Source organism: Schistocerca cancellata, chromosome 6 (assembly GCF_023864275.1).
Source record: "Schistocerca cancellata isolate TAMUIC-IGC-003103 chromosome 6, iqSchCanc2.1, whole genome shotgun sequence".
Lineage (NCBI taxonomy): Eukaryota > Metazoa > Arthropoda > Insecta > Orthoptera > Acrididae > Schistocerca > Schistocerca cancellata.
In genome coordinates, this window is record NC_064631.1 from 117,812,910 (window position 1) to 117,884,998 (window position 72,089).

The 72,089-nt window shown below is 41.4% G+C and overlaps 1 protein-coding gene across 3 annotated transcripts; it reads right to left on the reverse strand.

The window, feature by feature from the left end:
- Nucleotides 1–10,070: 10,070 nt before the first annotated feature.
- Nucleotides 10,071–59,175, reverse strand: LOC126191310 (chondroitin proteoglycan 2-like). 3 transcript variants are annotated; one of them, XM_049932142.1, is made up of 3 exons: nucleotides 59,058–59,085; nucleotides 14,129–14,208; nucleotides 10,071–11,305 (listed from the first exon to the last, which is right to left on the reverse strand). In XM_049932142.1, exons 1-3 carry the CDS (start codon nucleotides 59,062–59,064, stop codon nucleotides 10,277–10,279), a joined length of 1,116 nt encoding a protein of 371 aa, XP_049788099.1. In that variant the 5' UTR covers nucleotides 59,065–59,085; the 3' UTR covers nucleotides 10,071–10,276. The 3 variants fall into 3 exon arrangements, with proteins under 3 accessions (XP_049788099.1, XP_049788098.1, XP_049788097.1); XM_049932141.1 differs by lacking the exon at nucleotides 59,058–59,085 and adding an exon at nucleotides 15,086–15,203; XM_049932140.1 differs by lacking the exons at nucleotides 10,071–11,305; nucleotides 14,129–14,208 and adding exons at nucleotides 52,237–53,453; nucleotides 58,083–58,162 and having other exon boundaries at nucleotides 59,058–59,175.
- Nucleotides 59,176–72,089: the final 12,914 nt, after the last annotated feature.

Below are 72,089 nucleotides of genomic sequence, written 5' to 3' on the forward strand. Positions count from 1 at the left end.
GATGTAGGTTTCGATTTGATAAAACTCAGAGACTGAAACCAGAAGCAAATATAACGAAAGGTTGTACATATAGATAATTGAGGTCAGTAAACACGAAGGTAATTTTATTCGAAAAGACTCTTGTATGAATCTGAATTATATTTGGACTCGACTGCTAAAGAAGGTTTGGTGCCAGCAATAGCGAACGATGCCAGCCGGCAACAGTCCATTGCGCTCGAGTTTTCTAAATATGCGACTTCACCACTCAGCAATGGAGCACGTGGAAATGGAATTTTCCTTCAGTTAGTAGAGAACCAGGGTGCACACTGGAACTTCGATAAACCTACAATGTTGTTACTGATCTCCTCCGCTGATGGGTATTAAACGTGTAATACTACCATCATAATCAATTTCATCACCACCATCATCGCTATCATCATCATCTTCATCTTCTTCTTCTTCTTCTCCTTGTCTTCATGCACGTCTTCCGTTTATCCATTTTGCCAACATGTAAATCCTTTTTTTCGTTCAGTATCGAACTATCTTCATATTCGTATTTGCTTGTGGCCTCAGAGCTTTGGCGCCAGTTATTAGACTATTCTGTCTGGTATAGAAGGGGTTCACTGGCCCGAGAGAGAGGCACGAAGTTTGGGCATTGGCGGTAGCGTCGAAAAAAGAGGTGGTCACGAGGCCCGAGCGACCCAAGCCACGAGCTGCCCAAGGAGGGCCTGCGCAGAACGAAGACACCGGAGTACATCACCTGGAGGGCACCGTCCACTACAAGCAGCCAGCCGACATCCTATCGGTTGGTTGGCAACATTCGTGTCGGGCGACCGCTCGTGGCCTGACTGCCCTCTTCTGCCTCAGCTTCATCGGCACCACTCAGTAAATTCTGCGACGCACCATGGATCCGTGGATCCATGGAACTCAGAGTTTTACTCGGTCGGCTCTTTGTTCGTAAATATAGGCAGTAGTATTGTACTAAAACACTGGTTGTCGTTTGAAAATTTGTTCCGTTATTATACTGCCTTTCCTTTCTGGTTTGTGCCCGATCATTAATGTTCTAATTAATCATCTCTTGGTACTAAATACAATAGTTACGAAAAGTAGCAATAGATGGTGCTATAAGCATCATAATTTAATGGTGGGTGACTAAAATGATAAATGAATCGTGCAACTATGCCTCAGGTGTGCGTCTGACGTTAAACAAACTGTACCACTCAGCGTGCATGGGTGTACAGGTGTGATACTGTTAGTTACGAAAGCTCATCCGCCACGGCAAGCTCATATCTGATCGGATGGGGAAAGATCGATTTTTAATTGTCCTGAGGCCAAAACCGCATACAAAGCATCGACCACATCGGTTTTTACTTGTTCTGAGGCCAAAAACCGTATAAAAAGCCTCAATCACATCGGTTTCTAATAGTCTTGAGGTCAAAAACCGCATAAAAAACATCAATCAAAATCAAATCGGATTATTAATTTCCGCGTGACTTGCACAAAACATGTTCAATACGCTGTCCACCGTTTTCTGCAACAAGTTGAAATCGAGAAACAGCATGTTCCGCAACAGATCGAAGTGTTTCCGGGGTCTCGTTCAGAATCTGTTGCACAATGCGTTACTTCAGTTCAGATAAGTTTGCAATCGGAACACTGAATACAACATGTTTGAGATAGCCCCACAGCCAGAAGTCACACGGATTACGATCAGGTGATAGGAACGGCCAGGGTGTAGGGAAATGGAGGCTGATAATTCTTGCGTTTCCGAAATGGCGCTTCAGCAGCTGCTTAACTGGATTTGCAATTTCCGATGTGCGCACCATCTTGCATAAAAATGATCTCATCCCCACATCCACGCTGTTGACAAGGTGGAACGCCGTGGTTGTGCAAAAGACACTCATAGAACTTAGCAGTGACGGTACAGGTAGCAGGACCGGATGGACTAGCCTCTTCCAAAAAATATGGCCCTATAATAAATGCTGCCGTAAACCCGCACCACACAGTGACCTTTTCAGGATGAAGTGGTACTGGTTGATTTGCGTGTGGGTTTTCCGTTGCCTATATTCGACCATTCTGTGTATCGATATTTCATGGCAGATGGAAGAGGGCTGCGTCTGTTCACAAAGTCTTCCACGGCCAATCATTGTCCATTTCCATGCGAGCAAGAAATTCTAAAGCAAAGGTCTCTCTTGCTAGAAGGTCAAAACGAAGCAACTCGTGCACATGGGTAATTTTGAATGGATAGCAAAGAAGAATATTACGTAGGATTTTACGCACTATGCTCACGGGTTTTTCAAATTTTCGGACAGTTCTCCGTGCACTACATATTTGCACACCGCCACTCGTCTTCTGCATTGCTGTTGCCATTGCTTCACCTGACGACGAATCGATTCGCTTCCTCCCTCTACCTAGTTGCACGCCAAAAGCACCCGTCTTTTCGAATTTCCGAATCATTTTCTCCAGACCCACGGCAGTCATCGGACCAACGCCTTTTTTCTAACCCTTCAATTTCCAGAACTTCTGCTGAGCGACATGTGCATAGTCATCATTCTTATAATACAGCTTTATAATCAGAGCGCTATCCTGCATTGAGACAGTCATGGCGAACGTCGGAGACGCGAAAGGAGGAAAGGCCGTGTACTCGGCGTGTTTATAACAACTTGAGTGGGTCGTGCGCATTGAAATTGTATTCATTTACATATTCTGACACATTCAGCGACATCTATTGATCAATTTTCACACTAGTTTTTTTTTCTTCTGCCATACGTTACCCCCCTTCTCCGATAATATTACGTTGCAATTTAACCGCAATCTAATCAGTGGTGTTGTTTCTACAGCAGTTTGAAAGTTTAACTATATTTATAATCACCCTGTATATATATCACCCAAAACTACAAAAGGCTGTTCACACATATGGTACCGAAGAAGCTACTGGTCTAGAACATTCTAGCGAACTGCAGAGCTGTAGAGAAATCTGTAAAGGATGGAGGTTTTGTGGAGCGTTTGGCTCTTCACCTTCAATTTAAACATAGATTATTAAGCCTCAATAGACTGAACGACCAGTGACTGCGCGACTACAACATTGCCGAAAAATCACTTCAGGCACTCGTATTCACGAAAGGAGTATGCGTACGGAGTGTTTTAAAATGGGACACAGGAATACAACTGGTGGTAGTAAATGCGCGTGCCAGAATGAGATCCATGAGAAGAATCGACAAGAAGTGTAGTCCATCTGTGAAGATAATAGCTTACAAAATGCTATTTCGACCCATATATGAATATATATGCAGAATGAAGCGACGGGTTTTGAAGTTTTACTAAGGCCGGGATTCGAATCTGTGTCTCTCGCTCAAGAAGCAGACGCGCTTAGCCACTGTTCCAGGGGGGCAACAGTGAGTTCGCACAACTGCACAGTCTACCCTAGCGCACATCCGTTCTCATTCCAAATTCCCACTGAAGCCCCTAGCTCGAAAATATTGCGGAGGCTTGTGTAGTGTTGGTTATAGAATCGAAAAATAGTTCAAAATTCAAAATGGTTCAAATGGCTCTGAGCACTATGGAACTTAACATCTGAGGTCATCAATCCCCTAGAACTTAAAACTACTTAAACCTAACTAACCTAAGGACATCACACACATCCATGCCCGAGGTAGGATTCGAACCGGCGCAGTTCCAGACTGAAGCGCCTAGAACCGCTCGGCCACAACGGGGAGACTTTCCAACTGCATTGGAATAATAACACAGCATCGAGCAGAACGGGGGATCCTGACTGAAACCCACACACAGGTGTTTTAATCAAATGAAACTATACGGTTCCAGAAAACTTCTCAAGTCTCAGACCCTAGTACGTATGTATGCAGACTGAACAGAAGAATGAAAATATTTGAATACTGCTCGTGCTTCTGGTACAGATAGGTATAGGAAATTCGGGAGATGCAAACTACAGCAATGTGTTCCGTCACCGTAAGCGCCATAAAGTCACGGAGATTCCCATCAAATTGCATTGGGAGAAGTGTTCTGTATCACGGTGTTGTACCCTGTCAAAATTCTGAGACAGTACCTTCTTGGAAGAGTCAGCGAATTTATTCAGCGAAATAGCTACGAGGGTAAAATCGGAGTGATGCGAACTCACACAGCAATTGACCCTTCATCTTTCTTACCGTCCACTACAAGGGGCTGGGACGAGAATGGAGGTGTGTGACAGTCTTACGCAAAGCGCCAGACTTCCTAAGGTGGTTTGCGGAGTGTGGCTGTAGATGCTGCAGACGTAAATTTCTATTCATCATTACTGTTTAAACTAAAGTCCTAAGTTCCACACACTGTCCGAAGCCGGCATTCCACAGGTACTTTGACGGATAGTCTCCAGAGAACACGTATAATATGTTGTAATTCGTACACTGATGGGCATTACTTGATGAATCGTCTTACACACGATCCAACAAAATCTCAAGTTATACTCTACGGTCAATTCTCTGTTGGACGTCGTGTGACGTGAACGACCTATATTCTTGCAGATTTTCCTCTTTCGTGGTAGACATTATGTACCTTCATTTAGCTTTTGCTGGTAATTGAAGCTGCTGCATCACATGTTAAATGAATGTCAGGAAGTTCCTCCCACGAGTAATGCTCCCAGTTTCCACAGCCAACTATGAACTAGAAACATGGTGCTCATCATAGACTATTGTTCTTTACTATTCGAGGTAATACTATCAACAGCGATGCCTCAAGCAGCTCTTAGTTAATAAGCATCAGCAGTTTCAGTCACCTGTCTCGCACTCTTTCCTCATTCAGTACCTCATACTGTCTTACACAATAATCTCCACAACCGTCTGCTTAATTTAAAACCCTAAAGGTCTGTTACACCTTTCGTATTGTCATATATACTTTGGAAGTATAAGTACAATCTTCCACCGGAATCTAAAGCTCTCTGCTGTCTCTTTGAAGCTACTGGAATTTTTTTTTCTAACTAATCATGCATTCAGTCGGGGATGTAACAAGTAAATCAGATATTATTCTCAGTCGGGGATGTAACAAGTAAATCAGGTATTATTCTGTTAACCAGATGATTGGAAATGTTGGATCGTAATATTCGCCATCATCATGAGCCTTTCAAAATGCATGTAACAGTGTCCATGAATGAAAGAGCAGCGATCTCATTTTAAAAACAACCTAAACTGACTTGATCCACGTATTTATATTTTAGCAGCAACTAATCGAGTTAACAGGTGGAAAACGCCTGCCTGAAGAAGTGTATGTCGTATACTCCTCAAGATAGTATCTGCTTTTTGCTGTCGTAGATATTTCTTTTCCTTGTACAAATATCTAAATCCTGATTTATGGCACATATAACAACTGTGGCATAAATCAGGATTTAGATATTTGTACACGGAAAACAACTGTGTCAACAGACAGATCTAGGGACGTGTTCTCTTGCTGTTTGGATAACATCTGATGCATCTGTGACTCACGGTAGGCCGTCCGCGGTGGTCTCGCCGTTCTAGGCGCTAAGTCCGGAACCGCGCGACTGCTACGGTCGCAGGTTCGAATCCTGCCTCGGGCATGGATGTGTGTGGTGTCCTTAGGTTAGTTAGGTTTAAGTAGTTCTAAGTTCTAGGGGACTGATGACCATAGATGTTAAGTCCCATTGTGCTCAGAGCCATTTGACTCACAGTAAGGTGCGTCTTTTCCTTGTACGAACAGTAATCTTGAACCTATGCATTATGATGTACAAATTTAGAAGTAGCCTGCAGTACACACGTCATCACTGAGAAAGTCTGTCATACTGCGTAATTCGGTATCCTCTGTGCGTCTTTAAAAATAGTGCTACAATTACGCTGGAGGTTCGTGACAAGAAGGAAAATCACCTTTGGGGAAAAGTACTTTATGTAATAGAAGTAGTAAATAACCGAACTTGTTCTCTTAGTAGACCTTTTCGGGTATTAATTAGAGAAGGTACACATTTGCGTTCTCAAACAAAGCTTGTAAAATTTAGATTACACAAGCGATATATACTAGGCGGTAATATGACATTTTTCAGATACTACAGATGCAAACCAGTACTCATTTGATTTTTGATAGGTTGACCTAGGAAACACACTCTATCGGCTATTCACAACACAGGAAGTCAAACATACTGTGATTTTTTAAAATCGATTCGGGACAGAATACTAAGTGAATTATGCAAAAAAGCGCGAAATTATCCTGAATAAAGTTTTCTTTTTCTTTTTTGAGTCATCAGTCTTCTTACTGGTCTGATGCGGCCCGCCACGAATTCCTCTACTACCAATATTTTCACATTGGGGTAACACTTGCTACTTATATCCTCAACTAATTTCTACACCTATTGGTAATGTCAGTATTCGACTGTAGTTTTCGTGGTCGTGCGGTAGCGTTCTCGCTTCCCACGCCTGGGTTCCCGGGTTCGATTCCCGGTGGGGTCAGGGATTTTCTCTGCCTCGTGATGACTGGGTGTTGTGTGATGTCCTTAGGTTAGTTAGGTTTAAGTAGTTTTAAGTTCTAGGGGACTGATGACCATAGATGTTAAGTCCCATAGTGCTCAGAGCCATTTGAACCATTTGACTGTTGTTTTTAATCTCTACTGCTCGCTCTAGTACCATGCAAGTTACTCCCTGATGTCGTAACGTACATCCTATCTTCCTGTCCCTTCTTCTTGCCATTGTTTTCTGTGTATTCATATTCTGCTATGAATCTTCCCATCTCATACCATACCTGTCCACCTAATTTTCAACATTCGTCTGTAGCACCACATCTCAAATGTTTCGATTCTCTTTTAGTACGGGTTCCCGCAGTCCATGTTTCATTACCCTACAATGCAGTGCTCCAAATGTACATTCCCAGAAATTTCTCCGTCAAACTATGGCCTTCTCTTGACCAGGAATGCCCTTTCTGCCAGTGCTGCTGCTGATGTCCACCTTGCTCCGTACATCATTAGTTATTTTGCTGCCTAGGTAGCAGAATTCCTTAACTTCATCAAATTTCTGATCCCCAGTTCTGATGTTAAACTTCTTGCTGTTCCGTTTCTGCTGCTTCTTCTATTTACTATTAATCCATATTCTGTTCTCTTTATTCCGTACATTCCATTCAACAGATTCTGTAATACTCCCTCACTTTCACTGAGGATAGCATTGCCACCAGTGAGTCGTATCATTATTACCCTTTCATCTTAAATTGTAATTCCACCCTTGAGTGTTTCTTTTGTTTCCGTCTTTCCTTTAACGATGTACACATCGAAAAGTAGGAGCGCAAGACTACATCCCTGACTTACACCCCGTTATGCGCTAACTCTTCTTTCTCGATTCTTCGTTCCCTCTTGATTCTTGTACATGTTATGTATTGCCTGTTTTTCCCTGCAGCTTACACCTGTTTTTCGCACCTTTTTCCAGGCCGACAATTGTTATGAAAGTGTCTCGAGTTTTCGTCAGTCTTGCTTCCATTATCAGCTGCAATATCAGAACTGCCTCAGTAGTGCCTCTACCTTTCCTGAAGTTGAACTGATCATCATCTAACACATCCCCAACGTGCCTGGACAACTCGAGCTCATGCAGGTGACAAAACTGTGAAAAAGTAAGTCACCTAGTAACCACGCAATCTCATCATCATTGGTCAAGTATTTCGGAATCTCATTTGGAATACGACCCTTTCGTCGTTGACCAGACTGACTTATGGCATCCGTCCTTCTCTCAAAATAATGTTGGGTGGCATGCCATGAGTGGGTGAAGATGTTAACGGTGAGATACTTCTCAACTGAGTACATTCGCGGGAATGCATGTGGGGAAATAATGTAACAAGAGATGACACACATATCCGCTTCCTTTTTTTGGACTGAGAGGAACTAAGCTTTACAAATCTTCTATTTACGTCTTACATTTGTCCGATAACCTATCAAGCAAATGTTAGTCCTCGTACAATTTTTACTTTATATTAATATTTCTTATAATATTATTTTGAAAAATTTATCTTACACCCATTAAGCCAGAAATTAATAGTCATCTCTTAAATAGCTATAATAGTAAGGTACCCGTAAACAACCTGGAGTTGTTTCATCACCAGTTGTTGCTCCAGATCATTCCACTTCATTTGACCCACTACTGACAGAATAGAAATAACCGTGTAAACAGGGGCTCACTACATTGTGTACCAGCTCCATTCACTGAGTCTAATAAGGCACTTCCCATTTGACAAAACAGACAAAAAGAAGATAAACAACACTTCTTCGCATTTTTAATTAGTAATGATCGTTATATTGGCTTTCGTGTGCTTTGTTAGAGAGCACTGCTACTCGTGACACAAAATTACTAGGGAGGTGGCGTTATCCGAATGTGTCGGACATCATGAAAGGTCATTAGAATATTATTCGCAGTGCTGTTTTGAGAGGTATGCGATGTGTAAATGGATGTAGAAGGAAATGATTGTAGGAGTAGCCTCGGAGCTTCCGGACTCCTTTCCTAATGTACTTCTGATCAAAAAGCAATTCTGGTAGCTGGAGTCAGAGGTCTCTCTTAAACCCGCCCTTTGAATTTTAGCGGTGATATTTTCATGAAAACTTTCATTTCCTAACCTATATTTCCTTAGAAGTCAAACAACAATTTTCATAGCTTTAGCTTTATATACGTTTTAATATAATTAAATATTTTCATAGAAATTTTCATCCCCTATTTCACCACTTAAGAGGTTGAATTTCCTAAATACACTGAAACACATATTTCATTGTTTCTAGCCGAGGAGCCAAATTCTGGTTTTCAAAGATTTTGTTTCGAAAGCGCTTCCGTGATGCAATATCTCCGAAATAAGTTTCATCCCCTATTTTCGTCCTTAGACGTTAAATTTCGAAAAACAATGAAACAAATAACACTTTATTTCTAAGTGTGGAACCAAATACAAATTTTCTTAGCTCTAACTTCCAAATTTTTATTCAATAAGATATTTTTAAAAATTCATCCGCTATTTCACCCCCCTTGGAGGTTGAATTTCCAGAATTACTTCCAAATCAAATACCGTTTTTCGTAGATATAGCTTTGATAATGCTTAGTATATCTTCCATAACAATGTATTTTCAAAACAAATTTTCACCCACTCCTCAATCCTCTTAGTGATTGAATTCCTGAAGTTTCTGAAGTAAGAATTTTTTATTTCTGGCTGAGAAACCAAAGATCAATTTTCGTGGTTTCGGCTTCAAAATTTAATTAAACCCCACATACTTTCAGTAAATCTGTCGTCCCACATATCATCCTCTTAGGGATGCAACTTCGAACAATCTGTTACTGAATCATTCATGCAGTACAAGATAAGCATCCTGTCCAAATTTCAATTTGCTGTCCTTGGCAGCTTGGGCTGGTCGATGAGGAGTCAGTAAATCAGTCAAGTCCTATTTCACCCTATTACGATTTGAATTTCCAGAAATACTGAAACTTTATTTTTATTTTACCAGTCGAGAAACCAAACACATTTCTTAAGTTTACTTTTAAAAATGCTCGAATAATGGAATATTTTCATAAATATTTTCATCCCCCATTTCACCCTGTTAGAGATACACTTTCCAAAAACCCTTAAAAACACGGTTTTTATTTCTAACCAAGAAGTCATATACCAACTTCCATAGATGTATCTTTGGAAATGGTTTGATAGTACTTTCATAATGAATTGTTTCGAAAAAAAGCTATCACCCACTATTTCACCCAAATATGATTTAAATACCCAAAAAGATGAAACAAGTATTTATTAATTTCTGACCAAGGAACCAAATACCAGTTTTCGTAGTTCTAGCTTAAAACTTGCGTTATTAGGGAGATATTTTCAAAAACCATTGGAGCCTCTTTCACCCTCTAATGGGTGGCATTACGGAAAATCTCTTCCTAAACGATGCCCTCTTCAAACTTTAAGTTTCGGTATGGGCTGGGCGACTATGTCAGGACATTTTCTTTAATATACAGAGAGAAGCTCTTAGATCAAAATTCTGCATACGTTATTTCGTAGACATAGAGCTACATCAAAGTTATTTCATTTCTTCAATTACATTCCATTTTAACACACAAAATGATGGGATAATTAGTAGGAAAGGTTAGAAAAGAATATGTCTTGTTCATCATAATTTTATTCCATTCAATTATCAGATGTAATCCATAGAGAACTTAACACATTTCATCATAACCTCAGTATCTGTAGGCGGACAGCTGAGATATTTCAACAAAGAACACTTCAAACATGCTTTGAGTCAAACATTTGGTGGCTGAACACTGGGTGATTACACAAATATTGTCTTAATGGAGGGTTATTCATGTTAGACGGAACATCCGGCGTTTGCAGGGTAATCGCATACCCTCAGCTCGGCGTTGTACTGCAGTCCTGCTGGGCACGGGATCAACCAGGCAACTCCGTTCTCGTCGCACTTGTAGAAGCTGTTACAGTCGCTTGGGTTAGGCAATTGGGTGACGTCATCCGGATTCCAAGGTGGGCATGTGGGAGCGTCTGCAACTGGTTCCTGTGGGCTTTCGCCATTACCAGAGCCAGTATTTCCGTTGTCTTGGCCGCCATTAGAGGAATCGTCGCCAGATGGGTTACTTGGATCAGCAGACGACGAGCAACCAGCACTTTCTGGGTAGTCGCATACCCTCAGCTTCGCATTGTACTCGAGTCCAGCTGGGCATGGTATGAGCCAAGCCACTCCATTCTCGTCGCATTTGTAGAAGCTGCTGCAGTCACTGGGATTGGGCAACTGTGTGACGTCATTTGGATTCCAAGCTGGACAAGTAGGAGCATCTCCAGCTGGTGGATTTGGACTCACATCATTACCCCCATTAGAATTTCCGTTATCTTCACCCCCCTCAGAAGGTGTATCATCAGATGGGTTGCTTGGTGCAGATGATGAACAACCAGCATTTTCTGGGTAGTCACACACTCTCAGATCTGCATTGTATTCGAGACCGGCTGGGCATTCAATGACCCAGGCAACGCCGTTCTCGTCACACTTGTAGAAGCTGCTGCAGTCATTCGGATTGGGCAGCTGGGTGACGTCATTAGGATTCCATGGGGGACAGGTGGGGGCGTCGCCAGATGGTGGAGCTGGTGAATCGCCTCCGTTATCATCTGATCCCCCACCATTTCCATTGTCGTCGTCAGCTGGTGGAGACGGTGATGAAGAGCAACCAGCTCTCTCTGGGAAGTCACACACCTTCAGATTTGGATTGAACTCGAGGTTTGCTGGGCATGGGATGACCGTTGCAACGCCTGATGGCTCACATTGTAGGAAGCTTCTGCAGCTGTCCGGGTTCGGAAATGGCCCAGAAGCTCCCTTGCAAGTTGCACTCATCTGAAAGAAATAGCGTATTTGTTAGTATTACTGGGTTTTCATTATCATTATATTCTATTAGCAATACACAGGGTTATTTCTATCGTCAGTATCTCCTCGTTTGTCTAGGATTACTTTCAGAATATTTTGGTACAGTGGCTTGTGGCTTTCAGAGAATCGCTAGAGAAATATATCAGTTCGTCTGATTTCTTTTTTTTTTTTTTTGTGTCATGTTGACAGATTCTTCCGTCAGTTCTTGCTAGAGCAACATTATAATAAATGAGAATCGCCAGTTTGCTTAAGTTCTACAGTATTAGTTTTATTGTTAAACGGTTTTCGGCTTACGAGTTTGAGTAAATGTCTGAAGATGGCCTTGTTAACAGTAAAACTAATATTGTAGAAGAAAAGGAAACTGGTGTTTTTGTTTTATTCTTTTTTTTTATCTCCGTTTACCTTTGTATCCGCACTGAACTGAAATTGCTTGCACCATTATGGAAATATAGGAAGTAGTGCTGTGTGACTTATTCGAAAACAAACTTCGAGCATTCACTAGTGATACTTATGATGATAAAAGTAATGCCTACTATTTCCCCTGAAGCGTGAATTTTACTACTTGCGTCCGATACACCTTTGTTTTTTCATGAGTGTTGACTGCAAATTATCAGTTATACATATTACTATGGATATGTTTACTGCCAGAGAGTTTCCAGATATGCATCTCTCAGTTGGGTCCACTCAATGCAGTGGAAAACAGTCCTGAAAACGATGTTCCTGCATCTACAGAAATAACATCAGCATATAAGCGTCTGTGGTGTCTGTGTGAAGGAACTGCCGAACAATTGTACGAGTATTGTGTAATCGACAGAATAAATGATAATCACAGTATTACTCTGTAAAGTGCCTCCAGAGAATACTTGTCTCCTCCGTCAAACTATTTAGAAAATATCTCTGATTATCTTCAAAATTTTGTCAGTGGAGCTGTGGTTCATCATCTACAAATACAGATCTACGTTCAGTGTTATTTCACGGAAATGATATTATCGTATGTAGGATGAACCATTTACGAAAATTCTTCAGCTGTTAGTGTTTTACCAACTGTATATGAGCAACATTTCAGTCTGTATCTGTAATGTTCATAATACTAAATATAGTGTTATATTAGTGTAACCAGTTAGCTTATAACTTTTTGTTAAGCAGTAGTGGCACAGTGCTTACCTTGGCGGTATATTCTTACTGCCTGCAAGAAAATGTAAGACTTTTTCTTGCTGATCGTTACCAGAGAAGATGGTCGAGAGAGAGGACACAGCATATTATAGCGAGAATGTGTGACATAGCAGTCTTCAAGACACTGCTTTCTCATAAGAATGGAAGACAAGAATACCAGCGAAAACTGACTTCGATCTCAAATGTCATACTGTAGACAATTCCGACTCGGTAATTCATGGTTATTTTCTTACAACTGTCACTAAACGTACATCCAACAAAATGCGAAAACATATTATAGCTTCTTTTTTTAGTCTTGTGAACATGAATGATTTTTAAGACTGGAAATTCAAATTCCATGTTCAGTAAGACACAGAAGTTAACTAAGTGAAAGGTAACAACATCGATGTTCCTGCAGTGTATAATCATTCCATTCCTATAATATTTTACTCCGTTACATGGTGTTAGTAAACTCTCATTACGAACTTCTACCTTTTGTTGACGGGAGTGAGTACATAATCTATGAATAGGAACCGATTTCGTTGCTACAGCTGTTTGAACACATGTTTGTTACGTAGGTGTGCAACAGGGTAGTAATGCTGAGGGGGGGGGGGGGGGGGGATGGACTGTAATCGGATTGGCTGATGTCATTTGACGTCTGTCCTGCCTCTTTGATCCGGTTCGAGCCTCAGTCAAATGTCTGTGACAGAGCAGTGTAGTTTAGTACACGTTTGCGTATTACATCGATGGATCCTTCTGAATGGCGAAGCTCGCGGAGGGGAAGCGATGCTCGTCGCCTTTGTCAAGATCGTTTTCCACAACGTCAGAACTCATCTTAACCCTTTGCGCAACAATAACGCAACGGCTTCGTGAAATGGTACCTTCACCGTCAGCTGACGTGACTGTGCTACACGAAGGAGACGACGCACATCCGAATAGGAAGAGACTGTACTGCATCACGTTGAACAGAACTCATGAACGAGTAAACGAGAAATTTCGTTGGCTATTAATAAGTGTAATTGTGAAACAAATGATGTCCTGGGTCCTGCCAACCAATTATTTGTAAAAGTGGTCTCGTTACCAACATGTTTGCAAGCTGCTGTAGCACGTGAACATATGTTTTCACATATAGGTTTCAATTTTAAATATTACACATTCAGTCGCGTCTACCAGTTGTAGAAGGTTGTAACGCGAATTTCTAAACACCCTTTAGGTATATAGATTATTAACCCTTTTATCGCAATTTCTTTTCGCCTCAAAGACTGAACATACTTGTAGAAGTATTGCGTAAGATAACAAATAGTAGCAGATTATACTTAGCCTTTAAATGAATTCACAATTTGGATATTATTTTAAATTAACAGCTATTTTCCTGAAACAATCGGACCGAGAATATTCCATGAAACAAATTTAGCAGAACTATTTCATCTTTGGCGATTATCACTTATGCAGTTTGGATTTAGAGAAAGCAAATATTAATAATACTAAGTTAATACTGGTAAACTGCTGGCTAGCATACTGATTGATTAGAATAATAATTCTGTACACACACCCACATTTGGAATCGATTACATTAACTGAGCGACAGGTTTCTTACTAAAGAACACACAACATAATATGCAGGTTGCTGCATACACTTACCACAGTCACCTTTCGGATGGAAGCTGCACTGCTGCTTCCAACCAAGGCCGCTAGCACGACGGTCACAAGTAGTGGAAACCCTGAAAAGTAAAGCACGATGTAACATGGATCCTATAACACAAGCTTGCTAACACGTAATGCATTTGTTTATTGCTCTGTGTGAAATTTTCGTTTTAAACAAAGCTAAGAAATTTCGACAATTTGCTCTTTCGTTATAAGTAATACTGATGGGAATTCTAAATGCTCATCCCACATTCCTCTCAGTGGGACAGAATGAGTTGTACTCGTAACATCCCATAAAATTAACATCGTTCGGTAGAAGGTTTTCCTTGTTATATTCAACGTTCGGCATACTTATCTATTCTTTATAAACTCAACTAGCATAAGAATTTAATGAAATCATGACCGACGGAACGTTAAATGTTAGCAGTTTGCTTACTAAACATACAGTGTAATAAAAGACAGTGGTAATCGTAGTCTGTTACAAATTATAATTAGCAAACATTAGATATCGTTTGAATTGTTCCGCAATACCCGCTATCGCTATTGTGCACGAGACAAACGTCGCTTGGCCTTGTCTCTGTTATTAGTTTGAATATTTTATACTTAGATAAAAGTGTGCACTGCATTTAGATGTTCTAAGTTTGCTTGTTACCTAAGCGTATACATGCTTTCAGAGTTCCCAGTATCTGTTTTTGTCGGCTATATCGAAACTTATTTCAGCTGTTGCTTTAGAGGTATACAGTAGAATAAATCAACTCCCTTACTTACTTATAAATATCTGAGATACGTTACCCAGAGAAACCACAATACACAACGCAGCACACAGTCAAGTGAACATTTTGGCACCAGCTCTATTCGAGAATATAAGTTTATTTATACGTGGTATATTTTCTAACCAAGCAGAAGCTATATTAAAGTCAATAAAGAGCGAGTATAGCGGCAATTGCATCTTACCTCTCATGTTTGCTCAAGTCACGTTACTGTCCGCAAAAGGTGGCTTAGACTTACATTCGTACCGCTTAAATAATCCCCGAACGGGCTATCTTCGTTCGTCAGACACAACCGCACGAACGTCAGCGTCGCAGATAAGAAACAAATCTGCCATTGTGGACAACGCATTCGTCTAGATGCATTCATTTCTTATCTGACACTGACAACTGCTGTTGCACAAGGTGAGAACATGTGTAATTTCCTGATAGCGTCATCTATAAATCTGCCTGTCACAGGGCGTGTTAAATTGTAAGAGGGCGTACTGAAGGTAATTGTCTATGTGTGAAAACACTTGTGGATTTTAAATAAAACAAATGTTATTAACATGCTGTGTTTTTTCCCTCATGCCTACATATTTATCTCTCAACATAGTCACCCTGTCGACGAACACATTTCTCCCAACGAGAGACAAATTTGATAATACCATCACTGTAGAATATTTGGCTTTGTTGACGGAGCCACAACGTCACATCTGCTTGCACTGCTTCATCACTTTCAAAGTGAATTCCACGAGGGTGTTCTGTAAGTTTTGGAAACGGATGAAACACGGATGGTGCTAATTCGGGACTTTCTGAAGGATCATTGATGACAGTGAACTCAAGACGTCGGATTGTTGCAGAGGTCACAGAGCTCTTGTGTGGTCTGTCGTTGCGATGCTGAAGGAGGAATGTGCTCCATGTTTGGACGAACTCTTGGAATTCGAAACTCGATTACAACAAGGTGTTTGTCACACACCACCATAGCTAAGTTACTCACTGCTATGTTACCTACCATGTTACATGCTACAATTCGGAACCCTCTAGCCTCGAAGGAAGAATAAAGATGAGAAACAAAGCTGTGGACTCTTAATAACGTTCGTTTTATTTAAACAGTTTGAAGATGCTTCGCTTAAAAAATTCGGAGGCATTTCTTTTCAGCACGCCCTCATAGAATCTCGCACACGAGTGTATGGGAACTGAAATAGCTTGGACCATTTTTCACTATAATCTTCGGGATCTACAAGCAAATCCATAGGTAAACACCATTTGAGAGGTAATTCTAATCATGTACCTTAAATTAAGCACAACAGTGCTGGAAACACGATGTTGGCGAACCCTTTACTTAGCAAATATAATTGACTGTGGCTCTATACCACAACGTTAATCTCAGACTAAAATGAGGAAACTGATAGCATGAAGACACAAATATAGCTCTCATTGTATAATCAAATGGAGTACATTTATGACCACATTGACCTGTTGCGAGAGCGGACCCTGTGCGACTTGCGTAGAAGCTTCATCAGTGCCCAACGGTCACAGCACAAATACTGAATTAACTGCATATTAACTGTTTGGCACTTCTTGCTACTATGCTGTCTGACAGTTGATAAGCATACACTACCCTGCGAGCCCTTCAGTCTATTACATAGCTTCCTTTGCAGCAGATGTTTTGGTTCCTCTTTCCTCTGTCCTACAAACAGCTTTGAAACGTTTCCTGTGGACTGTCTCGCCTCATGAGGCAAAATTAATTTGTGTAACCAAACATGACATGTGGTTTCCTAACTACCATGTACGTCATTAAATTACACTACAATGTAGATGGCACATAACAAACGTGAAACTTCCATACAGTGTACAAAGTAGTCATAAGCGACAGCTTTTACATGCTACTTATGAGCAGAGACAATGCAAACGTTGTCATTCGAAGACGCAATAGATATCTGGTCGTTAATGAAGCTGATGCTAAGTCTCGTGTAAGAAGCAGAAACGTCTGCCAGAACGAATCAGGCTTGGTCTGCAGTAGGTAAATGACGTATGGAGACAGTGATTCACCGTACCACGATATTGCTGCTCACTTTGCTCGTCAGTTATCCTAATGTGGAAACGGGGGTTGAAAAGTTTCGGATACAACGACATGTAAGATCTTAACGCCCTCGTGGATTAGCGCCCGAGATGACGGACATTCTGTTTCGTCGGGAATATTGAATTATAGACATACGTCACAAACATTGAGTGAGGGAAAAACACATTCTAAGACAGGAAAACAATGCACCAACGGGAGTCATACTGATTCCAGGGCATAAAGTCTTCGTAAATTCCATTCAATTTACTCAGTTAGATAGTAACAATGCCTAACAGACCGGCGCGTGGACTATATATGTAGATGTCAACATTCGAGAGTGGACATGTAGTTGGGTTCAAAGAAGACGGATGGAGTAATCGGCGAAACTTTGGAAAATTCAATAGGAGCCATACCACTATCGGACGATGTTGGCAACAATGGGTAAACCGTATTGGGATAAAAGTTCAAGGTGAAAGGATATCAGTGATACGATTCACAGATGACATTGCTATCGTCAATGAAAATGAAGAAGAACTGCATGGTCTACCGAATCGGATCAACGGCTAATGAGTACAGAGTGTGAATTGAGAGTAACTAGAAGAAAGGTAAAAGTAATGAGAAGTAGGAGATATGATAACAGCGAGAAAATTAACATCATTAAGTAGATGAAATTATTAAGGAACTCTGCTGGAAAGGCAGCAAAATAAACGTGACAAACGGAGCAAGGAGGACATCGAAAGCAGTCCAGCACTGGCAAAATGGGCATTCCTGGCCAAGAAAATTCTGCCGGTATGAAACATTGACCTTAACTCGAGACGAAATTTCTGAGAATATGCGTTTGCAGCACAGCATTGGGTAATAGTGAAACACGGACTTTTGGGGATACCGGAACAGAAGAGAATCGAAGCGTCTGAGATGTGGTGCTACACACGGAGATTGAAAGTTAGTTGGAGTGGTAAAGTAGGGAATGAGGAGATTCTGCGCAGAATTGAAGAGAAAAGGAATATGTGGAAAACATGGACAAGAAGAAGGGAGAGGATGACATGTGTTAAGACATCAGAGAACAGCTTCCATGGTATTAGATGGAGCTGTAGATGGTAATATCAGTAGAGAAAGACAGAGACTGAAATGTATTCAGCAAATAACTGAAGACGGTGATTGCAAGTGTTATTCTGAGATGAAAATGTTGGCACAGGAGAGGAATTCATGGCGGCTCGCATCGAACTATTCAGAAGAGTAATGACCCAAAAAATTAATTAATTAATAAACATCGTAAAATAAAAAGGCCAAATACAAAGTGAAGAAGGAAATGGTCGACCTAGATTGAGCAGACGTCAGAGGACCACTCAGAACCCTGCATTCCACATTATCATTGATCTGAATTTTGCTTCAGCGACCACAAGGATCACTAACAGAAAGAGGGCTGAGCTTACGGCGCCCCATGCGCCAACTACCATTGACCTCTGTACACCAGAAAGCCCGACTGCAGGGCTGTTGGGTACGTTCGGAATGGAACCTCATTGTCTGGAGTAGAAATATCTTCAGCGATGAGTCCCGCTAGGAATTGATCCCCGATGACCAGCAATGCCACAGACAAAGGTGGTACATCAAACTGTCACCTGAAAAATCAGTAGTGATAGTCTCTGTCGACAATCAGCAGTGATAGTCTCTGGGGGGCCATCTTATTTCTTAGTTTTACCACTTTGGCTCTCAGCACGGAGGTACATCGACTATATTCTTGGCCCCGATTTGTTGCCTTTAATGGTGAGCCATCCTGGGCTTACATTTCAGCAAGATAAAAACCGACCGCAAACGGCAAGAGTTTCTACTGATGGTCGTCGTCCTTGCTTTACCTTACCACGACCAATAAGGCCAACGGATCTTTTCCCCAATGAAGACCCTTGGAGCATTATAGGCAGTGCTCTCCAATCAGCTCGGCATTTGACAATTAAACACGCCTATTGAACTGCATTTAGCACGTAGCCCACAGGAGCAAGGCCAGTGCCAAGCTCAGTAACTGATTCCAAAAGGGCCAGAGGTGGACTAACACGTTAGTGACTTGTTCATTTTGAAAAGCTCTTTCTGTTGAATAAATCCTCCAATTTTCCTGGAATCATAATGATTTGTTTGTCTGTAAATGTACTTCACCTCTTCTAGTTTCAGCCCATTCGGTTGATTCTTTCATGGAACGTCTTCGTCTTTGATTATGTCCTCACAGTCGATGCGACACCATCTGAGAAATGTTATTCCAGCCGGCATGTTCACCTGATATCCCACCTGCTCGAACCGTGTGCTCTTGGGTGGCCGAGAAAAAGTCATACCACTAGTTGTTGTTTATTTATTTCTTTATATTTATTTTTTGAGTCATCAATCTTCTGACTGGTTTGATGCTGACCACCGCGAATTCTTCTCCTATGCCAACCTTTTCATCCTATAGTAGCACTTGTGACCTTTCTCCCCAGTTATCTGCTCGATATATTCCAATCGCTGTTTTCTTCTACAATTTTTACCGTCTACTACCTCTAGTACCATGGAAGTTATTCCGTCGTGTCTTAACAGATGTCCTATCATCCTGTCCCTTCTTCTTATCAGTGTTTTTCACACATACTTTTCCTCACCGTGACTCTGGAGAACCTCGTCATTCCTTAGCTTGTTAGTCCATTTCGTGCCACTACTAGCCAGCTATTACCCCTGACGGCTCTGGCGTAAGTTTGATGCTGCATGGAATAACCTTCTAGTGTCTTATTAATACAGGAAATTAATTTCCTCACCGGCCCCACGATCCTAGCAGGTATTTGTTGCACAAGACCGTCTACATGTCGTAATAAATTTTGTTTTCTGTATCTTCTTTTCGACTACTCCCATCACCATAACAAAACCAGGACTTGCAAAACAACGTTTAACGTCAGCATCAAATATGCCTATGCTCCCTTCACAAAGAGGTTTTCTTGACAATGACACCGAATGTTTTATTAGAAGTTCCAAATTTTGAATTGTTAATGGCAGCAGACGAAACGACTTTATAAATAAAATGTGCATAATGCGATCTAGACGGTCTTATATGCCCTTATCTGTCATCGAGGCTCAGCTCGGGTAGATTGTCAGCTGGTGTAGAGTCGTCGCTGGTACAGAAGTGACTGTTTCGTCGATAAACGTAGCAACGTTTATACCCTCAAATGAATTAATTTGTTTGTCCTACTACAGTGTAGTAGGGAAAGGTGTATGTGTCGGCATAGGCACTTCCCGTCTTATTCTATTTTATATCTTTATTCATCTTTCCTTTCTCTCAGTGGATAAATAAACAATCTAATATCCAGCAGGCCGTAGTCTAGGGCAAGACTAATGACTATATGACTAAATGACACTTCGAAAATTTGTCTGTCGGCTTCCCCACACCATCATCGACGCTTCTTTGAAATGATGTCACGATGCCCAGAGCGATCCTTAGCAACAACGACGCTGCTATGTTATTGGAAATTTGTGGTAAGGTCTTATGGGACTAAACTGCTGAGGCCATAGGTGCCTGGGCCTCGCACTTTTAACCTGATTTACGCCAAGGACAACACACACACCCATGCCCGAGGGAGGACTCGAACCTCCGACGGGGGGCAGCTGCGCGAACCGTAGACCGCACTGCTACGCTGCGCGGCTGCTATGTTATACATGCACTCAAGGCAATGTATATACACATACGACACACGTTAACAAGTTTTAGGGAGGCGACAACAAACCATGACCACTGGCTACTCACCCTGACCCTCACTGAATAACTACTGCACTTTCTTCAGTGTTGATTGCCTCGGTATGAGACCGAATTTAGTTAATTAAAGTAACGTAATCGTTAAACGTACAACATTTTCTTGCATCTTTTTTGATTGCGAGTTTCTTGGGAACAACTAAAAAACGTCGGATTTCTTGTGAGCTTTGGCTCAATATACGTAATCTGCTGATTTTAAAATTGGGTAACACGCACATGTCAGTTACTAGAAGCGCTTGGAGTAAGGATGTTCATTTCGACGCTGGGTTATCTACTCCTGAGAGATAACAAGAAGAACTATTACTGCCCTTAATGGAATTATTTGCGAATTTTAAGACGATCGATGTAAGCCTGAGCTACTACTCTTACGTGGAAAATACCGGTTGCTAAAGAAAGATTCATCTTTCACTTGAATGAAGATGGAAAGTAGTGTAAATTTAAACATGCTCTTAGGACTACAGAGTTTTTACTTTGGAAAGAGCATTCAGGAAGACGGCTGTTCAAGCTAGAAAAATGTGTGCTCCGACGCAGACTTGAGTTAGCTACCTAATGCAATGTTCTGCATATCCGTCCGCTGAGATAAAGAAGGCGATGAGACAACCACTGGAAGATTATAGTCATGTACAAACGTGTGCGAAATCCAAGTCATTCCTGGGGTGCATCAAATACATTACCAAAATCATTGGAAAAATCTTGAACAGATGGAATGTGTGTGTAATCTATTAACCTACCCGTTACATAGAGGAACACATAAGGTCAGCTAAAGATACTCGCATACTACTGGAAGAAGTAGGAATTTACAAGAGTTCGCTTAATTGTGAAGATGATTACGTTGGTACTGCTAAATGAACGGTCCAGAAACGAGCAGAAGAATACAAGAACAAGAGTAGGAGGGGAGAAAAAGGCAGATCGGCTGTTATAGGACCCAACTTGCAGCCACTGGACCACATCATTCTATTCAAGTTTCTCATAACGCGCCGGTGGAGGTTCGAGTCCCCTCTCGGGCATGGGTGTGTGTGTGTGTGTGTGTTTGTTCTTGGGCTACTTAAGGTTAAGTAGTGTGTGAGCTTAGGGACTGATGACCTTAGCAGTTAAGTCCCATAAGATTTCACACACATTTGAACATTTTTTTCTCATAACGCGAAACAAGAATTGGGTATCTCTGTACTATAAGGAGACTGTTTATAGTCAAGGTCGATGCAAAACTGTTACAGATTTGTTAATCATAAGTAAAATTTTACATAGCTATAATGCAACTTGTGGAAATTGGGGTGTCTACTAACGTTTTACTCCTCTGATGCTTGTCGTTTGTTAAAATCCACAATATACATGGTGATTCAGGTAGATATGCAAATATTTTAATGTGTTATTCTGCAAGTAAAACTAAATAAAAAAAACTGAGATAAACGTAGATCTGCAAATGTCTAGTTACGGAATTACGTCTAATAAAAGATTTTGCCCGAAATTTAGCAACGTCGCTACTATGAAAACACCGCAAAACTGTATGAGTTTAAAGTAAAGCACGATTTACGTTATTTTGTTGTTATTGGCCTGTGAATCTAATAAAGCACATCCCAGGGGTCTATCTGCAGAAGTTTTCCAGAACATTTAGAGAAGCAAATATTATTATACAATAAAATTTGTTTACTTTCCATTAAGAATCTAGAAATATTTATGTCATTGTAGGCAACCGTTAGTGAGTTGTTTCAGTTGTTTCGTAACCTTAAGTGAAAGAACATAGTGTATTTATATGAAACCACGTAGTAACTGTTGTACTTTCTATATTATTAATGAAATAGGGATGTCTTTCAAATTTACGACAGAGGAATACACCGATATGGTGTTTATTTTTGGCAAGTGTAATGGTAATGCTACGGCTGCAGTTAACGAATATCGCGTTCGTTATCAAACTGAGAGGATTGCGAGAAATTACGTCTTTGCTTCTCTGGATATTCTGGAAAACTTATGTAGATACACGTCTGGGACATGTTTTTGTTAGATTCACCAGATCAATAACAAAAAAATTGAAATTGTGCTTTACGTTAACTGCGTAAAGTTTTGCGATTGCTTCTTATTAGCGAAGTTGCTAAATTTCAGGCGAAATCTCTTATTAAGCGTAACTCCGTAACTGAACAATTGCGGACTTATGTTTATATGAACTATTTTTTTTAGTTTTACTTCTGAAATAACATGTTAAAATATTTGCATTTTCTTGTGAATCACCCTGTGTAGTTGAATTTCTGATTTCGCAGGACAGAGCGGATGAATTTGTGGAAAGGGGCTAAGGTCAGTTACTGTTAGTTATACAGGTACACACACACCACTTTATTCCTTGAACCAATGCACAGTTTTCTCTTTAAAACAACAAAGATCAATTTACGGATGAGGGCCCAAGTAACTTCTCCAGAATAAATTTAAATGATTGCTTTTAAAACAGCAGGATTTAGAGTAACTGCTGAAGGCCTTATTTAAGTAAAATTACAATATCTTCCGGCTAAATGCCATATCAAGGAAAATTCAAGTTAATTCTACGGCTGAAAGCCCAATTACAAAATTTTCTTTACATAACAAAAGAAAGACTTAAAGAATAACCCTTTAAACAGTACAACAGAAAAACATCTTAAGAAAACTTGAAGTATCTCGTCGGGTGAAGGCCCAAGCAATTACTCAATAATTAAAGACAACCTTTAGACAAACATTTACAGAACACATCTGAAGGCCGATTCACGATTTGAAAATAATTAAAGAGAAACCTTCCCGACAAAGATTTACAATTAAAGCCACAGATTCTGAAACAAAAGCGGCTGACGGCCTAAATACAGAGCAACAGGAATTGTAAATGAAACACGGCTGAAGGCCTAATCTTAAAGTTGTTATGAAGTTCGGCTGAAGGTCATATACTAAACATAAAACAGACAATATTAATACATGGCTGAGGGCTTGGCACAGCACCTGCGACCAAATAAAATGACAATCACAAACAACCAACAGTGGTGCTCAGAAGTGTTCCAAGGGTCGGCCCCGGCCTGATCACACACCGCAGAGTCATCCTCGCTGCTCCGCCGCAACCGACCAACTCCCCTCACGCGGAAACGGCCAAAAGATCAAACACACGTCCGCCGACGAGACGACCGACCGAACGACCAAACAACGGACGTTCACGCTCCAGTCTTCTTCAGTCGGACAGTCAATGTGTGTCGCCAGCGGTCGGCAAATACTGGCTGTCCACACCTCATTGAGCTCCGTGCCCGACGCACCTTCGTCCCCGACTGCTGCTCCGTGCCCGACTAACTGCCACACACACCGTGACACGGAGATATAACTGCCACACCAAAGAAGTTACAGCAGTACCAGTATCGATTAACGCTGCTGCTGCCACTGACGGAGGCAAGTGAGCAACTCGTTCAGACAGTAACTCAGGGAGGAATAAGACGCCACTCGATGGTGACAAAATGCCCGAAAGGAAAAACGGCATTAAAGTGACCCTACCACGGCGCAATAGTGAAACTGCACAATTATGCAATGTTTGCATTTACTTGTTGAGAGAAGCACATCTTGGAATCTTATTGATGTGTTGACAGAAGAGCCAACACCGTATAACTAGAGGAGGCCGAAATGCACGCGTTAAAGTTCACGCAGGCTGGCGTGGGGTCTGGAAAATTACAAGGAATTATAGTAGCCAAAAATAGTACATAGCTTCTGGAATACTTAACTTTAATCCATAATTGGTGTACATCGCTCTTTACGGTACAGGTTTTACAATCTCAATATTAACTGGTAATGGCGCCTTGCTAGGTCGTAGCAAATGACGTAGCTGAAGGCTATGCTAACTATCGTCTCGGCAAATGAGAGCGTATTTGTCACTGTAGCTTCGCTAGCAAAGTCGGCTGTACAACTGGGGCGAGTGCTAGGAAGTCTCTCTAGACCTGCCGTGTCGCGGCGCTCGGTCTGCAATCACTGACAGTGGCGACACGCGGGTCCGTCGTATACTAGTGGACCGCGGCCGATTTACACGCTACCACCTAGCAAGTGTGGTGTCTGGCGGTGACACCACACTTATCACTCAACATACGTAGTTCTACGAGTAAGAAGGTTCCAAGATGTGTTCCTCTCGTCATTTAAATGCAAACATTGGCATAATTGCGCACTGCTCTATATACTGTGGAGTTTAACAACTGAAAAGCAACAAAGGGGTGCTACATATGTAGAGATGACAAGTTACACCAGGTGTATTTTACTTGTGGCAACTTGTTTGTAGTTTTCTCAAATCTGTGTGGAATGTGCATTATACTCTCCAAAAAAATCTTCACATTGCCTGAGTAATGAACATACAATGGAACATGACGTGCAACCAAAAGCACTTTTCAAGATCTGAAGATGACGGTCTTACCCGTCGAAACCGGTCAAGACAAACTTATAAATTTATTCATCACATTAGATGGAATGAGTAAGGTAGAAGTAGATATCCTAGGAGTAGTGAAGAAACCTAAATGACTTAACAAACGGAAGCCATCCAATCCAGACTGTATACCAGTTACGTTCCTTTAACAATATGCTGATACTACAGCTGCATACTTAACAATCACATACAATCGTTTGCTCTACGAATGATCTGTATACAAAGACTGGAAAGTTGCACAGGTTACAACACTATTCAAAAAATGTGGTAGGAGTAATCCACTAAATTACAGGGTTATATCATGCAGCAGGATTTTGGAACACATATTGTGTTCCAACACTATGAATTACCTCGAAGAAAATGGTCTATTGACATACAGTCAACACGGATTTAGAAAACATCGTTTTTGTGAAACACAACTAGCTCTTTACTCATACATAGTGTTGAGTGCTATTGAGATGGAATTTCAAGTTGATTCTGTATTTCTGGGTTTCGAGACGGCTTTTGACACTGTACCATACAAGCGGCTATTAGCCAAATTGTGTGACTACGGAATATCGTCTCTGTGACTGGATTCTTGATTTCCTGTCAGAGAGGTCACAGTTCGTAGTAGTTGACGGAAAGTCATCGAGGAAAACAGAAGTGATTTCTGCAGTTCCACAAAGTATTGTATTGTATTGTATTGTACTGTATGGAACTGGGGACCTAGAAACAACGGACAAGCATCGACACCGCCGTTGCCCTCAGTGGTTCACAACCCCAAAACAGGCTACTACATTCCACTCACCCCATCACCGTCCCACACCGATCTCATGGTTATTGCACTGTTCGGCCCCCTGTGGACCCCCCTGGGAACGTCTCGTACCAGACGAGTGTAACCATAATGTTTTCGTGGTAGAGTAATTATGGTGTAAGCGTACATGGAGAAAGTATTTGCTGTGCAATCGCCGACGTAGTGTAACTGGGGCTGTTATTAGGGGAACCAGCCCGCAGTCGCCGAGGCAGATGGAAAACCATCTTAAAAACTATCCACGTACAGGACCTCTACACTAATCCGCCGGGCGGATTCGTCCCCGGGACCGGCACGCCTTCCCGCCCGAAGAGCAGTGCGCTGGATCGCATGGCTAACTGGGCAAGGGTTGGCAAAGATACTCTTTTAGACCCTTTACTGTTCCTTCTTGCATATATGGTGTAAGCGCCAGTCTGAGCAGCCGTCTTAGGTTGTTTGCAGATGACGCTGTCGTTTATCGACTAGTAAAGTCATCAGTACATCAAAACAAATTACAAACCGATTTACAAAAGATATCTGTGTGGCGCAAAAATTGGCAGTTGTTTCTAAATAACGACAACTGATAGGTCATTCACAAGACTGCTAAATAACAATTACGAGTAACTTAAATTGGAAGGAACACACAGAAAATATTGTAGGGAAGGCTAACTGAAGACTGCGTTTAATTGGCAAGATACTTAGAAAATGGAACAGATCTACTGGAGAGACTGGCTACACTACACTGCTCCATCCTCTTATAGAATACTGCAGCCGGCTGCTGTGGCCGAGCGGTTCTAGGCGCTTCAGTCCGGAACTGTGCTGCTGCTACGGTCGCAGGTTCGAATCCTGCATCGGGCATGGATATGTGTGATGTCCTTAGGTTAGTTAGGTTTAAGTAGTTCTAAGTTCTAGGGGACTGATAACCTCAGATGTTAAGTCCCATAGTGCTCAGACCCATTTGAACCAGTTAGGTTTGACGAAGTATATCAAGAAAGTTCAAAGAAGGTCAGCACGTTTTGTATAATTTCGAAATAGGGGAACGAGTGTGACGGAAATGATACAGGGTTTTGGGTGGACATCTTTAAAACAAAGGCGTTTTTCGTTGCTGTGGAATCTTCTCACGAAATTTCGATCACCTCTAAGTGGGAAAATATTTTGTTAACGCCAACTACGTAGGGAGAAACGATCACCGTAATTAAATAAGGGAAATCAGAGCTCGCACGGAAATATATAGATGTTCGCTTTTTCCGCGCGCTGTTCGAGATTGGAATAATAGAGAATTATTGTGAAGGTGGTTCGATGAAGCCTCTGCCAAGCACTTAAATGTGATTTGCGGAGTGTCCGTGCAGATGAACATGTAGATGTGGGTTTGGTAATACGCAGATACTGAAGCCAGTAGCAAATATTATGAGGTTGTACAGAGAGGCAATTGAGATCACTAAACACGACGGTAATGTTATTCAAATGGACTCTTATATGAATCTGAATAATATTTGGAATCTGGTGCTTAAGAAGATCTTGTGACAGCAATAGCGGACGATAGCAGTCGATAACATCCGATTTCGCTTGAATTTTCGAAATATGCGACTTCAGCCAACTGCATGTAAGCACGGGGAAATGGAAATTTCCTTCAGTTAGTAGAGAACCAGGATGGGCCAGTACCTGTTATTAAAGACCGCTCTGCAGATACGGATGAAATATTCATCGAATCACAGTGTATATTCATCCAGTCACAGCGTATATTTTCATAGGTGTGATACCATCATCATCATCAGCTTCACCATCAACATCATCACTTTCATCATCATCATTTTGTTCTTCTTCTTGTTTTCCTTCGTTTATACACGCATTATGTTTATCCATTTCACCAATATATAAATTCATTCATACTTTTTTTCGTTCAGTATCTTACTATCTCCTTACTCGCTTATGGCCTCTATTCTTTATCGGTATATCATGTTCGCTCTAATTACATCGTGCAATAGCTAACATACAGTGTACGTTTATTGTGAATGTCATTTTGTACGCGCGACATGTTTTTAGTTTGTTAGTATCCACAAATTCATACAAATTCATACAAATATCTACTCCCATAAGACTTTTTTCGTTTTTCAGATGCCGTATGCATTGCTTTTTACTTGATGATACACTTGTTCTAGATAAGAGGTTTTGCCGCCCATGTAACTTACGGTGTTAACTTGCTCGTTTTTTTTTTTCTTAGTGACATTTATGTTCTAATACAGTCCCTTTTTTTTAAAAGCCGTAACTTTCGTTATTAAGTTAGTAGTTGTACTGCGCATAAATATCCTGACCTTGAAACGTAGAACGCTGCAAACTGCTGTGAAGTAGCAAAGATACTGGTACGGGCATGCATATTCAAATACAGAGATATACAAACAGTCAGAACACGACGCTGAAGTCGGCAACGACTGTATAAGAAAACATGTTCCTGGCGCCGTTGCGGCTATTGTTGCTACAATGGCATGTTATCAAGACCTAAGTTTGAAAGTGGTGTTATAGTCGACGCACGAGTGATGGTAGACAGCATCTCCAAGGTAGTGACGAAGTAGGCATTTTCCCTTTCCACTGTTTCACGAGTGTACAGCGAGTATCAGGAATCCGGTAAAACATCAAATCGCCGACATCGCTGCGGCCGGAAAAAGATCCCCCAAGAACAGGACCAACGACGACTGAAGAAAATCGTTTAACGTGACAGCAGTACAGCCCTTCCGCAAATCGCTGCAGATTTCAATGCTGCGCCATCAACAAGTGTCAGCGTGCGAACCATTCAATGAAACATCATCGATATGGGCTTTCGGAGCCGTCAACATCGAAATTAGACTGTTGATGACTGGAAATATGTTGCTTGGTCGGACGAGTCTCGTTTCAAATTGTATCGAGCGGATGGACATGTACGGGTATGGAGACAACCTCATGACTCCATGGACCCTGCATGTTAGTAAGGGACTGTTGAAGCTGGTGGAAGCTCTGTGATGGCGTGGGGCGTGTGCAGTAGCAGTTATAAGGTTGGTTGGTTGGTTGGTTGGTTAGTTTGGCGAAGGAGACCAGACAGAGTGGTCATCGGTCTCATCGTATTAGGGAAGGATGGGGAAGGAAGTCCGCCGTGACCTTTCAGAGGAACCATCCCGATATTTGAATGGAGTTATTTAGGGAAATCACGGAAAACCTAAATCAGTATGGCCGGACGCGGGATTGAACCGTCGTCCTCCCGAATGCGAGTAGCAGTGATAAGGGACCACTGGAACTTCTAGATACGACTCTGACAGGTGACACGTACCAAGTCATCCTGTCTGATCACCTTGCATCCATTCATGTCCATAGTGCATTTCGAAGGACTTGGAAAATTCCAGCAAGAAAATCGACACCTTATATATCCAGAACTGCTACGGAGTGGCTCCAGGAACAGTCTAGTGAGTTTAAATTGCTACAGAGTGGCTCCAGGGACACTCTTCTGAGTTTAAACTCTTCCGCTGGTCACCATGGTCCCCAGACATGAACATTGTTTAGCATATCTGCGATGACTTGCAATGTGCTGCTCAGAAGAGATCTCTATACCCTCGTCTCTTACAGATTCATGGACATCCCTGCAGGATTCATGGTGTCAGTTCCCTCCAGCGCTACTTCAGACATTTGTCGAGTCCCTGCCACTTCGTTGTGCTGCAGTTCTGCGTGTTGGCCGGGGCCTACAAATAATACTCAAGTGTACCAGTTTCTTTGGCATTTCAGTGCTTATCTTTAACGAGACCTTTGTTGCTTCCCCTGTAATATTTAACAAAATCGACATACAAAGTTTTCATTTTCTACCATCGATATTCAGCTTATAATTATGTAGGAACTAATGATAATCAAATTTTGGAAATCCGTCCAGCTTGGTGAACATCATGCAGGCAAGGAGAAGCTTCGGTGTAATAGACGTAATTACCTTAAAACAATGTACATCGGACAAGAAGCTTGTGACTACCACACTGCCTTTAGCATAGATAATGGGTTCAATTCGGTGAGGAAAACTGACCACACGTTACGTCTGGGATTTCGTGCTCATCTGAATCTGTTGACCCAAATTATCGTACAGTAAACGCCACCAACACACAACACAACCACCTTCAACGTGAACTGGACTCCTCTATACTCCCACAGATCATATTTTTAAAATTTCTTTATATTTTTGCTTTCGGTTACGAAGATCATACAGACATCAACAGTTATAAAGTGCCAAATAATCGGAACCGCAAAAAAGCAGAATAGCACCAAATTACAAAGTTAGCATACAAACACATTCTTAGAGTAAAATAGAAAAGTATTTAGACAAACACCAGACATCCGGTGGCAATGATGACAATGGAACTGGAACAGAATTACAAGCAGCACTCTACAGCAACTTTATGACGAACATACATATGGATAAACAATACTCCTATGCTAAAAGAAAAAAATTAAAGGACAAACTCCGTACTTCCTACGTTGCACGCCGGAGGTTCAACTCCAAATTCCTAGGACAATGACTCAGCGTCCTTGCGCAACTATGGTAGGAAGGTAGATCAGGACCAGTCTCACACGTATTAGAACACCGCCAACATATGACAGGACCACCTTCGACCTGAACTAGAATTCTCCGTACCCACAGCACGTTGAATTCAGTTTTTATATACAACTTTGTTTCGGCTGTGGGTTGCAAAGACCATAAAATCAACAACGACTATATATTGGCAAGGAAACATAAACGCAAAAAAGCAGAGTAGCACAAAATTACGAAGTTAGCATATTAAGACACTCTGAAATGAAACTAGAAGTGCATTTAGACAAACACAAGGCAGCCGGTGGCAGTGATGACAGTGACAATGGAGCAGAGTTACAAACAGTGCTGTACAGCAACATCATGACGAACTTGTATATGCTCTTACAGTAAAAGAAAAAAAAAATGGAAGAACAAACTCCGTACATCATACAATGAGTACTGCCGCAAGGTAACCGACCTTGCTGAAAGACAAACCATTCACAGTTTCAATCGTGATAAGCAGCCTTCCGTATCGTCGATGTGAGATCCGTATAAGGAATCGGCGTTGGGCTTAAGTGGACTTCTGTAATACTTCTCTTGGCAAGGCGCTCAACAGTTCATTATAGAGGGGGGCCAAACCGCCCAATAACACTGGCTTCGGTGTGGGGCGGCGGTGGGGTGAAAGGACTGCTGCAGCCTGTTACGGGGTTGTGTACCGCTGAGGGCCAAGGCGTGGAAAAAGCCTCATTGTCGTTTCTAGGTCCACAGTGCCATGCAATTGAATAGAATATAAGTCTACATCCCTTTCTTATAACCTTTTAATCCGAGCACTCTTGTTATATCAAATGGTTCAGATGGCTCTGAGGGACTTAATTTCTGAGGTCATCAGTCCCCTAGAACGTAGAACTACTTAAACCTAACTAACCTAAGGACATCACACACATCCATGGCCAAGGCAGGATTCGAACCTGCGACCGTAGCAGCGGCGCGGTTCCAGACTGTAGCGCCTAGAACCGCTCGGCTTCCCTGGCTGGCTGTTGTTATTTCCTGCTGGTTCTATTACATATTGTATATTACCCGTCTCTCCCTATAGCTTACTCCTATTCTCTCAGAATTTCGAGCATTTTGCACCATTTTATATTGCTGATCTCTTTTTTTACAAATCCTATGTATTTGTCTTGATATTTCTTTGGTCTAGCTTACATGATCAGTCTTAACATCACATTTGTCTCTCTGCTGCCTTTACATTTCCTAAAGCCACACTGATCGTCATCTGACACGTCGTCAGCTTTCTTTTTCATTCAGTATATTATTCTTGTCGGCCAGTTGGATGCATGAGCTGTTGAGCGGATTGTGCCTTATTCTGGCACCTGTAAGCTCTTACAGTCTTAGGCATTGTGTAGTTGATATTTTCTCCAAAGTCACATGGTATGTCGCCAGGGTCATACATTCCCTAGCGATCTGATTTTCTGTGTGCCTGAATTTCCCTGAACATTTTTGTACTTCCTTCTTTCATCAATCAACTGAAGTATTTCTTCTATTACACATTGTTTCTTGTCAGTTACCTTCTTTGTACCTATGTTTTCTTTCCGACGTCTGTGATTGCCCTTTTTAGAGATGTCCTCTTCAAATGTACTGCCCACTGAGCTATTTCTTCTATTTGTATCTATAGCGTACGAGAACTTCAAGCTTATCTCGTCATTCCTTTGTACTTCTGTATCCCACTTGTTTGCTTATTGATTCTTTCTGAATAAGCTCTTAAATGTCACCCTACTGTTCATGACCACTACATTGAAATCTCATGGTATATCTGCTCCACGGTATGTCATACATTCGCTTATCTGATTTCGGAATCTCTGCCTGATCATTGTTGTGTACATAGTTCCGCGTAGTCAGCGCATATACAACTTTCCCACTAGAGCGCGCCCCGCTAAGCACAACAGCACAGGTGCAGCGTTCGTCCGTCTCCGCACTACGAGATGGCGCTGCCATAGAGATGGACCAAATTCTGCTTCTGCCGATCCGCATATTAAAATGTAACGCAGTCCATGAGATTGCTGCTTACGTAGAACCTTTTCTCCTCACGGATCACACTCACGTAGTGATACATGAACGCGCAAGGTATTGTAACGAGTGTACAGACCTCCGATTAGTCAGACTGCATTTGTCTGCACCAGTCTGTACCAGTCTGCCTTAGTCTTTGACAGTCTGTATGAGTTCTACATTTGTCTGTACCAGTCTATAGTCAGGTTTCAGTCTGCGCCTAATAAGATTACCATATTCCTGTACATAGCCCTGAAGATAAATGTATAGACACTTTTGTCAAATATCAGAGATATATGTGACAATAAGATTAACGTACCAATACCAAAGGAACTTCAGATAGTCAATTATCAATAGCATCCAGCACCAAGTTAATTAATTTTTAATGCTTGTTATTGTTTTAATAAATGTGTGTGAAAATTACTCAAGTTCTATTTAAAGTTGGTCACCATCAATCTGCTACTCAAAGCGTGCAAGTGGCATTTCTATCATCTGACCTAACGGCAGAAGATAAACACGCCATGATAAGACCATGAGACATATTGCTGACACTCGCCTACTTCGTTGGAGCGACAGGTCAAATAATCTGATGGTGTGTGTACTAAAGGTCTTACAGTACGCACACCACAATCATGATGAAAGCTAACTGAAATTTTCATCTGCAGGCCTTCTGCAAGTATAACTAATCCTATTTTGATTCTTAAAGCGAGTGTTCACTATTACTAACTGAAACCTATTACAGAACTCATTTAGCCTTTCTCCTCTATCATTCCTTCTCCGAAGCCCGTATTCTCCTGTAACCGTTTTCTCTACTCTTTCCCCTACAACTTCATTCCAGTCCCCCATGACTATTAGATTTTCATCTCCACGTAGGTACTGTATTACCCTTTCAATATCCTTATATAATTTACCTGAGAAAGAAAACTGGCGATCTACGGATCGGAGCGTGGAATTTCAGATCAATTAATCGGGCAAGTAGGTTAGAAAATTTAAAAAGGGAAATGGATAGGTTAAAGTTAGATATAGTGGGAATTAGCGAAGTTCGGTGGCAGGAGGAACAAGACTTTTGGTCAGGCGAATACAGGGTTATAAATGCAAAGTCCAATAGGGGTAATGCAGGAGTAGGTTTAATAATGAATAGGAAAATAGGAATGCGGATAAGCTACTACAAAAAGCATAGTCAACGCATTATTGTGGCCAAGATAGACGCGAAGCCCACGCATACTACAGTAGTACAAGTTTATATGCCAACTAGCTCTGCAGATGACGAAGAAATTGAAAAAAATTTATGACAAAATAAAAGAAATTATTCAGGTAGTGAAGGGAGACGAAAATTTAATAGTTATGGGTGAATGGAATTCGGTAGTAGGAAAAGGGAGAGAAGAAATCGTAGTAGGTGAATATTGATTGGGTCTAAGAAATGAAAGAGGAAGCCGCCTGGTAGAATTTTGCACAGAGGACAACTTAATCATAGCTAACACTTGGTTCAAGAATCATAAAAGAAGGTTGTATACATGGAAGAAGCCTGGAGATACTGACAGATTTCAGATAGATCATATAATGGTAAGACAGAGATTTAGAAACCAGGTTTTAAATTGTAAGACATTTCCAGGGGCAGATGTTGACTCTGACCACAATCTATTGGTTATGAACTGTAGATTAAAACTGAAGAAACTGCAAAAGGGTAGGAATTTAAGGAGATGGGACCTGGACAAACTGACTAAACCAGAAGTTTTACAGAGTTTCAGGGTGAGCGTAAGGGAACAAATGGCAGGAATGGGGGAAAGAAATGCAGTAGAACAAGATTGGGTAGCTTTGAGGGATGAAGTAGTGAAGGCAGCAGAGGATCAAGTAGGTAAAAAGACGAGGGCTAGTTGAAATCCTTGGGTAACAGAAGAAATATTGAATTTAATTGATGAAAGGAGAAAATATAAAAATGTAGTAAATGAAGCAGGCAAAAAGGAATACAAACGTCTCAAAAATGAGATCGACAGGAAGTGCAAAATGGCTAAGCAGGGATGGCTAGAGGGTAAATGTAAGGATGTGGAGGCTTATCTCATTAGGGGTAAGATAGAGACTGCCTACAGGAAAATTAAAGAGACCTTTGGAGAAAAGAGAACCACTTGCATGAATATCAAGAGCTCAGATGGAAACCCAGTTCTAAGCAAAGAAGGGAAAGCAGAAAGGTGGACGGAGTATATGGAGGGTCAATACAAGGGCGATGTACTTGAGGACAATATTATGAAAATGGAAGAGGATGTAGATGAAGATGAAATGAGAGATATGATACTGCGTGAAGAGTTTGACACAGCACTGAAAGAACTGAGTCGAAACAAGGCCCCGGGAGTAGACAACATTCCATTAGAACTACTGACTGCCTTGGGAGAGCCAGTCCTGAGAAAACTCTGCCATCTGGTGAGCAAGATGTATGAAACAGGCGAAATACTTCAGACTTCAAGAAGAATATAATAATTCCAATCCCAAGGAAAGCAGGTGTTGACAGATGTGAAAATTACCGAACTATCAGTTTAATAAGTCACAGCTGCAAAATACTAACACGAATTCTTTACAGACGATTGGAAAAACTAGTAGAAGCCGACCTAGGGGAAGATCAGTTAGGATTTCGGAGAAATATTGGAACACGTGAGGCAATACTGACCCTACGACTTATCTTAGAAGCTAGATTAAGGAAAGGCAAACCAACGTTTCTAGCATTTGTAGACTTGGAGAAAGTTTTTGACAATGTTGACTGGAATACTCTCATTAAAATTCTGAAGGTGGCAGGGGTAAAATACAGGGAGCGAAAGGCTATTTACAATTTGTATAGAAACCAAATGGCAGTTATAAGAGTTGAGGGGCATGAAAGAGAAGCAGAGGTTGGGAAGGGAGTGCGACAGGGTTATAGCCTCTCCACGATGTTATTCAATCTGTATATTGAGCAAGCATTAAAGGAAACAAAAGAAAATTTCGGAGTAGGTACTAAAATCCATGGAGAAAAAAAAATGTTTTGAGGTTCGGCGATGACATTGTAATTCTGTCAGAGACAGCAAAGGACTTGGAAGAGCAGTTGAATGGAATGGATAGTGTCTTGAAAGGAGGATATAAGATGAACATCAACAAAAGCAAAATGAGGATAATGGAATGTAGTCGAATTAAGTCGAGTGATGCTGAAGCTTTTAGTTTAGAAAATGAGAAACTTAAAGCAGTAAAGGAGTTTTGCTATTTGAGGAGCAAAATAACTGATGATGGTCGAAGTAGAGAGGATATGAAATGTAGACTGGCAATGGGAGGGAAAGCGTTTCTGAAGAAGAGAAATTTGTTGACATCGAGTATAGATTTAAGTGTCAGAAATTCGTTTCTGAAAGTATTTGTATGGAGTGTAGCCATGTATGGAAGTGAAACATGGACGATAAATAGTTTAGACAAGAAGAGAATAGAAGCTTTCGAAATGTGGTGGTACAGAAGAATGCTGAAGTTTAGATGGGTAGATCACATAACTAATGAGGAGGTGTCGAACAGGATTGGGGAGAAGAGGAGCTTGTGGCACAACTTGACCAGAAGAAGGGATCGGTTGGTAGGACATGGCATCAAGGGATCACCAATTTAGTATGGAGGGCAGCGTAGAGGGTAAAAATCGTAGAGGGAGACCAAGAGATGAATACACCAAGCAGATTCAGAAGGATGTGGGTTGCAGTAGGTACTGGGAGATGAAGAAGCTTGCACAGGATAGAGTAGCACGGAGAGCTGCATCAAATCAGTCTCAGGACTGAAGACCACTACAACAACAATATACTTTACCTATGTCTTGAACTTCAACTTGCGTCATCGGCATGTACTCCAGAACTATTGTTGTCGGTGTTGGTTTGGTATCGATTTTGATAAAAAGAGCCCTATCACTGAACTGTTCACAGTAACACACTCTCAGCACTATCTTTCTATTCATAACAAATCCTACTCCACTTATACCATAATAACGAGGATGACTTATAATGTTCGGCATGGAAACCATTTGTGGTTTCAGTTACCAGAATATAAAGTGGATAAATAGTTCGGCAAACAATAATACTCCATTTTACGTACATATACTGAAGCAGTGACTGAAAATCTGTACCAAGGCCTGGAATCGAACCAGGGTCTCCTGTTTACTAGGCAGGTGCTTTAGCCATGAAGTGACCTTGCACAGTTTTTCATACAATTGCATGGATTACCCTGGCGCGCCTTCTTCCTTCATCCAAATTCTCAATGCCTCCACAGTCCACTTGTAATTTGCCATTATACATGAACGGAATTGCCGCAGCTCTCCATGTCCTGGTATTTATACTTCAGTCTGTATATGTTATAGTGAAAGTGGATGTACACCATCACTAGAATGATCAGTGAGAGCTACCATAAACTGAAAAAACGCTTCCACTAGTGAATGTGAACCATCACTGTATTCCACTAGGGAAATTGTACAGCAGCATATTATCCACTAGTGAAGGTGTACCATCGCTGGTACCGGGTTACTACCAGTGCGTCCAACAATGGTATCACACGCCAGTTGAATGTAATTGTTGTCACCTCCCAGTTCGTTATTGTTATGTTATACAGCAGTGCAGTTATGGTTGACAGTAGTGCAGTTACGGTTCACATCAGTGCAGCTATGGTTGAATCAGTGAAGTTCTACCAACATCTGACAGTGGAATGGGGAAATCTAAGTTATATTTGTGTCTTCATGGACAGAGAAAAGTACGATTCACTTATCAGTAAGGCTAAATCACTAAAAACTGAACGAAAGAGGGATGGAACGACTACAAGTTATGAAGAGATATCGAGTGCTGGAAGTGAATGAGATAACCTAATTAATGCAACGTGTAACTGAAGAAAGTAAGATTAAATTCTGTGTTGATGATGATGAACTGTGTGATATTCTGCATGATGCTCATGTAATGACTGGCCACGATGGACGTGACCAAATGATGAAATGCTTGAAATTATAGTTCTTTAGTATAACATACAGATATGTCCAGATTTATCTTTGTGTGAGCCTTGTTTACAAAAGCAAAAAAGTCAGAAAAAGGGAACAGTAGTGAGGCCAATGCTGTTCAAGGAGCTAAATTCCATATGGCAATTTGTTCTCATCGACTTCCAATCGCAACCAGATGGATATTACAAATTCGTAATTGTTTATCAGGACTACCCAATTAAATTCGTCGTTCTTAGGCCACAGAAATCCAAAACAACTGAAAATGTTTGCGATAACATTATTGACATTTTAACGTTGTTCGGCCCCCCCTGAATATTGCAGTCTCACAATGATAGAGAGTTTGTTAATAAAACAATGAGCATATTAACTGAACTATGGTCCTATTTTAAGATTGTCCACGGTAAACCTAGACACAGTCAGAGCCAAGGCAGCGTAGAGCGAGCAAATCAAGACACAGAAAATATGCCAACTACTTGGATGCAGGAGCACAACACCGCGGAGTGGAGCCATGCGTTAAGATTTTTGCAGCTAATGAAGACTATTTCTGTACGTTTTGGAATTAAAACATCTCCATACGAAGCGATGTTTAGCTGCCCTGTCTTCAACAAGTTTACCTCCTGAAGCATTGATGAACGTTCACTCTGAGGATGACCTTGTACACATAATTAAGCCAGTGAGTGTTAGCAGTGAGACTGGGCCTGAAACGATGCAGCATAATGACCACAGTAAATCTCCATTGCAAGATGGTAACATACCAACAGGAACAGAGGTTGGGAACAGAGAGAAAGAAAGTATTCCTGACAATAATAACTACTGCCTGACTGATTTAAACGAGTCGACTCGTGCTATTAAAAAACATCGAACTGAAGTGTACAAGCGCTTCGAAGAACAAGCGCAAAGAATTCGGCAGTGTTGAGGTCACTGCTTTCCAACAGTGGAAAAGGACTGTACTGTGAGAGTTCCAGTTCCCGACTCCGATAGAGGAAGAGCAGATGGTAGGTCGATCTCGGGTGTCGTCCTCGAAACAACGGCCGATAGCTTCTACCGAAGCGGGATGAGAGATGGTGTGCTGAGCCAACTATACGCACGTTAATAAATTGTTTGTTTTTAAATAATTATGGAAGGGACGATACGCTTCCACTGCTGCTACAACTATAACATTTTGTTTCAGAACCGAGTTCAGTATTTGCCTTCTAAGAATAAGATCAGGGGAGGAAGTCCCAGCAGTGGAAACTGTTGCCCTGAGGACAGTTGCGACGTCTCAGTCGATGGGAAGCGGCCAGGGATTCTTCAAATGCAACTGGCAACAAAAATGTCAGACTCTAATATGCTTTTTCAAAATCAAAACTGTGTTATGCAACTCAAAGTGCAATGGTGCGCGTCTTTCCTACAGTACATGAATTTTACATAACATGACTAAGTTTTCAAACTACAGTTGGTAAATGCAACTTTCGAAGCACGACTGTTTTGTTTTTATATCCATGGTTCACATTCCTTGCCTCTTGGCAGTGAAGGTATACATTCACTAGTGATATTGCACTATCCCTAGTCAATATGCGTTATTTGACAGAACTGGAATCAGTAATCCACTTTCACTAAATGGGCCAGTGAAGGTGCATTATCACCAGTGATATTATACTTACCCTGAAACCTCTACTTCCACTATAACACATACATAAAATCAAATCTGTATGAGACCAATAAATTCTCTGAAACTGTGTCATTCCATTTGTATAAATAGTTGCACCTGGGTTTCAAGTTGGCTCCCCTACTTACATTCGATGCTGAGATGCTATTTGGCCGTGCGGTTCTAGGCGCTTCAGTGTGGAACCGCGTGACCGCTACGGTCGCAGGTTCGAATCCTGCCTCGGGCATGGATGTGTGTGATGTCCTTAGGTTAGTTAGGTTTAAGTAGTTCTAAGTTCTAGGGGACTGATGACCACAGATGTTAAGTCCCATAGTGCTCAGAGCCATTTGAACCATTTGAGATGCTATTCCAGATCATGGAACCAATTTTCACTCGTAGCTTCAGCCTTTATACATAAAATCGTATCTGTATGTGACCAGTAAAGTCACTGAGTTGTTTAATTTCAATGAATAATACTTCAGTTCGGATATACTATTTTCTTTTTTCTCGAGTCAATAAGAACGAGATTAGGGGTACTAACTGGATAGATGCACTTCCCGGATTTGCCTAGATTTATAGTTTAATACTGTGTTTAGTTTTGCGTCTTATCTGTAGTAGTACTGCTCAGTCTTTTCTTGCTAGAAATTACTGTTGTTCTGAGACTTTTGCTGGCTGGTCGTCCAGTCAACCGCATACCGTATGTTAGTATAGCGGATAAGCCCGGGAGACTATTGGCCTGGAGTTAGGTAGTTCACCGTAAACTCTGAACTGTCACCAATAAGCGGAAGCAATCTATGTTGACTGGATTAGGAACGTTCTTCTATTGGTAATAAAATTAATTGTATAATCTATTGTAGTGCGGCATTAAACATTAGTTTGCTGAAACTTGGTATTTCACTAGCTTAGGCATTTCTGTTTCAGTGGATATATTCATAAAATTAACTTCTTAAAGCTGTAAGTTGGCACCTGAGCAGTTCTAGTAATCTCGCATTTCAGGGAAATTGCCGTGTATTTGTATTTCTTTTAAAATAGTATTTGTTTTACAACTGTAATGCACTTTTAGTGCCATCCACTTCATTAACAGCCTTTAGCTAACCAGTACTTCTGTTTGCTCCTAATCTGCTTGTGTTCTTGTCAAACTGTTCTGTTATTATACATATATTTTGATTAAAAACTTTTTAAGTATATTATTTTCTAAATGCAGTAAGTCACCTTCTGCGCAATCTCGCCGCCTAGTGTTATGTTGTAAATTGCAGTGTCTTCTGTTTCCTGAACGCCTCCTGCAGATGCTGTTATCCAGTGTTTGAATTTTCTTCAGTAATTTTAAAAGTGTTATGATATTTTGATTAGAAAGTTTTCGTAGCTGTATGTTAAAATGCCTTCTCCAGTAATTTTAAAATGCTTGTATGTTGATCTTACGAATCAAAATTTCTATAATTGTGTTTTAAACTATTATCAATAAAATCTCGTGCGATATTCCTAGCAAATAAATTTATCACCGGTAGTTTGCATTAAATTTCTCCTCTTCCCCACCCCCCACCCCCTCTCCCCTACAGCGCTTATCACACTGAATGCACTTCACATTCGAATGTATGATGAGAAACGGCTGAAATGAACCTGCGTTCGCTGATTGAAATAATTCCTGTCTTACTAAAAGTGAAGCCGATTGTCGTTCACAAGGTGTGACACTCGTCCCTAGTCCACCTCAATTAGAATCTTTTAACGATCTATGTTCTTATGTCGTGTAACATGTCAGCTAATGACATGTCATTCCTTGATGACACGTATTACAGTTCACGCTGATATTACAACAAATGAACACCATTCACAATACGATCACATCCACACCCAAACACGATAGCCGTTCTCTGCCATAGTTTCTCCAAGTAGATGCGTCACTGCGCTGACTCCTTGCAGCCGACTGACCACTTACACATATTTTCGCTCCCATGACGTAATTCATCGGTGGACCGTGGATCGACACATTACCAACTGGTATCAGCCCTGCAACGCCTAAAATGGTCCATAGTGACCAGTGTGCTGTTTCAAATCGTGAATGATATTTTCTCCGGTAACCTTATACCACAACAACATTTTTTGGTCGCTGTGAGTGAGTTCGGTCCCATCGCGATGGCAGGTGTGTTATGGAAGTCGAGTGCTTGTTTGAAGTAACACCTGTCTATCCGGTGCTACAGTTAGCGAACCATGATCATTTGCGGCATTGGGGAAGTACAGAATGAAAATGGTGTTGCATTAATTGCGCCGCTGAAGTTGAGAGTAAAGTAGTAACGTGTCCCAGATCATGGAAAGGTGCACCGATCGAAAGTCACCCCCTAGCTTTAACCACTGTACGGTCTTAACATTATGAATAAGCGTCGATTTGTATTACGTTCACTGTAATCGATCCTCTATGACGAATAAAACAGTGCGTCATCAGTGACAACTGGACAGCATCATATTATGCAAAATCGTCGTTGGCGGCCGGAGTAGCCGAGCGGTTCTGGGCGCACCAGTCTGGAACCGCGCGACCGCTATGGTCGCAGGTTCGAATCCTGCCTCGGGCATGGATGTGTGTGATGTCTTTAGGTTATTTAGGTTTAAGTAGTTCTAAGTTCTAGGGGACTTATGATCACGGCAGTTGCGTCCCATAGCGCTCAGAGCCATTTGAACCATTTTTTGAACAAAAATCGTCGTTTTCTGATGAACTTTTGGCATTCAGTAGCCATTTAACATAAATGGGCCAAATCTGTAAACTTAAAGCCGTCTTTTCATAATGAGAACAAACGACAATACTCTTCCTCGTACCTCTCAAGACACAACACATTTTCAGTTCAAGTTGCGCTGAGACACGTGATATCATACTGACCTAAATTATATAAAATTTATTCCACTCGAAAAAGGGAAAGAAAGGTGTAAAAGTTTTACAGATACCAGTTTATTTAGTTCGGAAGGGAGTGAGAAGCTACTGTACGCTATCCGCCATTGTATTCAATCTCTAAAGTGAGAAATCAATGAAGTAATTTCAGTCAGAGACAAGAAATAGAACCATGACAGATTGGCTTTAACATTGTAATTATGTCAAACATTGCAAAGAACTTTGAAGGTTAGTTAGACAGAATGGACGGCACCTTGAAGAGAGGCTGTACACGTATGTGATTACAAACAAAAGTAAATCAAGGGTAATGGAATGCAGTCGAATTAAATCAGGCGATTGAGAGGAAAAGAGACTACTAAACGCAGAAGATGAGTTTTTCTGTTTGGGATGCTAAATAACTTATAATGGCAAGTAGAGGCTGTATAAAACGCAAACTGGCAATCTCAGCACAAGCGCTTGCTACGGATGCTTAGAACTCTCAAAATCAGGGAGTAGATAGTGAACGTTGCTACGTTTAAGTACACAAGATTTGACCTCTAGAGCACGGAAAGGCGGTTAGAAACTCTTACGAGTTGTAATTAGACAAAGTGGATGTAGTAGTTCTCTCACATTTTTTTTTTCTTTTTGAAAAAAGCTAACGGCTGCCTTCAGAATGCCATGATCTTTTACTCAACCTTCCACTACTTACGATAGCTTTATTCTTCTTGTGATTTCGAATATTTACATTTGATTCTGTGTTGCTACGATCATTTAATTCTTTCTTTTTACAGCTACTGTTTATCTTCTCAGTATATTTAGCCAACATAATTTTCACTCCTATGGACTCGAAGCGCCTGAATACGGAGGTTTTGCGACTGCCACGCTATCTCATAAAATGACTGTAGTGTATCCAGAAAATTCTCTTTGAGTGAGACGGTGCCAGTGGCATGTTGCTATTAGTCGTGGGCACCGACCATGGTAGGTGGTGTACATGATTCTGGAGAATCTGTATTGGCTGTGTGTGTAAATTATATACTTCCTTATTGACTAACGTCTTGATTTCCGTGAATTAAGTGAATTTACTTCAGTTCATCGGCTTTGTCTCTAACGTGTCAGCATCATAAACAGAATCATGTTACGAAAATAACACTATTATATAATACACAGTTTCCATTTATCCTCCACAACCAATCCCTTGCGACGTTCTCGAAATCCATTGTACTGATTATAGAGATAGTACCTCTAAAAAGCGAGAGTGAAATGACACCCGAAATTCGCCTCACTTCTGAACTGTAGGATGAATTTACACGCAGAAAAAATTAATTGTTGTCAGTGGCCGTCGGAATATTCAGGCTGTCATAAAACCGGTACATACTCAAGGAAACTCATTACGATGAAGCAAGACTGTTTGTTAGCTTGGCGTCAAGCGGGACAGCCTACTAAAGTGAATTCAACACATATAGAAACCGTGGGGGAAGGCTGTGAACTATCTCAAGTGCGTCTTCCTATCACTGGTTGTTCTGAGATAATGCACTGCTGATCGAAATTAGTATTTAGACCAACAAAAGTAACATACAGCACGTAGCAACTGTTCGTAGTAATAGCCCCCAAACGCAGTGCATGCGTTACAACGTAACTGATTAACTGACCAGAGCTCTGGGCTCATAATCTTTGGAATACACTGCTAACTCACAATAATTCTGATAGGGGTGTACTTCTTAACCGAGAGAAACCTTCAGAACTTAAGGTACCTTCGTGCGTTCCCCAACGAACTGAACCATTATTGTGATTCTTGAGTTTCTCCCGGCGTATTTGATAATCAAAATATCCACGGGTATGCTGCCGGTCTATAGTGTCCAACGGGCACAATATTTCGGCGATCAAACATGTCGCCATCATCAGGTGAACTGACGGACTGAGCTCCTGTGAACGTACCGGCACGGAGATCCGTACGCTATGGCTGGTCAGAGGGAACTGGGTTCGGTCGTGGCGGCGGCCGATTTAAATACCCTCCGCCCGCGGCGCGCTCCCTCCGCCGTCCGCGCCCAGCGCCACGGTCGCGCGGTGGAACAGATTGCGACGGCGTCTGAGATGACGTCGGTGTGATGGCTCTGTCCGCCGTGGTCGTCACAACTATACGTCTGCTCGATTTACTCTTGATTAACCCGATCGCTGGTTCCCAAGCCTTGCTAAGATTATAGCCACAGACTGTGGCTGTAATCTTAGCAAGGCTTGGGAACCAGCGATCGGGTTAATCAAGAGTAAATCGAGCAGACGTATAGTTGTGACGACCACGGCGGACAGAGCCATCACACCGACGTCATCTCAGACGCCGTCGCAATCTGTTCCACCGCGCGACCGTGGCGCTGGGCGCGGACGGCGGAGGGAGCGCGCCGCGGGCGGAGGGTATTTAAATCGGCCGCCGCCGCGACCGAACCCAGTTCCCTCTGAGCAGCCATAGCGTACGGATCTCCGTGCCGGTACGTTCACAGGGGCTCAGTCCGTCAGTTCACCTGATGATGGCGACATGTTTGATCGCCGAAATATTGTGCCCGTTGGACACTATAGACCGGCAGCATACCCGTGGATATTTTGATGAACCATTATTGTTTATTATACACTGAAGAGCCAAAGAGATTGGTACACCTGCCTAATATCGGTTTGGGTCAACGCGACCACACAGAAGTGCTGCAGTAAGACGTGGCATGGACTCGATTAATGTCTGAGTAATGCTGGAGGGAACTGACACCATGAATCTTGCAGGGCTGTCCGTAAGACCGTAATTGTACGAGGGGGTAGAGTTCTCTTCTGAACAGCACATTGAAAGGTATTCCATATACGGTCAATAATGTCTGGGGAGTTTTATGGCCAGCGGAAGTGTATAAACTCAGAAGAGGGTTTCTGTTGGTACTCAGTAGCAATTCCGGACGTGTGGGGTGTCGCATTGTCCTGCAGGAATTGCCCAAGTCTGTCGGAAGGCACAGAGGACATGAATGGATGAATGTGATCAGACAGAATGCTTACGTCAGTGTCACCTGTCAGAGTCGTATCTAGAAGTATCAGGGGTCCCATACCACTCCAACTGCACACGCCTCACACCATTGCAGGGCTTTCACCAACTTGAAAAGTCCCCTGCCGACGTGCAGAGTACATGGATTCATGTGGTTGTTTCCAGTCATCAACAGTCCAATATCGATGTTGACGGACTCTGGTGAGGCGTAAAAACTTGTCTCGTGCAGTCATCATGGGTACACGAATGTACCTTCGACTCCGAAAACCCATAATGATGATGTTTCGTTGAATGGTTCTCATGTTGACACTTGTTAACGGCGAAGCATTAAAATCTGCAGCAACTTGCGGAAGGGTTGCACTTCTGTCTCGTTAACGATTCACTTCACTCTTCGTTGGTCCCATGCTTTCAGGTGCTTTTTCCGGCATCGATATCGGAGATTTAAAGTTTAACCGGATTCCTAATATTCTTGGCACACTCGTGAATTGGTCGTACGGGAAACTTCATCGCTATCTCGGAGATGCTGTGTCGCATCGCTCGTACGCCGACTATAACACCATGATCAAATTCACTAAAATCTTGATAACTGTCATTGTAGCAGCAGCACCCCTTCTAACAACTGCGCCAGATACTGGGTGATCAAAAAGTCAGTATAAATTTGAAAACCTAATAAACCACGGAATAATGTAGGTAGGGAGGTAAAAACTGACACACTTACTTGGAATTACATGGGGTTTTATTAAAACAAAAAAACCGTTATCGGTCTTTTTTTCTTCGAAGAAATGCGTGATTCTGGTTTTGTAATTGCTACCGTGACGGTTGAGAGGTACGCCGATATGTTACAGAATCGCATCATCCCCGGCTTGGCTGACAAACACCTGCTGGAACGTACGATGTTTATGCAGGATGGCGCTCCACCCCATATTGCTAGACGCGTGAAAGATCTCTTGCGCGCGTCGTTTGGTGATGATCGTGTGCTCAGCCGCCAATTTCGTCATGCTTGGCCACCCAGGTCCCCAGACCTTAGTGCGTGCGATTATTGGCTTGGGGATTACCTGAAGTTGCAAGTGTATCGTGATCGACCAACACCTCTAGGGATGCTGAAAGACAACATCCGACTCCAATGCCTCACCATAACTCCGGACATGCTTTAAAGTGCTGTTCACAACATTATTCCTCGACTACAGCTATTGTTGAGGAATGATGGTGGACATATTGAGCATTTCCTGTAAAGAACATCATCTTTGCTTTGTCTTACTTTGTTATGCTAATTATTGCTATTCTGATCAGATGGAGCGCCATCTAGTGGACATTATTTGAACTTTTGTATTTTTTCGGTTCTAATAAAACCCCATGTCATTCCAAGCATGTGTGTCAATTTTTACCTCTCTATCTACATTATTCCGTGATTTATTCAGTTTTCAAATTTATACTGACTTTTTGATCACCCGGTACTTGATGTCTTATATAGAAGTTGCCGACCGCAACGCCGTATTCAGCCTGTTTGTATTTCTCTGTATTTGAATACGTATGCCTATACCTGTTTAGTGTATATGTATATAAAACACGCATAAAGCTACAAGAGACCGTTCACATATGTGTATCGAAGAAGCGGCCAAGCTACAAAAATTTTAGCGAATTGCATTAACATCTGGAGACGATCGTGATACAGCAGAGGGTTAGGCTAATGATCCGCAATTTAAATGTAACTTATTGTGCATCAATAGATTGAAAGACTAGTGATTGTGCGTTTGCAAAATTGGCCGAAAAATCGCTGCAACCTCTCAGAGTCATGAATATCCAGGAGTATGCGTACAAAGCGATTTGTAGTGGAACTGTTAGTAGTAAATGCGTGTGTCACAATGAGATTCATGAGAAGAATCAACTGGAAGTGTAGTCTTCCTGCGAATGCAGAAGCTTACAAAACCTCTATTCGACTCATTTATGTGTATACAGGTAGGCTGAAGCGACGAATGTAAATTTGTACTACGGACGGGATTCGAATCTGATCACGAAGCAGAAACGCTTACCACTGAGCCACACTGGCGCTGTGGGATTGCACAACTGCAGGTTCTACCCTAGCACACATCCCTCCACATTCCTAAATCCCATTTAAGCCCCTAACTTGAAAACATTGCGGAGGCCCTGCAGCTGTAAGGGAATATTATCTCAGCATCGAGCGAAAGGGGGGTTCCGACTGAGTCCCAGGCACAGGTGCTTTAATCAAATGGAACTACTGTATATAGTTCCAGAAACTTTTTCAAGTCTCAAACAGCTATGACATATGTTTGATGACTGAACAGACGAATGGAAATATTTGAGTATTGCTCGTAATTCCGGGACAGGCAGATAAAGGATATACCTGAGATGCAAAGTAGAGCAGCGTGTATCGTCATCGTAAGCGCCATAAAGTCACGGAGACGGTCATCAAACGCCATTGAGAGAGGCGTTCTGCATCACGGATGTTGTTCCCTGTTAAAATTCTGAGACAGTACGTTCCTAGGAGAGAGCGGAACAACTGTAAGCGTAAAACCAGAGATATGGGAACTCACACATCAACTAGACATCAATATTTCGTTCCATCCACTACTCGGGGCTGAACGAGAATGTGGGAAAGTGGCAGTTGTACACAACGTACCCTTCGCCAAACATCCTAAGGTGGTTTGCAGAGTATAGATGTAGATTCTGCAGACGTACATTTCTGCTTCGTCAACGCTATACTGTGCCAAGTTCCCCACATTGTCCTTGTAAGCCTGCTTTCCACTGTTACTTTGACTTGTCTTCTCCATACGGCACATAAAAAAAATGGTTTACCTTATACTTTAATGGTTATTAGTTGATGAATAGTCTCACACACTATCCAACAAAATCTCACATTTTACGATCAGTTCTTTGATGGACGTCTTGTGCCCTGGACGACCAAGATACTTACAGACTTTTCTCTATAGAGATAATCATTGTTACTTTCATTTAGCTTTTCCAGGAAATTCATCCCACGTTACATGGGTGTCTGGAAGTTATTGAAACGAGTGTTGCTCCCATTTCACAACCAACCATGAACTAGAAATAGTGTGCACATCACAGACGATTGGGTACTATTTTTCGAGGTAAAACCATCAACAGCGATGCGTCAATCAGTTGCTTGTTAATAGTCAACAGCAATTTCACTCACTTGGCTCTAACTCATTGTTCATTGTATACCTAGTATCGTCTTACAGGGTAATCTCCACAACCACCTGTCGATCTTAATACCCCCAAGGTTTGTGACACCGTTTGTATCGTCACACATTGTTTGGAAGCAGAACTCCAATCTCCTTCACAAGTTAAAGCTATCAGCTGTCTCTTTGAAACTACTATAGTTTCTTTTCTCACTCATTACATACACAGTCGGAGATAGGATCACAGATGCTACTACTCTGTTACCCAACTGATTGGCAATGTTGGATCATAATATTCGCCTGTATCATATGTCCTTCAGGACGAAGTGATGAAATGCTGCCCATGAATGAAAGTGCAATGATCTGACTGTAAATAAATCATAAACTGACTTGTTACTACCCATTTAGAATTTATCAGTAACTAATGAGGGTTAGCAAATGGAAATGGAAACACGTGTCTGAAGCAGTGTATGCCGAATACTCCTCAAGTCAATATCTTTTTTTTCTGCTGTAGCTATTTCCCTTCCTTGTACATGTATCTAAACCGTGTCTCGAGAGATATCGCGACGCGTCCTCTTGCTATGTAGATAATATCTAACAAATCTGTGACTCACAACACAGTGCGTCGTTTCGTTGTATGAACAGTAACCTTGAACCATTCTCTTGTGACGTACAAATATTAAAAGTATCCTTCGGAACACATGTCATCACTCAGAAAGGCTTAACGTTTGTCATACTGCTTAATTCGGTACTCTCTGCGCGTCTTTAAAATAATGTTACAATTACAGTGGAGGTTCATGACGAGGTGGAAAATCATCTTTGGGGAAAAGTACTTCATATAATAGTAGTAAATAACGAATCTTGCTCCTTAGCAGTACTTCACACAATAGAAGTAGTGAATAACGGAACTTGCTCTCTTAGTAGACCATTGTGGGTGTTATTCAGATGTGGTAGACATCTGCGTTCTCGCACTAAGCTTATAAAATTTATATTACACAAGCGATATACACTAGTAGGCAATATGACATTTCTGTAATACTACAGTTGCAAAACAATACTCCTTATTGGATTCTTGATAGGTAGTCTTAGCAAACACAGCCATTTCAAGATATTAAGAACACGGGAAATCAAACATACTGCATTTTTTAAAAATAGATTCGGAACAGAATAGTAAGTGAATTACGCCAGAAAACGTGTGTACTTATCCTGGAGAAATAAGAATTTTTTTCAGTCATCAGTCTTCTGACCGGTCTGATACGGCCCACCACGAATTGCTCTTCTCTGCCAACATTTTCACCTCGGAATACGTCCTCAATTGTTTTCTGGATGTATAGGTAATGTCTATTTTCAGCTGTGGATTTTAAGCTCTGTTGCTCGCTCTAGTGTAATGCAAGTTATTCCTTGATGTCTTAACTTATTTACTATGGTCCCATCCCTTATTCTTGTCATTGTTTTCCGTATATTCCTATCCTCGCATAATGTCCTCATTCCTTACCTTATCTGTCAACCTAGTTTTCAACTTTTTTCTGTAGCAACACATCTCAAATGTTTCGTTTTTCTTCTATTCTGGATATCCCGCAGTCCATGTTTCACTACCATACGATTTTGCGCTCCTAATGTACATTCTCAGACCTTCAATTAACGTTTGTGGACTTCTCTTTGTTAGGAGTGTCCTTTTTGACAGTGCTAGTATACTTCTATGTTCTCCTTGCTCCGGACGTGATGGGTTATTTCGCTGTGTAGGTAGTAGAATTCCTTAACTCTATCAAATTTCTGATCTCCAGATCTGATGTTAAGCTTCTTGCAGTTCTCATTTCTGCTACACTTAACACTATCGTCTAATCTGTCTTCTGTACTCTTTAGACTGTACATTCCATACAACAGATCCTGTAATCCTTCTAGTCTTTCACTGAGGAAAACACTGCCATCAGAGAGACTTGTCGTTGTTATCCTTTCATCTTGATCCTTTCTTTTATTTCCGTCATTGCTTTCTCGATGAATAAATTGAACAGTAGGGGCGGAAGGCTGTATCCCTGACTTACACTTTCAGTCATATTGTTCCGTCCTGATTCTTGTACATATAGCATATTACCTGCTTTCCCTTATAGCTTAAACTCATTTTTCTCGGAATTTGTACATCTTGTAGCATTTGGCATTGTCGAACGCTTTTCCAGGACGACAATTCCTACTAACGTGTCTCCAGTTTTCTTCTGTCTTATTTCCGTTACCAGCTGCAACTTCAGAACAGCGTCGGTAGTGCATCTGCATTTCCTGAAGTGAACATATCGTCATCTAACATATCCTCAATCTTCCTGGACAACTCGAACTCTTCCAAGCGACAAAACTGTGAAACTGTATGTCACCTAGAAACCACAAAAGTTCAACATCATAAGTCACGTATTCCGGAATATCATCGGGAATATGACTCTATTTCGTGCATCGAAGTGACTTATGATATTTTCTTCTCAAAACAACATACGGTGACATGCCATGAGTTGTAAACGATGAGATACTCCTTCAGCGAGTACATTCACTGGAATACATGTGCGAAAGTAGTGTAACGCGAGATTACAAAAGTAACTACCTTTTCTTTCGGACTGCAAGTAACTCAGCTTCACAAATCATCCATATATTTCTTAGTTTTGCGCGATAACGCATCAAACATAACACTGAAACGTCAATACATTTTAATGCATAGTTATACTGATGTTAGCCATTGTACACTTTGTACTTTCTATTAATAATTCTTGTAATATTAGTTTGAAAATATATCTATACCCATTAAAACCGAAACTGCTCATCTTCCCTTACATATTTGTAATAATAAGATTCCTGAAAATAGCCAGAAGTGTTTTCATCGCCAATCATTGCTCCAGATCATTCCATTTCATTTGTCCAACTGCAGGCAAAACAGAAGTTCCCAAGTAGATAGGGGCTCACTAGGTTGTGTACATGTTCCATTCACTGAGTGTAATAAGACTCTTCCCATTTGAAAAAAACTGATTGTGACAGAAAATTATTGCGTACGTGGCGTTATCCGAATGTGGCGGACGTCATCGAACGTCGTAGCAATATCACTCACAGTGCAGTCGTGGGAGGTATGCGACGCGTAATTGAATGTAGAAGGAAATGACTGCTTATTTTCCTACTAGGGGTTTAATTTCGGAAATCAAGGAAACCAATAATGTTTTCTTTCTAAGTGAGATGCCAAATGTAAGTTTTCTTAGATGTAACTTCAAAATTCTTATTTAATAAGATATTTAAAATAAATTATCAGCTATTTCACCCCCTTTGAAGTTGAATTTCCAGAATTACTTCCAAATCAAATACTATTTGTCATAGATGTAGCTATAAAATTCTTTACTATAACTTTAATATTTACTTATTTTCAAAATAAACCTTCACCCGCTCTTTAAGACTCTTAGTGGTTTAATTCCTAAAGTTGCTGAAGCATGATTTTTTTAATTTCTGACTGAGTAACCAAAGATCAATTTTCTTGGATCTGGCTTCCAAATTTACTAAAAATCGACATATTTTCAGTAAATAAATCATGACACATATCATCTCCTTAGGGATGGACTTAGAAAAAAACAGTTACTGAATGATGCCTACAGTGCGAGATCAGCAACCTCACCAAATTTCAAGTTTCTGTCCTTAGCAGCTTGGTCAGGTCGATGATACGTCAGTGGATCAACCAAGTCCTATTTCACCCCATTAAGAGTTGAATTTCCAAATAATACTGAAACTTAATATTTTAATCTCTAACAGAGAAACATAATGCTAGCTCTTTAAGAAGCTGTCACCCACTATTTCACCCCACATTGCTTTAAATTTCCAGAAATGCAGAAACAATTATTCCTTAATTTCTGACTAAGAAACCAAATACCAAATTTTGAAGTTCTAGCTTCAAACTTGTTTTATTATGGAGATACACCTATTCACCCTACTTCACCCTCTAATCGGTAGTATTTCGAAAAATCCCTGTCCAAACTTCTAGTTTCGGCATGGGCTGGGAGATGATGAGTCACTCTGTCGGGACATTGTCTTTAATACACGGAGATAAAATTTAAATCAAAATACTTCAGAAGTTCTTTCGTAGACATAGACCTACATCTAAATTACTTCTTTTCTTCATGTTGATTTCTTTTAAACAAAAAACATAATAGGATAGTAGGACAGATTAATAACGAATATGTCTTGCTCAGTGTATTTTATTTCATTCAATTATCACATGGAATCCATAGAAGAATTATCACACTGCATCATAACCTCAGTATTTGTTGGCGGACAACTGAGATATTGCAAAAAAGTACTTTTCAAACATGCTTTGAGGCAAACACTGGGTGATTACACAAATATTGTCTTAATGGATGGTTAGGAACGTTAGACGGAACATCCAGCGCTCGCAGGATAATCACACACTCTCAGCTCGGCGTTGTATTGGAGGCCCGCTGGGCATGGAATCAACCAGGCAACTCCGTTCTCGTCGCACTTGTAGAAGCTGTTACAGTCGCTGGGGTTAGGCAACTGGGTGACGTCATCCGGATTCCAAGGTGGGCATGCTGGAGCATCTGCAGCTGGTTCCTGTGGGCTTTCGCCGTTGCCAGAGCCAGTATTTCCGTTGTCCTGACCGCCATTAGAGGAATCGTCGCCAGATGGGTTACTTGGAGCTGCCGACGATGAGCAACCAGCACTCTCTGGGTAGTCGCATACCCTCAGCTTCGCATTGTACTCGAGTCCAGCTGGGCATGGTATGAGCCAAGCAACACCATTCTCATCGCATTTGTAGAAGCTGCTGCAGTCACTGGGATTGGGCAACTGTGTGACGTCGTTTGGATTCCAAGCTGGACAAGCAGGAGCATCTCCAGCTGGTGGATTTGGACTCACATCATTACCTCCGTCAGAATTTCCATTATTTTCACCCCCCTCAGAAGGTGTGTCATCAGATGGGTTGCTTGGTGCAGATGACGAGCAACCAGCATTTTCTGGGTAGTCACACACTCTCAGCTCTGCATTGTATTCGAGACCGGCTGGGCATTCGATGACCCAGGCAACGCCGTTCTCGTCACACTTGTAGAAGCTGCTGCAGTCATTCGGATTTGGCAGCTGGGTGACGTCATTAGGATTCCATGGGGGACAGGTGGGGGCGTCGCCAGATGGTGGAGCTGGTGAATCGCCTCCGTTATCATCTGATCCCCCACCATTTCCATTGTCGTCGTCAGCTGGTGGAGACGGTGATGAGGAGCAACCAGCTCTCTCTGGGAAGTCACACACCCTCAGATTTGGATTGAACTCGAGGTTTGCTGGGCATGGGATGACCGTTGCAACGCCTGATGGCTCACACTGTAGGAAGCTTCTGCAGCTGTCCGGGTTCGGAAATGGCCCAGAAGCTCCCTTGCAAGTTGCACTCATCTGAAAGAAATTGCATATTTGTTAATATTCCTGGATTATCCTTATCATTGTCTTTAATTAGCAATACACAGAGCTATTCTTAAATCTATCGGCAATATCTCCTCGTTTATCTAGGTATTATGTTCTCAATAGTTTGGTACAGTGGCCTGTGGCATTCAGAAGATCGCTACAGAGATATAGCCATTCTTCTGACTTTTTTATCGCCATTTTGCTTTGTATCTGTACAGAAATTGTTTGCATCATTATGGAAATACCGGTAGTACGTGCTGTGTGACTTACTTGGAAACAAACTTCGTGCATTAACTAGTGGTATTTCTGTTGACAAAAGTAATGCCTACTATTCATCCTGAAGCGTGATTTGTACTACTTGCATCCGATTCAGCTTTGTTTTTACAGGAGTGCTTACTGTAAATTACCAGTGATGTATATTACTGTGGATACGTTTACTGACAGAGTGTTTGCTGATATGTAAGTCTTAATTGGGTGCAGTTATTGCAATGGAAAACAGTCCCAAAACCGATGTTCCTTCATCTGCAGCAATAACATCTACACCGACAGTATAATTAATAATTACAGTATTACTCTGTAATGTGCCACTAGAGTATACTTGTCTCTTCCGTCAAACTACTCCGAAAATATCTCTGATTATCTTCGAAATTTTGTGTTCAAATGTGTGTGAAATCTTATGGGACTTAACTGCTAAGGTCATCAGTCCCTAAGCTTACACACTACTTAACCTAAATTATCCTAAGGACAAACACACCCACTCATGCCCTAGGGAGGACATGAACCTCCGCCGGGATCAGCCGCACAGTCCATGACTGCAGCGCCTTACACCGCTCGGCTAATCCCGCGCGGCTCGAAATTTTGTCAGTGGACATGTGGTTCATCCTACACAAATATAATACATATTCAGTGCTATTTCATGGAAATTGTATTACCGTAAATGGCTCTGAGCACTATCGGACTTAACATATATGGCCATCAGTCCATTATAACTTAGAACTACTTAAACCTAACTAACCTAAGGACATCACACACATCCGCGCCCGAGGCAGGATTCGAACCTGCGACCGTAGCGGCCACGCGGTTCCAGACTGAAGCGCCTAGAACTGCACGGGCACACCGGCCGGCTGTATTACTGTAGACAGGGTTGAACCGTGTACGAAAATTGTTAAGCTGTTACTGTTTTACCAGCTATTTGCGGTAAACGTTTCACTCTGTATCTGTAACTTTCATAATACTAAATATAGCATTATATTAGTGTAACCAGTTAGCTTATAATTTTTTTGATATGTACTAATTGGTCACCGCTACTTCTCAAATTCCGGGATGCTAAACTCTTGCTACTTGCAAGAAAACATATGATGTTTTCTTACTGATCAATACTAGAGAAGACGCTCGAGAGAGAGAGAGGACCCAGCATTTTACAGCGAGAATATGTGACATAGCAGCCTTAAAGACATTTATTTCTAAAAATGGAAGGCAAGTATTACCACGAAAATAGACTTCCAGCTCAAATTTTTCACTGAAGATGATTGTGTCTGGTTAACTCATCGTGGTTTTCTCGTACCTGTGACTGAATGCACTTGCAATCTGATGCGAAAAAATTTTACAGATTCTTTGTTTAAGATATATAACGTCATTGAAGAGCTCGTACAAATGAAAGCCTGCCAAGTCTAGACTTTCTAAATCCATGCTCAGTAAGACACAGAATCTGCAAAACTTAACTAAGTGAAAGATAACAAGATCTATATTCCTACTGTATATAATTATTCCGTCCCAATAATATTTTTCTCCCTTAATTACTAGTAGGTTCACTTTCAATATACAGGGTGTTCGGAAATTCCCGTTACAAAATGTTTCAAATGGCTCTGAGCACTATGGGACTTAACATCTGAGGTCATCAGTCTCATAGAACTTAGGACTACTTAAACTTAACTAACCCAAGGACATCACACTCATCCATGCCCGAGGCAGGATTCGAACTTTGACCGAAGCAGTCGCGCGGTTCCGGACTGAAGCGCCTAGAACCGCTCGGCCCCAACGTCCGGATACGTTACAAACTTCTTTGATTTGTAGAGGGGAGTGAGTACATAATCTATGAATAGAAACCCATGTTCGGAAATGTACCGTTTTCTTGCTGCAGCCGTTTGAAAACATTATTGGTAGGTAAGTATGGAACAGGATAGCCATGGTGGGGGGGGGGGGCTGTTATGTCTGACGATTTCATTTGACGTCTATCCTGCATCTCTGATCTGTTTCGAGTCTCATGCAAATGTCTGGACAGAGCAAAATAGATGAGTACTTCTTTGCTGATTACTCCGATGGATCCTTCTGAATGGCGATGCTCGCGGTAGGGGAAGCAATGCTCGTCGTCTTTATCAAGATCGTTTTCCAGACCGTCCGAACCCATAGCATACACTTTGCGCAACAATTATCTAGCGGCATCGAGAAATGGCATCTTCTCCGTCAGCAGACGGTTCTGCGATGCACCAAGGAGAAGCCGCACACCCGAATTGGAAGAGGCTGTTCTGCATCACGTTGAAGAGAACCCACGAACGAGTATACGAGCAATTTGTTTTGCTATTAGTGAATGAAGTTGTGAAACGTCCTTGGTGCTGCCTAATCAATTTCGTGTAAAAGTGGTCGCGTTTCCAACATGTTTTCAAATGGTTGTAGCATGGAAACGGTATGTTTCCAAACATGGGTTCCAGTTCAATATACACTCCTGGAAATGGAAAAAAGAACACATTGACACCGGTGTGTCAGACCCACCATACTTGCTCCGGACACTGCGAGAGGGCTGTACAAGCAATGATCACACGCACGGCACAGCGGACACACCAGGAACCGCGGTGTTGGCCGTCGAATGGCGCTAGCTGCGCAGCATTTGTGCACCGCCGCCGTCAGTGTCAGCCAGTTTGCCGTGGCATACGGAGCTCCGTCGCAGTCTTTAACACTGGTAGCATGCCGCGACAGCGTGGACGTGAACCGTATGTGCAGTTGACGGACTTTGAGCGAGGGCGTATAGTGGGCATGCGGGAGGCCGGGTGGACGTACCGCCGAATTGCTCAACACGTGGGGCGTGAGGTCTCCACAGTACATCGATGTTGTCGCCAGTGGTCGGCGGAAGGTGCACGAGCCCGTCGACCTGGGACCGCAGCGACGCACGGATGCATGCCAAGACCGTAGGATCCTACGCAGTGCCGTAGGGGACCGCACCGCCACTTCCCAGCAAATTAGGGACACTGTTGCTCCTGGGGTATCGGCGAGGACCATTCGCAACCGTCTCCATGAAGCTGGGCTACGGTCCCGCACACCGTTAGGCCGTCTTCCGCTCACGCCCCAACATCGTGCAGCCCGCCTCCAGTGGTGTCGCGACAGGCGTGAATGGAGGGACGAATGGAGACGTGTCGTCTTCAGCGATGAGAGTCGCTTCTGCCTTGGTGCCAATGATGGTCGTATGCGTGTTTGGCGCCGTGCAGGTGAGCGCCACAATCAGGACTGCATACGACCGAGGCACACAGGGCCAACACCCGGCATCATGGTGTGGGGAGCGATCTCCTACACTGCCCGTACACCACTGGTGATCGTCGAGGGGACACTGAATAGTGCACGGTACATCCAAACCGTCATCGAACCCATCGTTCTACCATTCCTAGACCGGCAAGGGAACTTGCTGTTCCAACAGGACAATGCACGTCCGTATGTATCCCGTGCCACCCAACGTGCTCTAGAAGGTGTAAGTCAACTACCCTGGCCAGCAAGATCTCCGGATCTGTCCCCCATTGAGCATGTTTGGGACTGGATGAAGCGTCGTCTGACGCGGTCTGCACGTCCAGCACGAACGCTGGTCCAACTGAGGCGCCAGGTGGAAATGGCATGTCAAGCCGTTCCACAGGACTACATCCAGCATCTCTACGATCGTCTCCATGGGAGAATAGCAGCCTGCATTGCTGCGAAAGGTGGATATACACTGTACTAGTGCCGACATTGTGCATGCTCTGTTGCCTGTGTCTATGTGCCTGTGGTTCTGTCAGTATGATCATGTGATGTATCTGACCCCAGGAATGTGTCAATAAAGATTCCCCTTCCAGGGACAATGAATTCACGGTGTTCTTATTTCAATTTCCAGGAGTGTATTATACACTCTCTCCCCTCCACAAGTCCTAGAAGCTTGTAACGGGAAACACACCTTAGATATAAGGATTGTTAATCGTTTTATCCTAATTTCTTTTTGTCTCGACGACTGAATATAACTATAGAACTATTGCTTTACGAAGACAACAAATAATAGCAGATTAGACTTAGCCCCTAACTGAATCCACAATTCTGAACTTTTTTTAAAAATTGATATCTCTTTTCCTAAAACAAATGGACCGAGAAGGTTATATTAAGTAATAGTTAGCAACATTATTTCATCTTTGCCGATTTTCAGTTACGCACTTTGTATTTAGAGAGAGTAAATGTGAATAATACTAAGTTAGTACTATTAACTTACTGGCTTGCATCCTCAATGAATCACACAGTAATTCTGTACACCCATCTACATTTTCAATCGAATACATTAACCGAGCAGCTAATTTCAACACACAACATAATATGCAGGTTGCTGGATACACTTACCACAGTCACCTTTCTGATGGAAGCTGCACTGCTGCTTCCAACCAAGGCCGCTAGCACGACGGTCACAAGTAATGGAAATCCTGAAAAGAAAAGCACGGTGTAACACGCATCTTATCATATAAGCTTGCTAACACTTAATTCATTTATTTGTTGCTCTGTTCGAAATTTTCATTTTACGTAAAGCTAAGAAGTTTTGAGGATTTGCTCTTTCGATGTGAGCAATACTCATGGGAAGCCTCAGTGCTCACCTCATATTCCTCTCACTGTTACAGAATGAACTGTATTTAACGTAAAAATAACATCATTCGGTAGAACTTTTCCTTGTTATATTCTACGTTCGACATACTTCTCTATCCTTTATAAACTTAACTAGCATAAGAATTTAATGGGATGCTAGACATTAGTAATTGGCTTACTAAATATGGAGTATAGTAAAATACAGCTGTCACAAATGTATTACTTCTAACGTTACTTCAGTGGTAATCGTAGTCTGTTAGGAATTATTATTAGCAAACATTAGATATCGTTTGAATTGTGCCGCAATACCCGCTGTCGCTGCTGTGCACGAGAAAAACGTTGCTTTGCTTTGTCTCTCCTACTAGTTTCAATGTCTTACACTTAGATAAAGGTATGCACTGCATTTAGATGTGCTAACGTCGTTATAAGAAGCTTGTGACCTTAACGTATACGTGCTTTCAGAAGTCTCAGAATCTGCCTCTGTCGGCTCTAGCCAAACTTATCTCAGCTATTGCTTTACAGGTATAGAGTTAATCAACTCCCTTACTTACTAAATAAATATCTGAGATTGTTTAATCCTGAGAAACCTTAGTACACAACAAATCATAGAGTCAAGTGAACTTTTGGCACGAACTCTATTCGAACATTTTAGTTTATTTATACATGATATATTTTCTAACCAAGCAGAAGCTATAGTAAAATAAAAAAAGTGCCAATATCCCGGCAAGTGGCTCTTACCTCTCATGTTTGCTCAAGTCAGTTACTGTCCGCAGAATGTGGCTTAGACTTACATTCGCACCGCTTAAATAACCCCTCAACAGGCTATCTTCTTTCGTCAAACACAGCTGCATGAACGTCAGCATCAGTGATAAGGAGTAACGCATTCCTCCAGATGCATTCGCTTATTATCTGACACTGACAACTGCTGTTTCACAATGTGAGAACATGTGTAATTTCCAGATAGCGGTAGATAAACACATTTTCACCTCGATGTTAATGTCAAGGGAACGTGTCAGTTAACAAGTAATTGTCATTCATAGAATTACGGGCAGAGACTACATATGAGTGACAGAATGACATACTCGATAACATTCTCATCATGCCAACAGCCACCTCCGCAGCTGCCGCATGATACGGAGGAAGGCTAACTGAATCTCAATGGTTGAACAGTATTTACCAAGCAGTGTGAGTTAATTAGCCCACATAAACGATCAATATGGTATCGAGAGAAAGAAAAATGCCTCGGTTCTGGCTCAGCCAGAAACACACTATCGGAGGCCTCGTACAATGTTGAGAATGAATTTCCACCATGCAGCGCAGCCTCGGCTGATTTGAAACTTTCTACCAGATTAAAGCTGCCTTAAGAACCAAGAATCGAACCAAGGACTTTAGCGTTTTACTTGCAAGTTGTAACGGAACTGAAATGATGGTGGGCTGACAGTAATTTGTAGCCCGCGCGTCTGAAACGGGCTCGCTTGTGTGAGACTGCCAGGGAGTGCACCCTGATGCCATCTATTGGCGAAACTGGGAATTAGCGCTGTCAGACAATGCACTAAGCTCTCAGAGTCAAATGTATTCTTTTTCTTGGTAATTATAAGTTATTACTGTATAATTTAATGTTGTAAAGCGCTAGTAGTAAATTATTATGACTGGTATGGACTCCAGGGTAGTAAATATAAATATTCTTAAATACTAAATGATTTCGGTAAAAAGGTGGTAGGGGAACGCTCCCACTCTTGGTGATACGAGCGTAGCTAGGGGTAGCTGGAGACACAGGGACTGAACAAGGGAATGGCCTGGGGAGTGTTGACGTGATCGGACGTGCGTAACTGTGCTCACGCAAAAGTGATTGTGCAACAGTGAAGAGGCGAATATCGTCGCCTTTTTGGAGTAAAACGCGACGAATGGTTGTTGAAGCCGCCTCTATGCCACTGGGGCTGATTGTAAGAGTTCCTGTGCCCAGATTTTATGGCGGACGTGCAGTAGCTTATACGAGTGCTACAGCTCATAGTTCCAGCCGCCATTAAGGGCATGAGGCGTGAAGAGCTGCGTTAGTCACATGCATCTCACCACCAGCACCGACACGTCTACCCAAGGCAAGACTGCTTGCAATTGTTAAGTCGAACATTGTATACATGTTAAAGGAGAATACCAGTTTTCTTTTATGCAAGTGCAAATGATCAGAAATAGTAATATTCAGAATTAAGTTTAAATTCAACTCAAGCCATTTCACTTTGAAACGAGCCCAAAAATTGATTTATTCTTTTGCTCCTTCAGAGCTGGCGACCGTAGTTATAAGTATTTTCAGGAGGATTCGACGGTAAGTCTGCTGCTCTCGTCGTGCTGATAGGATTATCCACTGCTGCTAGCAGTGGTGATTGGATACATAAGCTCACTACCAAGTTAAGTGGGTCAGGTAGGCAGTGTTACCGTGTGAACTGTAGGGCACTGTAGGCCGTGGATCGAACCCGTTCAATCATCACAGCTCTTAGGGAAATAGTCCGGTTAGGAGTGTACTATTCATTAGGTAAATACTGGCGAGTAACGGTCAAAAATGTATACGCAAGTGAATTTAGCAAGGTCCACGTAGCACCTAGTTAATGTGGTGCAATGGCGAGGGTAGGAGTGGAGTAAAAGTGAGCTGAGCTTGTGGCAGCTGTGCTGGATTCAAATATTAACTACGTGAATTCACTACTGCCTCTTACCATTGGGACTGAGCTATTTACAGTTAAAATACGTAGCAGTAAGCGCAAAGGCGTGACAGCTACAAGTCCGTATTGGTTTTATACATACGGAATTGGGAAGTGGGTCATTCCGTCAGTGGAGGGGGTTAAAACAACCGAGTCAGTTGAGAACATACCCCATTTACTGATGGAAAGGTTCAGCGGTTCGGTCGCATGTGGCGACCGTGACAGCACTAACCAAGTTTGTAGAATAATGGCTGCAATAAAAGTGTTTTATATAAACTTGTAGTTTCAAGAAAATTTTAAATTTAAAATTCTGTTGTAGACAAATATACCACAATTGGTAAGTTCAAGACGACAACCTGCAAAGCAGCAAAAGAAAGTCCAATAGTAGGAGTTAAACAAGTAATACTTGGTTTAATAAATATTTCTATTAGGCACGAAATACAGAAGCATAAGATGGAGTCGAATAGTAACAAGCAAGATGAAAACATTACAAGGTCAGACCCAGAATTAGGGACCATAGATACTGTTGTAGGGTTGGAAAATCTTATAGATGAATCCACACCCATAAGACAGGAGGAACGGGAAGTGAAACCAAAGGTAGTGAAAAGTGAACCCAATGTATCTGTGGATGCAAGTCACAAGGGAGAGGATATGGAAATAACAAGTTTGTTAAATAGGATGATGGCGCAAATTCAAGAAGGGAATGCTAGTTTGAAAGCAGAAATGGCTAGTCATATATCCCAATTGGATGAAAACCTATCTGGTAAAATAAAAGCCAATTTAGATATTTTGAATACGCAAAGCCAACGTATCATAGAGGTAAACAAATCAGTAAATAGCATTAGGGCGGAAATAACAAATGTTCAGAGAAAAGTCACAGAAATAGAGAAAAGATTTGATACCGAAATTCAGAGAATAGAGAAATCAGTGGAACCTTTGGTTAGTGAAAAATTAGAACCGATAATTGAAAGTAAATTACAGGTGATAGTACCAGTTCTAAAGAAAGAGGTTGTTAAAGAAACGGCAGCTGATATTGAAACACTGCGCAATACCATGTTGAGTTTTGATGCATGTGTGCAGGAGCAGGAAAATACTCTGCGTAATGAGATAAAATTATTAAGTCAGCAAGTTCAGAATCAGACGTTTCTTAACTGTAGTGGTATCCCATTGGTAATGCAAAAATCGGAAATACTGAGTAGGGAGGAAAAATACGATCCTCAAAAGAAAGAAGGTGGATGGCATCCAATGGATTTTATAAAAAATTGTGAACGTGTCTTATCAACAGACATGTCGGATAAAGAAAAAATTAATTTAGTAATAGACGCTTTAGCAGGTCATGCTAAACGTTGGGGATTGAATTTGGATATCGACAATTTGAAGTTTACAGACTTCAAAGAAAAGTTCCTTGAGGAATTCTGGAGCACACAACAGAGAGATAGGTTGTGGAGAGAATTCGTTGTCGCCAGAATGCCGGAACATGGGCGTGGGCTCATGAAAGAATACTGTGAAGGATGGTTCAACCGTTTGGAGTATCTTAAAGATCGTAGATCAGAATCGGAGATAGTATGGGAGTTGTGGAAAAAGCTACCTGACGATTCAAAGCGTTATGTAGGAGGCACTCATCGAACATTCGATGAATTTTTAGAAAAAATCGAGAATGAAGATAGGTGGCGTGAAACTAGAGTTTCGAGGTTTCAGAAATCAGAATGGAATAGTAAAAGGTGGTATGAATGAATCGCAAATTAACATGATGAGAGGAAGAGGTCAAGAAGGTAACTCTCAGCGAGGGAGAGGACACTATCAGGGAAACAGGATGCATTATCAAAATCAGGAAAACTAAATACCGCGCAGGTCAAGGGCCTAACGCGCGCGGAAAGAAAGAAATGGCCCAAATATAGGGAAGATCGGAGTAGGCAGTACTATAGTAGGATAGTGCGTCGTTCGCCTGAAGAGCAGTTACATAAACGAAACTTTGCGAAGTATAATGCAGGGATACAAACAGAGGAGAGAGAGCAGGGAGGAATTATTAAGGGAAATGAAGTAGGAAAAGAATATCGGTCGGATGTGAAGGCTCACGTGAATGAAATAAGTACAATTCGCGGTCAGAGTGACGAATTGATGAAAGAAGAGTCAGAGGAGGCGTTGTTTGTCGGTAGGGATGGCAACTGTGCAGAGAGACAGGGGCAAGGGAGGAGTGATGTGACTTATGGTAAAAGGTTCGTACGAATAGTCGACGAATCGCATCGAGAAGTAATTAAAGAGGAAAGGGTGGATAAGAAAAAGGGGCATAGTGCAGAGACGCATGCCGATTTAGAAATTACCTCGTATGCAGAATATATACATCAGCTCAAAAGCCAGCCAGCACAATTAGAAAGATCTTCCACTCAAGTGATTAATTTGGACCCGAATATGACAGTGTTAGAGAGCCATACCGATTATGATGTGTACCTAGTGACAGCAAGAGTACATGACTGTGATGAAGATTCTTTTAAAGAAATTAGAGAAAGTGTATTTAACCAAGAGAAAGAGTGTTGTGATCCCTGTAGTACTGAAGCAAATGAGTTGAGTGAGACTGGAATTCCATTAGTAGGGGAAAATAATGAAAGTAAGAGTGGCGAATGCACTATCCAACAAAGGGAAAGTATTGAAATGGATTATAATTTGCGAGAATTATTTGAACCCGAAGAAGGTCATATTTCTAAGGAGGAGGAATTATCGTCAGAATCATCAGAAAGCATCCAGGGAGAAAAAGAAATAGAGGAAGTTTCCGATTCCGCAACCGAGAGTTCAGGCATGACAGATTCGAATGAGAACGTGATGGCATTAAAGAGCCTAGACGAAGGACTATTGGAAAAAGTGGTGAAAGAATTTAGGATGAAAAGGAGAAAGAAACCTCCGGATGGAATGGTCAGTATAAAAACCGGAAAAATAATATGGCAAGACTTGGTGGTGGAAAAGGATTTATTATGGGAAGATAAAGAAAGTATGAAAGAGGACAATAGGATGCAAACAGTCCTACCTATTAATGTATGTGGGTACGATTTATATGTATTGTTGGATACGGGTGCTCAAATAAGTGCTATTTCGCACGCATTTTTTGAGATGATCAAAGAGCAACGAGGAGTAGTAATGATGCCAGTAACAGGTGTTAAAGTGATAGGGGCGACAGGGAAATGTAGTAAACCTGTTAAACATCAAGTGATGATGGAATTTAAGATAAAAAACAAGCTATTTTCTAATGCATTTTTAGTAGTTCCAGAGCTCAGTGCCGAGATCATTTTAGGCATTGACTGGTTAATAAAACAAAAAGTAATTATAGATTGTGACAAAGGGATAATAGTTTGTAAAGTTGATAGTGCGGTATTAGAAATACCATTTGAATCATCTAGAGTAATGGAAGAGAACCAGCTGAGATGGGTAGAATTTAGAGATGATCATGATTCAGGAATAGGTCAAAAATTCGATTGGTTTCTGGTGAGGCAGATAGTTGAAGGTGGAAATAAGGAGACACTCCTTCGAAATGTAGTGGATAAAACGGAAGGACTATCTGATGCCCAAAGGGAGGATCTATGGCAAATTCTGAAAGAAAATCAGGAGGTATTTTCGGACAAACCGGGACGAGTGATAAATTATGAGTACTGCATGGAGGTAGAGGAGCATGAACCTTTCTTTAAACCACCATATAATGTACCCTTGTCTAAGAAAGAAGCAGTTCAAAAAGAAATAGATAAAATGGTTTCATGTGGGGTCATTGAACGGAGTTCTAGCCCATTGGTGATAGTAGGTAAGAAGGATGGAAGTGTACGAATAGTGATAGATGCTCGTACTCTGAATAAAGTAGTGAAGAGGGAGTTGGATCGTCCAGAGAACATAGATAATTTATTGCAGAAGTTTAATGGTGTAAAGTACATGACTAGTTTAGACCTAACGGCAGGATACTGGCAAATCCCATTAAGTGAGGAGTCTAGGAGGTACACGGCATTTTTATTCAATGGCAAATGCTACCATTACACAGTGGTACCATTTGGCCTAAATACTTCCGTTTCAGTGTTCATTCGGGCTTTAGACAAAATTTTAGGGAGTGAACTTAGTTCGCTAATCACGGTTTATGTAGATGATTTGTTAATTGCTACAAGGACATGGGAAGAGCACATGGAGTTATGCGACAGGGTGTTCAAAGCTTTAATTAAAGGAGGAATGACCCTGAACCTGAAAAAATGCGAGTTTGTGAAGAAAGAAATAAAGTTTTTAGGTCACAAAATAACACCAGAGGGAATTGAAAAGGATCCCAACAAAGTCAAAGCAATAAGAAATTGTCCGGCTCCCAAAAATAAAAAACAACTAAAGTCGTTTATAGGACTTTGTTCCTTTTATCGTAAGTATGTGGATGATCAAGTGTTCAATAGCTCACATCTGAACAACCTACTTAAGAAGAACAGTGTGTACACTTGGACTGAGGAATGTGAAACAGCATTCAACCGGCTAAAAGACAATTTGGCTAAAAACATAAAGTTATGGCACCGTGACCTGTGTGAACCATTCCACATGGCAACAGATAGTTCAGATTATGGATTGGGAGTATCCATATTTCAGGAGGTAATGATAGATGGGGAAAAAACTCATAGACAAATAGCATTTGCGAGTAGAACCATGTCTAAGTACGAAAGAAACTATACAGTTTCAGAGAAGGAGGCTTTAGCTATAGTATGGGGTTTTAGGAAATTTCAACTTTTCTTATGGGGACATAAGACTGTGGTCCATACAGACCACAAAGCTTTAATATTTTTGAAGGACTGCAGATTGTTACATAACAGGTTGACCAGATGGGCGCTGTTTTCACAACAATTTGATATAGAGATCAAGTATGTTAAAGGGAAAGAACATGCAGTACCGGATGCTTTGTCGAGATTACCGGAAGGAGGTGAGACACTAGAAAGTGTAAAGAATAGGGAAGATGTTTTTGAGGTGAATTACTTCAAAAAAGCGGAAGGAAGAGAAAAAATTAGGGAAATATGTCGGAATATGCGAAGATATCAAAGTGATGATGATGCACTCAAGTCGGTAAAGGTCAAGTTTGACAATCCGGACGCAACTAACATAAGGGCTTCATATAAAATACATAAAGGTGTACTGTATCTTCAAAGATTAAATAATCCAGGGAAGTGGAGAGTATGTTGGCCGAAACAACACACTGAAGTGCTGATAGATTATGTTCACTTGGCATATGGCCATTGTGGTGCACGGAAGTGTACCGATAAGTTAGATGAATGCATTACCTTTAACAACATGGCACGAAGGGTAGCACAGAGGATAAGATCTTGTGATCTATGCCAAAAGGCGAAAGTAACAAATGCAACTAATCAAGGGCCCATGCAATCAATAAAACCTGATGAAGTATTAGAAATAGTAGCAGTAGATATCTTTGGACCATTACCGAAAACCATGGGGGGTTTTGTGTACATATTTGTAGCAGTTGAACTTTTCTCAAAGTATATAAAGCTTTATCCCTTGAGAAAAGCTACTGCCAGAGCTGTGTATGATAAAATGGTGTGTGATTGTTTTGTGAAAGTAGGGAAGCCAAAGAGAGTACTATCAGATAATGGTGTTCATTTTTGCTCAAAAATGTGGAAGGATGGGATAACTGAGAAACAGGTAGAAGTGGTACATATCTCATCACCCATCAAGCAATCCAGCAGAAAGATATATGCGTGAGATAGGTCGGTTATTTAGGATGCACTGCCATAGTAACCACAAGAAGTGGGACATGTATGTGAGTGAATTCGAAGAAATCATGAATTCATTATCAAACGAGAGCACTGGATTTACTCCAGAAGAAATCCTGAAAAAGACAAGAAGTAAAAGTCTAGTAGAAGACCTACTAGAATTTCCAAATAGAGTTGAATTAGATTATGATAGTAAAAAGAACTTAGTAAAAGACAAGATGAGAAAACAAGCAGATGCGAGAATTCGTCGTCACGACGAAAAATTAAGGAATCCCAAATTCAAAATAGGTGATTTCGTTCTTGTAAAAACACATGAAAAGTCAAGTGAAATTAATAACGAGATCAGCAAATTTAAATATATATATAATGGACCATTTAAAATAGTATCCATACCCAATGTGAATGCTTATTATTTAGAGTATCCATTAACAGGCAAACGCCTGGGAGTAAGAAACATAGTGGATCTCAAAAGGTATCAACCACGAATTCTACCAGATTGAAAATAAATATATAAATAAATATTAAAGTAAACCAATATGTAAATAGTTGTGTTTCTTTTGTTCTATGTGGAAGGTAAATGCTCACTAAAATATATTGCAGTATTCTAATGAAACTTCTAGTTTAAGTAGAGACTAAACAGACTGGGAAAGACTGAGCTTCTAAGAAAGCCTTAATAGATGTGTAAATAAGTGTTGTGGAAGAGGTAGAAAAGTGAGGAGGTAAAGTGAAAAGGACGGGCTACAAAGTAATAGGCGCATAACGTGTGTTTTACTTGCCTGAGATAAAAGAAGTGTATTTAAAACTTTGTAAAAAAAAAAGATGTTTAAAGTGTACTATGATTAGAAGTAAGAAAATTGGAAAGAATATATGTAAATCATTTATGTAATGTTTAGCAGGAAAGAGAGAAAGAATTGGTGTTTAATTTTAAATATGTAATATAAGTATCGAGGTGTATCAGTAAGCAAGGGAAAACCCTTGGTAAAAAGCTTATCGAACATTTCAGATTCATTATAGGAGAGACTTCTTATTGAATTATCACTGTAAGATACTTCAATAAGAAGTGGGGCATGTGTAACGGAACTGAAATGATGGTGGGCTGACAGTAATTTGGAGCCCGCGCGTCTGAAACGGGCGCGCTTGTGTGAGACTGCCAGGGAGTGCACCCTGATGCCATCTATTGGCGAAACTGGGAATTAGCGCTGTCAGACAATGCACTAAGCTCTCAGAGTCAAATGTATTCTTTTTCTTGGTAATTATAAGTTATTACTGTATAATTTAATGTTGTAAAGCGCTAGTAGTAAATTATTATGACTGGTATGGACTCCAGGGTAGTAAATATAAATATTCTTAAATACTAAATGATTTCAGTAAAAAGGTGGTAGGGGAACGCTCCCACTCTTGGTGATACGAGCGTAGCTAGGGGTAGCTGGAGACACAGGGACTGAACAAGGGAATGGCCTGGGGAGTGTTGACGTGATCGGACGTGCGTAACTGTGCTCACGCAAAAGTGATTGTGCAACAGCGAAGAGGCGAATATCGTCGCCTTTTTGGAGTAAAACGCGACGAATGGTTGTTGAAGCCGCCTCTATGCCACTGGGGCTGATTGTAAGAGTTCCTGTGCCCAGATTTTATGGCGGACGTGCAGTAGCTTATACGAGTGCTACAGCTCATAGTTCCAGCCGCCATTAAGGGCATGAGGCGTGAAGAGCTGCGTTAGTCACATGCATCTCACCACCAGCACCGACACGTCAACCCAAGGCAAGACTGCTTGCAATTGTTAAGTCGAACATTGTATACATGTTAAAGGAGAATACCAGTTTTCTTTTATGCAAGTGCTAATGATTAGAAATAGTAATATTCAGAATTAAGTTTAAATTCAACTCAAGCCATTTCACTTTGAAACGAGCCCAAAAATTGACTTATTCTTTTGCTCCTTCAGAGCTGGCGACCGTAGTTATAAGTATTTTCAGGAGGATTCGACGGTAAGTCTGCTGCTCTCGTCGTGCTGATAGGATTATCCACTGCTGCTAGCAGTGGTGATTGGATACATAAGCTCACTACCAAGTTAAGTGGGTCAGGTAGGCAGTGTTACCGTGTGAACTGTAGGGCACTGTAGGCCGTGGATCGAACCCGTTCAATCATCACAGCTCTTAGGGAAATAGTTCGGTTAGGAGTGTACTATTCATTAGGTAAATACTGGCGAGTAACGGTCAAAAATGTATACGCAAGTGAATTTAGCAAGGTCCACGTAGCACCTAGTTAATGTGGTGCAATGGCGAGGGTAGGAGTGGAGTAAAAGTGAGCTGAGCTTGTGGCAGCTGTGCTGGATTCAAATATTAACTACGTGAATTCACTACTGCCTCTTACCATTGGGACTGAGCTATTTACAGTTAAAATACGTAGCAGTAAGCGCAAAGGCGTGACAGCTACAAGTCCGTATTGGTTTTATACATACGGAATTGGGAAGTGGGTCATTCCGTCAATGGAGGGGGTTAAAACAACCGAGTCAGTTGAGAACATACCCCATTTACTGATGGAAAGGTTCAGCGGTTCGGTCGCAAAGTGCCGACACATTCAGGCCCACCTCAGAGGCTGAAGCTGGCCGGAGTGGCCATGCGGTTCTAGGCACTTCAGTCTGGAACCGCGCGACCGCTACGGGTTCAGGTTCGAATCCTGCCATGGGCAAGCTTGTGTGTGATGTCCTTAGGTTAGTTAGGTTTAAGTAGTTCTAATTTCTAGGGGACTGATGACCTCAGATGTTAAGTCCCATAGTGCTCAGAGCCATTTGAACCATTTTGAACCATGCCACAAACACCTATTTTTCCAGCGGCAGTGTAGCCTTCAACCACCTTTCCTTGTTTCCGTCGATGGACTTGATTCCAGTTGAAATAACGTGAGTTTCTATCATAACTCAGAATATTTTGCAACGTCATCTCCCACACATAATTTGAATAATGCTGTTATCGTTTATTCACGGGGATTTTTTTACAATGGTGTTTAGCTAGTTTCATGTCCCGTGGGTCATTTCTACAGTTAACTTTAATGATGTGGGACGACTCATTTTTCATTCACAGTACACATTGATATGTATATATGACAACCGCTGATCAGTTGCGTTATTATTTTTTCAGCATTGTTGTGAGTTAATAATTGGTAATCATCACCTTTAAAAGTTACAAAAACGGAAATTATTCTACAGAACAGAAGGTGTTGTCAAGGAAAAACATTTTCAATTTATTTTCAAATTTAGCTTTGATGTCTGTCAGACATTTTATGTCATTGGGTAACCGATCAACAATTCTGGCGGCTAAGGAATAATGAGTGTAGTCGTGAGCGAAACTCAGTGAACTTTAGATGGCGAAATATAGCAGGAGATATCACAGCGGAGACAGTACCCAGTAAAAAGTTGCAATTAATGATGGGGTTAAGCAATTCACCAAGTCGAAAGCCAATCGAATTGTTTTATAGTGAAGCTCGTGTGAAAGATCAGAATCTTACATAGTTTCCTACGGATGATGCTTAGAAGTTTCTAAATCAGGAAGAAAGTAGTGGACTTCCTTGGAGCGTATAATACGGGCTTTTGCTACCTTGAGAGATGCAGTACGTGGTTTCGTGAACGCGGATAGGTTGTGTAACGTACTTACAACAAATATGTGACGTTACTACAACAAATTATAAGCCTGTGACCGTCTGTGAAAATGGGCTCCTTAAACAACTTAAGCTATCAGTAATCGGAATCTAGTCTGCATACACAGTGTGCGCGTTGCATGAGTGTCAGTTTGACTGTATTTAAACCCTTAACAGATCGTTACATGAAAAATTAAAACTAGCATTTGGATAAGCTATCTCACTGCGTATTGGAATATGGAAAACTACTGGAACAAATGAGCCTTAACAATGAATACCTAAGCTATCTGGCTGCGTCTTTAAATAAGAATTTACAAGTGATACAGAGTCTGGCTTGTGCAACGGAATATATTGGATTGGAGTTCATGACATGTTGCGGTGTGTCAGTGTCTTAGTTTTGGCCCTAAGTTTTGCACTCACCTCTTTAGATGACTGCCTTTTTCCAAATGGTGTACAGCAATTTGTAGTAGCATGCAGCAGCTGGGAAAGCTTATTCTTACTAAGAATGAATTTAATAAAAAGGAGTTTGCTTGGGCCTATTAATAACTAAACAACTTGTAAGAAGGGATTTCATAATTTAAGTCTATTTAAAAACTTCAGAAATCATTATGACCAATAATAGTTTGACAAGTATTAATAATGGCGAAATGCCTGATAGTGTCTTTATAATTATCAATAGTGGTTGAGTGTCAGATTAACAAATTATTTCAATTTCAAAGTTACATTAACATTTAATAGCCACGGCATATTAATTTGGCTTCTTTAACTGACAAGCCAAACATGGGATTATTGCAGACTCGGACTAACAATCACGAGCCTAACCCAGCAATTGCGCTTTACGCTATACTTGCGAATTTTGCCTCGAAATACATCTTCAAGCGTAGTTAAGCCATCTAAATCTCTCCTGGCTGCACGAATCAAACCTGGCCTTGAGTGTGGTAAGGGCAGCATGTCACGTCGTCTCCGAGCCCTCGACTGACATCACTGACTCATCTCACAACAGTGCTTAGAATCGCGCTCCCATGTTTCCCCCTCAGATTGTCACTATCGATATCTGAGTGCTTACACAATGCAAAGAAAAGCCATAAGTTGGCTATATTGTTTTCGATGGGGGGTTTTGACACACTCCTTACAGTTGTTAGAAATTCCTTGTGCAAGTGAGTTACGATTATCCCAAACATGTGTAGCCATACGACGGTAGCTTTTGGATTGCGGAAATAACGGCTAATATCTGTATACCGTGACGGTGTTCATAACCTTCCAGTCCTTCCCTCTATTTTATTCCTTATTTGATTTTACGCATTGCATTTGGTTCTTTGTAGCTACGATTCGTTATTTATCTCCTGACAACCTTTTCAGCACACTAAGCCCTCTCGTATTGCCAGTACTATGGATTCTGAGTCCAAACAACTGAAAATTTCGATTTTGGGACACTCATGCTGTCTCATAGAAGTATCGTAGAGCATTCACGACATTCTCTCTCAATGGAGATACGCCTGTGACATGCTGTAGTGGCTCTGTGGCCACAACCCTTGGGAGCTGGTGTGCCAATCGGGGTACATGGTTCTGGTGACGCTGTATTAACTGGATATGCGAAGTACACAGGCACTCTCAAAAGCTGAGTTACAACGTCAGAGTGCATAACAAACGAACTAATTAAGTTATTCAGAACGCGTCTTACATATCTGACAAAATCTCAAAAAGTTTTTTTGTGTGTGGTTTATGTTGCT

Coding starts and splice junctions, on each gene's coding strand:
- LOC126191310 (XM_049932142.1), bottom strand. Junction 11,306..14,128: donor CCATCCGAAAGGTGACTGTG/GTAAGTGTATGC, acceptor TATTTCTTTCAG/ATGAGTGCAACTTGCAAGGG.